The sequence below is a fragment of the Mus musculus genome, chromosome 2, assembly GCF_000001635.26.
Source record: "Mus musculus strain C57BL/6J chromosome 2, GRCm38.p6 C57BL/6J".
In the NCBI taxonomy this organism is placed as follows: domain Eukaryota; kingdom Metazoa; phylum Chordata; class Mammalia; order Rodentia; family Muridae; genus Mus; species Mus musculus.
This window is the reverse complement of record NC_000068.7, coordinates 89,307,972-89,380,060: the sequence shown is the minus strand read 5'-3', so window position 1 is coordinate 89,380,060 and position 72,089 is coordinate 89,307,972. Positions and strand designations below refer to the sequence as shown.

The 72,089-nt window shown below is 37.4% G+C and overlaps 3 protein-coding genes across 4 annotated transcripts; all 3 read left to right on the top strand.

Moving 5' to 3' along the window:
* Positions 1–6,414: 6,414 nt before the first annotated feature.
* On the top strand, positions 6,415–17,578 carry Olfr1234 (olfactory receptor 1234). Of its 2 annotated transcripts, XM_017318612.1 has the most exons (2): positions 6,415–6,448; positions 16,629–17,578. In XM_017318612.1, exons 1-2 carry the CDS (start codon positions 6,415–6,417, stop codon positions 17,576–17,578), a joined length of 984 nt encoding a protein of 327 aa, XP_017174101.1. The 2 variants fall into 2 exon arrangements, with proteins under 2 accessions (XP_017174101.1, NP_667184.2); NM_146973.2 differs by lacking the exon at positions 6,415–6,448 and having other exon boundaries at positions 16,634–17,578.
* Positions 17,579–37,669: 20,091 nt separating this feature from the next.
* On the top strand, positions 37,670–40,755 carry Olfr1233 (olfactory receptor 1233). The gene is made up of 2 exons (NM_146972.2): positions 37,670–37,695; positions 39,708–40,755. Exon 2 carries the CDS (start codon positions 39,761–39,763, stop codon positions 40,676–40,678), a length of 918 nt encoding a protein of 305 aa, NP_667183.1. The 5' UTR covers positions 37,670–37,695; positions 39,708–39,760; the 3' UTR covers positions 40,679–40,755.
* Positions 40,756–53,882: 13,127 nt separating this feature from the next.
* Positions 53,883–54,818, top strand: Olfr1232 (olfactory receptor 1232). Its single transcript, NM_146323.1, has one exon. The coding sequence runs from the start codon at positions 53,883–53,885 to the stop codon at positions 54,816–54,818; it is 936 nt and encodes a 311-aa protein (NP_666435.1).
* The last annotated feature ends 17,271 nt before the right edge of the window (positions 54,819–72,089 follow it).

The window sequence follows — 72,089 nt, the reverse complement described above, 5'->3', positions numbered from 1 at the left end:
GATTTTGTTGAAGAATTTTTCTGGTCCTCTGAAATGAGAATCTTCATTCTCTTTTATTCCTATCATTCTTTGGTTTGATATTTTCATTGTGTCCTGGATTTCCTGGATGTTTTGGATTAGGAATTTTTATGTTTTGTAATTTCTTTGACTTTTGTGTCCACATCTTCTAAAGTATCTTCTAACACAGAGATTCTCTCTTATATCTCTTGTATTCTGTTGTTGATGCTTGCATCTATAGCTCCTGACCTATTTCCTAGGCTTTCAAATTCCAGGGTTGCCTTCATTTGCATGTTTCTTTATTGTTTCCACTTCCATTTTCAGGTCTTGGACTGCCTTGTTCAATTCCTTCACCCATTTGATATTTTGTTTTCCTGCATGTTTAAAAGAGATTTATTTGTTCTATCTTTAAGGGCTTCTACTGATTTAATTATATTTTCCTATATTTCTTTCAGTGAGTTTTTTTATATCCCCCTTAATGGACTCTATTATCTTCATGAAATAGGATTTTATTTCAGATTTATGGTTTTCAGTTGTGTTGGTCTATTTAGTGCTTGCTGTGGTGGGAGAACTGGGTTTTGATGGTGCTAAAGTATATTGGCTCCTGTTGCTTATGGTCTTATGCTTGCCTCAGGATGTCTGATTATCTCTGGTGTTGACTTGGCTTGGTGTCTCTGTCTGAAGCCTGCCTCCTGTGTCTTTGTGTTGCTGCAAGTCTCCTAGGAGACCTGTGGCCCTGGCTATAGCAGATCTGGGAGGTCTTCAGGCTGTGGGGTCTTCAGTGGGACAGACAAGTTGAAAATCTACCCTTGGTACAAGGTGCAGGCCAGAAGGAAGGTAGAGTTTGAATGAAAAGGGGATGAGTCTCATGTAGGCTGGGCTCCTTACATGTCCCAGATTCTGTTGTTCTTTGGAATGTTCCCTTACCTGTTGCCCTGGGTGCTGCCAATCTCTTGGAAGGTCTTCAGACTCTGGTGTCTTCAGAGGGGGCAGACACACTGATGGCCTGCTCTGGAGGAAGGTGCAGGCCAGAAGGGCTTGTTAGTTATTTTTAAAATAAGGGCATTACTATTGTGGTGAGGTGAATTTTCAGTGAATTTGCAATTTGTATTTCTCTGTTGCGTACATTTATTGGTCATTTCTTTATAGTTTGAAATCTATTTAGTTCAGTAAAGCACTGAATGTTTGAGATGTTTAACTTCTTGGTATTTAAGATTATTTAGTTACTTATATGTAGCTATTAATTCTACACATCCACCAGATGTGTTGTTATCAAAGATTTTCAAGAATTTAATAAACACTTTGTTTCTTCTCTAGTTGCTTCCTTTGTTGTACAGTAACTTTTTAATTCCATATAGTATTCTTTGTCAATTCAGGCATTGTTTTCTGAGTAATAATGGCCCTTCATAGAAAAACCTTGTTGAGAATTTAAAATAATTTTTCATATAGAGCCCTATAATTTTGGAAAGCTCATTAAGGCTTTTGATTAACTTGGAATTAGTCTTCATAAAGTTTAGGAAGAGGACAATGTTTAGAGGCTTTCTATATGCTTTCTATAACTCTTAGACTTTTATATTCATTTTTAACATTTTTTTATTAATGAAGCAGTGTCACAAGTGTGGGCAAACTGCCTTGTTTCAACTGTTTGTCTCCATTTATAATTTTTAAGTGCAAAGACAACAGTTTGACTTTCTGGTTGATTGAATTTGTTTTTCTCTATTCTTTAAACAAGGTTCAAGTACCATTAGTTTACATATGTGAGTCCAGTTTTCCTCATACATTTTGTGAAAGGTGTTGACTTTTTTTCAGTTTTCTCGTTTTTTTGGCATCTTTGTCAAAATTTAAGCTGTAGGTATTTGTGAATAAAAATATATTCTTGATTTCTTTCTCTACACATTCATTATGGCCATATATTAAAGCAAGTGATTCATATATATTGATCCTTTGCTGAAAGTATTTATTATATCTAAGAATTTTCTTTTTTTTTTGTCAGCCCAATTGTGGAACCTTTTATTTTTTTATAATTTTTTATAATATTATAATATTTAATTTCTCCGAAGAAAGAAACTAAAGAAGATCTCAGAAGATGGAAAGATCTTCATTGCTCAAGGATTGGCAGGATCAATATAGTAAAAATGGCTATCTTGCCAAAAGCAATCTACAGATTCAATGCAACCCCCATCAAAATTCCAACTCAATTCTTCAATGAATTAGAAAGGGCAATCGGTAGATTCATCTGGAATTACAAAAAACCTAGGATAGCAAAAGCTCTTCTCAAGGATAAAAGAACCTCTGGTGGAATCACCATGCCTGATCTAAAGCTGTACTACAGAGCAATTGTGATAAAAACTGCATGGTACTGGTATAGTGACAGACAAGTAGACCAATGGAACAGAATTGAAGACCCAGAGATGAACCCACACACCTATGGTCACTTGATCTTTAACAAGGGAGCTAAAACCATCCAGTGGAAAAAAGACAGCATTTTCAACAAATGGTGCTGGCACAACTGGCGGTTATCATGTAGAAGAATGAGAATTGATCCATTCCTATCTCCTTGTACTAAGGTCAAATCTAAGTGGATTAAGAAACTCCACATAAAACCAGAGACACTGAAACTTATAGAGGAGAAAGTAGGGAAAAGCCTCGAAGATATGGGTACAGGGGAAAAATTCCTGAACAGAACAGCAATGGCTTGTGCTGTAAGATCGAGAATTGACAAATGGGACATAATGAAACTCCACAGTTTCTGCAAGGCAAAAGACACCGTCAATAAGACAAAAAGACCACCAACAGATTGGGAAAGGATCTTTACCTATCCTAAATCAGATAGGGGACTAATATCCAACATATATAAAGAACTCAAGAAGGTGGACTTCAGAAAATCAAATAACCCCATTAAAAAAATGGGGCTCAGAACTGAACAAAGAATTCTCACCTGAGGAATACCGAATGGCAGAGAAGCACCTGAAAAAAGGCTCAGCATCCTTAATCATCAGAGAAATGCAAATCAAAACAACCCTGAGATTCCATCTCACACCAGTCAGAATGACTAAGATAAAATTTCAGGTGACAGCAGATGTTGGTGAGGATGTGGAGAAAGAGGAACACTCCTCCATTATTGGTGGGATTGCAAGCTTGTACAACCACTCTGGAAATCAGTCTGGTGGTTCTTCAGAAAATTGGACATAGTACTACCTGAGGATCCAGGAATACCTCTCCTGGGCATATATCCAGAAGATGTCCCAACCGGTAAGAAGGACACATGCTCCATTATGCTCATAGCAGCCTTATTTATAATAGCCAGAAGCTGGAAAGAACCCAGATGCCCCTCAACAGAGGAACGGATACAGAAAATGTGGTACATTTACACAATGGAGTACTACTCAGCTAACACCAGTCAGAATGGCTAAGATCAAAAATTCAGGTGACAGCAGATGCTGGCGAGGATGTGGAGAAAGAGGAACACTCCTCCGTTGTTGGTGGGATTGCAAGCTTATACAACCACTCTGGAAATTAGTCTGGCGGTTCCTCAGAAAATTGGACATAGTACTATGGGAGGATCCCGCATTACCTCTCCTGGGCATATATCCAGAAGATGTCCCAACTGGTAAGAAGGACACATGTTCCACTATGTTCATAGCAGCCTTATTTATAATAGCCAGAAGCAGGACAAAACTCAGATGCCCCTCAACAGAGGAATGGATACAAAAAATGCCGTACATTTATACAATGGATTGCTACTCAGCTATTAAAAAGAATGAATTTTTGAAATTCCTTGGCAAATGGATGTACTGGAGGGTATCATCCTGAGTGAGGTAACCCAATCACAAAAGAACTCAAATGATATGTACTCACTGATAAGTGGATATTAGCTCAGAAACTTAGTATACCTGAGATAGAAGATACAATTTGCAAAACACATGAACCTGAAGAAGAACAAAGACCAAAGTGTAGACACTTTGCCCCTTCTTAGAATTGGAAACCGTCACCCATGGTAGGAGTTACAGAGACAAAGTTTGGAGCTGAGACAAAAGGATGGACCATCTAGAGACTGCCATATCCAGGGATTCATCCCATAATTCACCTCCAAACGCTGACACCATTGCATAAACTAGCAAGATTTTGCTGAAAGGACCCTGATATAGCTGTCTCTTGTGAGACTAGGCAAACACATAAGTAGATGCTCACAGTCAGCTATTGGATGGAGCACAGGGCCCCCAACTAGAGAAAGTATCCAAGGAGCTAAAGAGATCTGCAACCCTGTAGGTGCAACAACATTATGAACTAACCAGTACCCTGGAGCTCTTGACTCTAGCTGCATAAGTATCAAATGATGGCCTAGTCGGCCATCACTGGAAAGAGAGGCCCATTGGACACGCAAACTTTATATGCCCCAGTACAGGGGAGTGGCAGGGCCAAAAAATGGGAATGAGTGGGTAGGGAAGTGGGGGGGGGTATGGGGGACTTTTGGGATAGCATTCTAAATGTAATTGAGGAAAATACGTTATAATAAAAAATATTAAATAAAAAAAGAATTTTCTGATAGATATTTAATGTCTCATGTATATGATCATATTATTTGTAAATAAAGATATTTTGTTTTCATTCCTACATGTATCCTTTTATTGTTCCTTTGGCATTTAAAAAATTCTTCCTAAGACATAAAGAAGTATATTAAATTAGATTGTAAGTCTCAGGACCAGGACATTGCTGTAATATGGTGCCTTCTATTTATGATTAAGAGCTTCACTTATGAAATCTGAACAGTATTTTTTTCCTAAACAAGACCTGTACAATGGCTGGCTTTCCACATGGATGAAGAAACTCTCATAAATTCCCACCTATAAATGAAGGGCTACATGCAATTAATGGCTACTGAGAGACAGAGAAAATGAGTCAAATAAGTCTTTTCCAGTAGTGACTCATTATATGTGTTATTTGATCTTGAGTGGTCAGTCCTAAACTTATGAGCAACACTAAATGGACTCAGCAGGTTGCATTTACACATGCACATTCACACATAAACACTCACATAATTACACATATTTAACAATAATAATTGAAGAAGAGGTCATAAATTTGACAAGGAATGGGTGAGCAGAGCAGTTGGAAGGGGAAAGGGTAGGTAAAAGTATATAAACATAGTCTTCATGTATAAAATTGTCAAAAGAAAAGCAATATGAAAAATAAATGAAGCAGTTGATCTCATCCCTATTTTTTGTAGAAATGACTGAGGTTTTACCCTACATACTTAATTATTGTTTATAGCCTATCAGTATTAGTATTCCATTGTGTAAATGTACCACATTATCCATTCCTGTATTGAGGGTCATTTAGGTTGTTTCCAGCTTCTGGCTATTATAAATATGGCTGCTATGAACATAGTGGAGCATGTGTCCTTATTATATTGGAACATCTTCTGGGTATATGCCCAGGAGTGGTATAGCTGTGTCCTGAGGTAGTACTATGTCCAATTTTCTGAGGAACTACCAGACTGATTTCCAGAGTGGTTGTACCAGCTTGCAATCCCACCAGCAATGGAGGAATGTTTCTATTTCTCCACATCCTATCAGCATATGCTGTCACCTGAGTTTTTGACCTTAGCCATTCTGACTGGTGTGAAGTGGAATCTCAGGGTCATTTTGATTGGCATTTCTCTAATGATTAAGGATGTTGAACATTTTTTTTTAGGTACTTCTTGACCATTTGAATTTCCTCAATTGAGAATTCTCTGTCTCTGTTCCCCATTTTTAATAGGGTTGTTTCGTTCTCTGAAGTCTAACCTCTTGAGTTCTTCCTATATATTGGATATTAGCCCTCTATTAGACGTAGGATTGATAAAGTTCTTTTCCCAATATGTTGGTTGCCATTTTGTCCTATTGACAGTGTCCTTTGCCTTACAGAAGCTTTGCAATTTTATGAGGTACCACTTGTCAGTTCTTGATCTTGTGTATCTGGTTTTCTGTGGAGGTCTTCAGTCCACTTAAACTTGAGCTTTGGTACAAGGAGATAAGAATGGATCAATTCTCATTCTTCTACATGCTAACCACCAGTTGAAACAGCACCATTTGTTGAAAATGTGTCTTTTTTCCACTGGGTGATTTTAGCTCCTTTGTCAAAGATCAAGAACACTTAGGAGTTTGGGTTTATCTCTGGGTCTTCAATTCTATTCCATTGATCTACCTGACTACCCCTGTACCAATACCAGGCAGTTTTCTATCACTCTTGCTCTGTAGTAGAGCTTGAGGTCAAGGATGGTGATTTACCCCAGATGTTCTTTTATTGTTGACAATAGTTTTTGGTACCCTTTTTGTTGTTGTTATTCCAATCGCATTTGAGAATTACTCTTTCTAACTCTACGAAGAATTGAGTTGGAATTGTAGTTAGTTCTTGTAGTAAGCCAACTTGCTATTGATGAATCTTTATGTGTTTTTCAATGCTTCATTAAGCACTTTTATATTTATCAAGTATTATATAATTATCAGGAACTTGGCTTATAGTTTTATGTTGGGTTTTCATTAGGATTTGTTTCCAAAATAATACTGATGTCATAAAGTGATTTTAGTAGTTCTCATTCCAAATAGGATGGTCTGGGAGTTAGTTCCTCACTAAATATATGAAAGTATATATATATATATATGTGTGTGTGTGTGTGTGTGTGTGTGTGTGTGTATATATATATATATATATATATATATATATATATATATATATATATATCTCAACACTGGACATAAATACACTGATTAAATTCCATAGAACAATAGCAGTAACTGCAGTATCTCACTCTCAGCTTAGACAACTAGTTCACGCAAACTCAAATAAACATGAAAATTGAATTATATAATAGATTAGATGAATTTAACTCACATCTATAAATTATTCAAACCAAATACTGCTGACCATATATTTTTCCTAGCACACCTTGGAACATTCTCTAAGCAAATGATATCTTAAGACACATACATTTTTGTTAAACATAAGAATACTGAAATACTTCCTTACATTTTATTCAATGACAGTGGAATACAATTAGAAACAAACAGTTAAACCTAGAATAAATATATAAAAAAACAGAAAATTGAAGAAGATGTTATTGTATTGAATAGCTTACTGAAGAAATTATGAACAACACTAAAAATTCCTACATTTTCCCTATAGTAAATATACAATGTGATGGTCCAGACTATTAAGTTTGAATAAGACATATTCGAGTCCATTATGCCTAAAGAATTTCCTAATGTAGTACTTTGGTGAAGCTATGTTCATGTGAGATTTTTCTCTATGGTCATTCCAATTTTCATCATTATTTACATATTACTCTACAGCCCCAAAAGTAATTACATGCAAATCTACCATCAATATTTTTTTTGAAACCAAGCTCATAAAGTTTTGGAAAATTCATGCTTACTTCTCAGTACTTATGACACCATGAGCTGAGATACAGTCTGGTTTCCTTCTTACTGAAGGTTTGTATGAGCATATAATACATGTATGTTCTTTATTTCGAAGTGCTAAAATATAGCTCATAGGTGCATAGAGTAAAGGTTGAGCATTCTGACTATCATATTTGAATTCCAGACCATACATGCCTCAATAAAATTGATCGATAGGCAAGTCTTTAGAGTATTTTCTTGATTAGTAATTTATAAGAAATTGCACAGTCCATTGTAGGTAGTGCCATCCTTGGAATGATAGTCCTTCATTCCATAAGAAAGCTGGTTGTGCATGCAATGAGAAGTACATCAGTAACCACCTATCTTTCATGGGTTTGTCATCAGTTCCTGCCTCCAGGTTCTTGCACTGCTTGAGTTACTACCCTGCCTTCCTTCAGTAAAAAGTTTTAAATTAGAAAATAAAAATTGGTACTTGCATATGTTGCTATTCTTCCTTTATTTCTAGAGAACAATAATCTTTCTTTTCTTTTCTTTTCTTTTCTTTTCTTTTCTTTTCTTTTCTCTTCTCTTCTCTTCTCTTCTCTTCTCTTCTCTTCTTTTCTTTTCTTTTCTTTTCTTTTTTCCTTCCTTCCTTCCTTCTTTCTTTCTTTCTTTCTTTCTTTCTTTCTTTCTTTCTTTTTTATTAGATATTTTCTTAACATTTCAAATGCTATCATGAAAGTTCCCTATATCCTCCCTCTGCCTTGCTTCCCTACCCACCCACTCCCGCTTCTTGGCTCTGGCATTCTCCTGTACTGGGGCATATGATCTTTGCAAGACCAAGGGGCCTTTCTTCCCTGTGATGGCCAACTAGGCCATCTTCTGCTACATATGCAGCTAAAGATATGAGCTCTGGGGGTACTGCTTAGTTTATATTGTTGTTCCACCTATAAGGTTGCAGACTCCTTCATTCCTTGGGTGCTTTCTCTAGCTTCTCTATTGGGGGCCCTGTTTTCCATCTTATAGATGACTGTGAGCATCCACTTCTGTATTTGCCAGGCACTGGCATAGCCTCATATGAGACAGCTATAACAGGGTCCCTTCAGCAAAATCTTTCTGGTATATGCAATAGTGTCTGGGTTTGGTGGCTGATTATGGGATGGATGCCTGGGTGGGATAGTCTCTGGATAGTCCATCCTTTCATCTTAGCTCCAAACTTTGTAACTCCTTCCAAGGGTATTTTGTTCCCTATTCTAAGGAGGAATGAAGTATCCACCCATTGGCCTTCCCTCTCCTTGATTTTCTTGTGTTTTGCAAATTGTATCTTGGGTGTTCTATGTTCCTGGGTTAATATCCACTTATCAGTGAGTGCAAATCTAATGACTTCTTTTGTGATTGTGTTACCTCAGTACGGATGATATCCTCCAGATACATCCATTTGTCCAAGAATTTCATAAATCTATTGTTTTTAATAACTGAGTAGTACTCCATTGTGTAAATGTATCACATTTTCTGTATCCATTCTTCTGTTGAGGGACATCTGGGTTCTTTCCAGCTTCTGGATATTATAAATAAAGCTGCTATGAACATAGTGGAGCATGTGTTCTTCTTACCAGTTGGAACTTTTTCTGGGTATATGCCCAGGAGAGGTATTGCTGGATCTTCCGGTAATATTATGTCCAATTTTCTGAGGAACCTCCAGACGGACATCCAGAGTGGTTGTACAAGCTTGCAATCCCACCAACAGTGGAGAAACAGCATGGTATAGGTACAGTGACAGACAGGTAGATCAATGGAATAGAATTGAAGATTCAGAAATGAATCCACTCTCCTATGGTCACTTGATCTTTAACAAGGGAGCTAATACCATCCAGTGGGAAAAAAGACAGCATTTTCCACAAATGGTGCTGGCACAACTGGCGGTTATCATGCAGAAGAATGTGAATTGACCCATTCTTAATTCCTTGTACAAAGCTCAAGTCTAAGTGGATCAAAGACCTCCACATAAGACCAGAGACACTGAAATTAATAGAGGAGAAAGTAGGGAAAAGCCTCGAAGATACGGGCACAGGGGAAAAATTCCTAAACAGAACAGCAATGGTTTGTGCTGTAAGATCAAGAATTGACAAATTGGACCTCATAAAATTCTGTAAGGCAAAAGACACTGTCAATAAGACAAAAAGGCCACCAACAGATTGGGAAAAGATTTTTACCAATCCTAATTCTGATAGGAGACGAATATCCAACATATACAAAGAGCTCAAGAAGCTGGACTCCAGAAATTCAAATAACCCCATTAAAAATGGGGTACAGATCTAAACAAAGAATTCTCAACTGAGGAATACCGAATGGCTGAGAAGCACCTGAAAAAATGTTCAACATCCTTAATCATCAGGGAAATGCAAATCAAAACAACTTTGAGATTCCACCTCACACCAGTCAGAATGGCTAAGATAAAAAATTCAGGTGACAGCAGATGCTGGCGAGGATGTGGAGAAAGAGGAACACTCCTCCTTTCTTTTCTTTTCATTTCTTTTTCTTTTCTTTCCTTGTACATCAAACCTCTCTACATTGTCTTGCATGTATTATCATCTATAAAAATTCTTTTTGAGAATGACATTTTAAGTGCTGTTTAATTGGATTCCTGTACTCATAATTATCAAAATCTCAGCTTATTTCCATTGGTTTTGGTTGGCTGTGTTAACTACATCTTTTCTCTTTCCCCCATTTTTGTTAGATATTTCCTTTATTTACATTTCAAATGTTATCCCCTTTCCTAGTTTCCCCTCCAAAAATCCCCTATCCTCTCCCTCCTCCCCTGCTCCCCAACCCATCCACTCCTGGTTCCTGGCCCAGGCATTCCCCTATACAGGGGCATAGAACCTTCACGGGACCAAGGGCCTCTCTTCCCATTGATGACTGACTACTCCATCTTCAGCTACATATTTAGCTAGAGCTATAAGTCTCTTCATGTGTTTTCTTTGATTGGTGGTTTAGTCCCAGGAAGTTCTGGGGTTATTTGTTAGTTCATATTGTTTTTCCTCCTAGGGCCTGCAAACCCCTTCAGCTCCTTTGGTACTTTCTCTAGTTCCTTCATTGGAGACCCTGTCCTCCGTCTAATGGTTGGATGTGAGCATCCATTTCTGTATTAGTCAGACACTTGTTGAGCCTTTCAGGAGACAGCTATATCAGTTTCCTGTCAGCAAGCTCTTGTAATATGCAATAGTGTCTGGGTTTGATGGTTGTTTATGGGATAGATGAAAAACTCAGGAGGTGATAGCAGATGCTGGATATGATGTGGAGAAAGAGGAACACTCCTCCATTGCTGATGGGAATACAAGCTGGTACAACCACTCTAGAAATCAGTTTGGCAGTCCCTCAGAAAGTTGGACACAGTTCTACTGGAAGATCCAGCAATATGACTCTCCTGGACATATACCCACAAGATGCTCTAACCTATAATAAGGACACATGTTCCACTATCTTCATAGAAGCTTTATTTATAATAGAAGAAGCTGGAAAGAACCCAGTAGTCCCTCAATAGAAAAATAGGTACAGAAAATATGGTACATTTACACAATGGAGTACCACTCAGCTATCAAAAACAATGAATTCCTGAAATTCTTAGACAAATGGATGGATCTGGAGGATATCATCGTAAGCGAGGTAACCCATTCCCAAAAGAACACACATTATATGCACTCACTTATAAGTGGATATTAGCCCAGAAACTCAGAATACCCAAGATACAATTTGCAAAACACATGAAACTGAAGAAGAAGGAAGACCAAAGTGTGGACACTTTGATCCTTCTGAGAAGGAGGAACAAAGTACCCATGGAAGGAGTTACGAAGACATAGTTCAGAGCAAAGACTGAAAGTATGACCATTAACTATATCTTAATACCCTATGGTGGACAACTCTATTCATTTCATTTGAAAGGCATGGAGTGATCAATGCTGAATTGAACAGAAAACTCTTCCTGCTGCAACTTTTCATAATCTGGGAATGGTATACAAGTTTTTTGAAAAATATGTAATGCAGGACTCTGAATGAAAAACTACTAACCAATAGTCATGATATGTCCACTGATAAAATAATGACAAGTCACTGATAAGTGGATATTAGCCCAGAAACTTAGAATACTCAAGATATAAGATACAATTTGCAAAACACATGAAACTCAAGAAGAACAAAGATCAAAGTGTGGACACTTTGCTCCTTCTTAGAATTGGGAACAAAACACCCATGGAAGGAGTTACAGAGACAAAGTTTGGAGCTGAGACGAAAGGATGGACTGCCTAGAAACTGCAATATCTGGGGATCCATCCCATAATCAGCTTCCAAACGCTGACACCATTGCATACACTAGCAAGGTTTTGCTGAAATGACCCAGATATCTCTTGTGAGCCAGATATCTCTTGTGGGACCCAGATATCTCTTGTGAGCCAGATATCTCTTGTGACCCAGATATCTCTTGTGAGACTATGCTGGAGCCTAGCAAAAACAGAAGTGGATGCTCACAGTCAACTATTTGATGGATCACAGGGCCCCCAATGGAGGAGCTAGAGAAAGTAACCAAGGAGCTAAAGGGATCTGCAACCCTATAGGTGGAACAACAATATGAACTAACCAGTAACCCCTGGAGCTTGTGTCTCTAGTTATATATATATATATATATATATATATATATATATATATATATATATATATATATATATATATATATATATATATATATATCAGAAGATGGCCTAGTCAGCCATCAGTGGAAAGAGAAACTTTATATGCCTCAGTACAGGGGGATGTCAGGGCCAAGAAGTGGGAGTGTGGGGGAGTGTGTGGGGGAGTGTGTGAGGGACTTTTGGGATAGCATTGGAAATGTAAATGAAATAAGTACCTAATAAAAAAAATAATGACAAGTCTATGGGACTCTTTTTTGATTAGGTTTGAAGACTCTTCCATAGGAGGCGATTTATTCCTGATGCAGTAAACCTTGTCAAAACTCATTGTTAGGGAAATTGTGGATTCTAAATGAGTAACCATAGTATGTTTCTCAATGCATGCTATTCTGGACAGTTTCATGACAACTTAACACAAGATAAACTCATTGAAGTGGATGGAACATCAATTAAGAAAATGCTTCCATAAGATTGATCTGTAGGCAAATAAGTCTGTAGGACATTTTCTTGATTAATATTTATAAGTATTGGCATAGTCCATTGTGCGTAGTGCCACCCCTTGGATGGTGGTCCTTCATTCCATAAGAAAGCTGGTTGAGCATGCCATGAGAAGTATGGCAATAACTACCCATCATGCATGACCTTGTCATTAGCTCTTACCTCTAGATTCTTGCACTATTTGAGTTACTGCACTGACTTTCCTCAGTGATAGACTGTTGTACAGTAGTATAAGCTGAACAAAACTCTTTCCTCCCCATGTTACTTTGGTCATGGTGTTTCATCACAGCAATAGTATCTGTAATACAAAAGTGTTGCCAGACTCCCTTCTAATATTTATGTTCATATCATTGATTAATACTACTTAGAGCCTTGATTGGAGAAGCTTTCTATTATTGCAAGTAGCTGTTAGTTTATAACCAGTCAAAGTCCTGGGAATAAGTTACAGTGAATGCTCAGTAAGAGATGGGTCTTCTATATCAATATCATCCCATAAGTATCAAGGCACATCATGGAAGATTGCACAAAGAGAATGTGAGGCTCTGAGGATGGAGAGAAATTCTGTGACTTAACGTGGTGTGTCACATTAAATTACTGAATATGACAATCCATAGAAGTTATGCTTATTTTCATAAAATGTGCATAATATTAAACCAATGATAATATGGAAAAGAGAGTTAATTTTAGCTGAATCTCTTCATCTATGAGTAAAATCTTGTAACAGTTCTCCATCTACTTTGGAATGTCAAATAGTGCTTTGTATAGAACTTGTTAAAGTGGCCACATGATTAATATTTCATGAGTACAGCTGTGTTAATGAGAAGGCTCTATCTTGAAGCAGACATTCTGATTATTTGGTTCTTATAATCTTATTCTACAGAGCCCTTGAAATCTTAGGAAAATAAAAGAGTGAAATAAATGAAATAAAAGGATACAATTAAGAAATGATGCAGAATCTTTTCAGAAAACATATTTGTTTACCTCAGACCCTGAAGACTTTCTGAGAAAATTCTTACATAAGTAATTTCAAGAGAGGAGCAGATATAAAGTCAATATGTCATAAAGTAGAAAGAGAGATGTCATCATAGGGGTTGGAGGAGGGATTGAGAGTTGGATATCATAAAGATGCATTATATAGATGTGTGAAATTTAGAGAGAATAAATTAAATTTAAAAAAACATGAATCTCAAATCTTGACCCTTGACTCTTAGAATTAGAGTGACTATTCTTGAGTACATTGCTGGTAACACTCTATCTCCCTTGGTTTTTAACACTTTTGTTGTGTGGTTTCTTCTAGCTTCTGTCACTTTATTGTCTAGGTAATGTTCATTTCTGTGGCAGGATTTTTCCTTCCAATTACATTAAAATATTAGTGCAGCAGGAGGCCTGTGATTAAGTGGGGGTGGAGCGAAGGGTTTCGGGGACAGAGAGCGACTCAGAGGAGAGGGAAAGCCAAGATGGAGGCGACTGGATAGGAAGAAGACCCTAATCCTGTGTGGTTTGAAATAGTCACAGGTAGCTATGATATCATGAAGGATAGAATATTTCGGATAAATTATCTAATCTCGGTGGACATCTTTTATCATTATCAATTGGTTCTGAAATTATTGTATTGGCATCTTGTGAATTGAGAATTTATGGGTATATAAATCTGACTTGTTAATGATAAGCTTCTAGAGTTTTGTTTCTACTGGGTTGTTGGGTATTGTGGCTGCTGACTGTGGGGTAGATGGTCATTGTGTGGGTCTGGTGTGGCTACGAAGGGAACTCGGGAGCTCTGTCCCGCCAGAGAATTGGCAGGCAGAGAATAGCTAGATGAGGCATGGGAACTTGGTGGTTCTTTTAAATATTTCCCACAACACATTTCTATAAAAGGAATTAAAATTCTCCAAATAACCCCAGTGTCTTTGATGTACTAAATCAATTATTAATGTGTATTGTATACTTGATTTGTTGTATTTTATAAGTTTTAGAGTATATATTAACAGATTTAAATTTATCGAGTTGAGCTTCCATGTCATTTAAATAACATGTGATGATTAAGGGTCAAATGTCTTTGAATTTATATTATTGTATCACATTCAATAAAATTGGATTGGACATATTATCTCATCTAAACTGTATTAAAACTTTTAGTAAGTTGATATGCAATGGTTTGTTTATATATATATATATATATATATATATATATATATATATATCATATCTGTCCTATAGTAAGCTTTGAACTTTTTTTTTCATGTCAGTGCATTCTAGATTGAAATTTTCAATTCCATGTTGATTGAGAATTTGGTTCTTATACAACCTAACATTTTTGGTTTTGATGGATAATTTGTTATTTATCATTAGGTTTCTAATTTATTCCACTTGATTTTGCTGATTATTATTCCCAGGTACTTCTCTGAACATAAAACTGCATTGGAAGGAATACATAGAAGACACCAGTTCTCTGGGGCATGGATCCTTGGATAATTTCATTTGGAGGAAGTGCTTTGGGGAGTGCTCGACCAATTCAGTGAAATATTTTGAGGTTCATCATTAAGATCATCTTCCTTGTTGAAGCATTCTCTTTGGGAATTAATGTTGCTTCAAGATATAAACTAAAACCTATTACTTACTAGACACAAGTTACATTGGTGTAGACACGTAAATGCCACAGGAATGCAAAAAAGTCGAATTTTAAAATTATTAAGTATTATGCGTATTTGACTAAATATATTATAAAAGTCTTATTTTTGAGTAAATGAGTGTTAATTTGCTTTTTCTTGACAAATTCTCAACAAGAATTCTTACATGAGATGGCACACCAAGTAATTCAACTTTACTTTTGAACTCAAATATAGGTAAATCCACAATTTAAACTAAAATGCATTTAAATGGAAATGATTTAGTTATATTTAATGCAAGTGAAAGGAGCTGTGTATCTGTGTAAGATTTAAAGTCTCAGTAACTATGTATGTTCTCATCCTGTTCTTGCCATTGTAACTAGATTGATATAGTCACTATATAATCTTACCTTCAGCAAACTAAAGTATGACTTTCAGGGATCAAAGGCAATATTTTAGATATCTAGGTTTAAAACAAGTGGCCAGAGAAGAAATAGAACACCTAGCTAACATATTTATGGGAAATTACTACTTATTTTGAATAAGTTGCACCACACTTAAATATGCCCTTAAGTTATATCCAAGAGTTTCAGGGCCAATTTTATAGAGTAGTGCTAGAAAAAATATAATTGCAATAACATCTACAAATATTGTGTTATGTTTTGAAATATGTCCTAAGATAGAGAAAACCTATGGTAAAGCATAACAAATTCCATGGCATGCATATATTTCATAGTAATATTTCATATTATAGACTATATATTTTTATTGGATGCCATAACACATTGCAATGAATTGTCACTATACATGTGGTATTTTAAAATGCCTAGATGCTCTGTAGATGTTTCATTATTTTTGATTTTGGTAAAAGATACCACAGACTGTCATGCAACCATCACTGTTATACTTTGTGAATATGCACGTATTTTAAAATAATTTCTAGTATGGTTTTCACGGATAGAGTAAATTTGTATTTATCTTTTTCTCATTTATATCTCTAAGGAAGTTTGACATTCAGTTAATTTAAGGTGAGCATTTAATGAACAATCAAACTGTTCTTGAAACAACTGCTGTTATTTATGTATTTAGACAGGTCATACTGTATAATCAGAAAGGCTATATCTGAACATTGGCACGAAATTTTCTGACTTATAGTAGGGATATTATTTCATATAAGTATGCAAACATAGTCTTAACATAATGTTATGTTTTCACTCTATTCTTTTACAGATGAAACACCCAAGTATCTACCAGAAAGAACCCTGAATATTCACTATTATTGTTGTATAAAGGAGTTTTTGAAAATGAGTCAGACAACAGGGGAAGAAATTTAAACTCTGAGTAACCAAGCATGGGAGAATTGGTGAGAAAATTACCACATTATAGCACAAAAATTGGAATAATTTCAAAATCAACTGCTCTGTCTGCAGGCTCTGACATCTAAGTGAGTTCAGCACACTCAGAAGAGCATATGGAAAACAGGAACAATGTGACTGAATTTATCCTTCTGGGCCTCACTCAGAATCCAGAAGGCCAAAAGGTTCTGTTTGTCACATTCTTGCTCATCTACATTGTGACAGTAATGGGCAATCTGCTCATCATGGTGACCATCATGGCTAGCCACTCCCTCGGCTCTCCTATGTACTTCTTTCTGGCTTATTTGTCATTTATAGATACTGTCTATTCTACTTCCATTGCTCCCAAAATGATTATTGACTTGCTCTATGAAACAAAGACCATCTCCTTCCGGGCTTGTATGACTCAAGTTTTTATAGATCATTTATTTGCTGGAGCTGAGGTTATTCTTCTGGTGGTGATGGCCTATGACCGTTATGTGGCCATCTGTAAACCTCTTCATTATTTGACCATCATGAATCGACGAGTGTGTGTTCTCATGCTGCTGGGGGCCTGGATTGGTGGCTTTCTTCACTCATTAATTCAATTTATCTTCATTTATCAGCTTCCTTTCTGTGGCCCAAATATCATTGATAGCTTTGTATGTGATATGTATCCTCTGCTAAAACTGGCTTGCACCAATACCTACCTTATAGGGCTTTGTATGATTGCTAATGGAGGAGCAATTTGTACCGTCACCTTTTTAATTCTCCTAGTTTCTTATGGAGTCATTTTACACTCCCTTAAGGCACATAGTCTGGAAGGGAAGCGCAAAGCTTTGTACACATGTGCATCCCACATTACTGTGGTTGTTTTATTCTTTGTTCCATGCATCTTTCTATATGCAAGGCCTACATCCACATTTCCAATTGATAAGTCTGTGACTGTTGTCTTAACTTTCATAACTCCGATGCTGAACCCCTTAATCTACACCTTGAGGAATGCAGAAATGAAAAATGCTATGAAGAGACTTTGGAGCAAAAAATCTAGCTCCATCGTAAGTGGGCTATATCACTCTTGAAAAAGGAAACTCGGGATATTTATTACTTTACAGAGAGAACAATTTTATCGGTGACATTTATCTTTCTTATTATTGATCTCTTTTGCCTATTTAGACACTTATTAAAAACAGGCATTTTAATTAATGTTTAATGAAATAACATTCACTCTTCAGAGAATAAGTTTGCAAAAGCTTAGCACTTAATAAATGTAGTCAGTCATCCTAACTTAAGATTTATTTTAATTCCCAATTTATAAATAATTCCCTCAGTGTAGTTAGCAATATTAACACTTCTAGATGCCCATCTAATTTATGTAATCATAAGCAACATTCTCAGAAATTCAACACATATTGCATATAATCCATGCATAAGATGTTGTTCATTCCATGGTGGAGAAAGTAAAAATAGTACAGGTAATTGATTCCTGTGTGATAGGAGTCCAACATGGACAATTAGAAAGTTCATAATTATTAGAAACAGAGAGTTCAGCAAGTGGATAAAATTTTGAAAATGCCGGGGATCATGGTTTCTCCACTAATGCTGTCACAGAGTTAGGGAAGCTAAATTCCTGAAGAAAATTGGCTGTTTCCATGTATCATGTTTATACCTTGATTCAGTTATATATAGAGTCAATATAAATCTTTTAAAATTGTGCCTTCCAAATTAACTTGTTTAATTCCCACTCCAAGTGTTGTCTTTTAGTTATTATATGAGATGGGAATAAAGTTTATTATCTTACCATAAAGTAATTTTCTCAAGCCATCTCTCCAATAACAACCCTGCAACACCATTCTTCTACATTTATTTATTTATTTATTTATTTATTTATTTATTTATTTATATTTTAAACTTTAGATTTTATTCCTCTCCTGGTCCACCCTCTGACTGTTTCACACCCCATACCTCCTCTCTGCCACCCTGTCTCCATGAGGATATCCCCATCTCCCAGCCCACCCTACAAGACCTATAATTACAACAATCACTGTATGCAGAAGCTGAACTACTGCACAGTGTCAGGTGCACAGTTTCAGACACCTGAGCGGTCTTAAATTTGTTCATCATTTGGCCATCTAAAGGACCAGACCCACATCATTATTTTATCAGATGTTTTTTGAGGATCAGAAATTGGTATTCAGCTCAGCTGGGCACTTCTATAAAAGCCTACCATTTCATGAATCTTGAACAGTGGGACTAAAATAGGTAGTTTCCTTGTACCCCAACACCCCTCACTTTGTGGTCTTTCCAAATAATCTGTGAGGCATGTGAGTTTCAGAGTAATGGACATTGTATGTGGTGTCTCAGAACTCATAGAGACTGTAATAAGGTAAGTCGAGTAGAAGCTACAAGCTTACCCCCAACCTTAGATGTTATATAGAATCTCTTCTGCTATATCTCATTAGTTAGGACAGTCATGAAGTACATTGTGTGTCCAATCAGCTAGACCCTAGCTTTTGATATTAAAAAAAAATGGTAATAGTTTGTAGAAGCAATTAAACAGGGTTGGCCTTTAAAGATATTTAATCTGCTATATCTTATCTCTACATGGAAATACCTATCCTCTCAAATGTACTATAAACTCATCTGTATTCTCTATAGGTTACTTTGAACAATTATAAGAAATTATCAGGTTTAGATGTGAGGAAGACTTAGGAGTTCATCTAATTTTAGAAGTCCCATGGTTGAGGATATGGATTTTCTTTAGATGTTGTTCTTTGAGTTCTCTAAATTGGAGCAATTGTGAACTGAGGGGAGAGTATATAGTATACTCTGAAAACACTGTTTTGCAGTAGTGCTGTAACCTCCTTGGGTATATGTGCTAGTTGATATTAATTCTTGATTGTGGTTTGAGATGGCTATGAGAACAGTGTTTCACAGTTCTGAGTGTGTCTAAGATAGTGCTACCACAGTTGATTGCCATGCATGACAGCATGGCAAGTAGTTATTCCTGTAGTTATGATGTTCTGCATTACCAAAGTCCATAGCAATGGAGCCATACACTACTGAAGGGTACTCATGAAACAATAAAACAAACTCAATTTTTATTTACAGTCATTCTCTTAAGTGTTTTCTGACAGCAATGGAGAGTTGACTATAAAAAAAAAAGTTCTACAACTTTGGTTCCCATATTTGGATTTTTTTCCCTTTTTTAAGTTCTACACTATTCTCTTTGAGTGATGGAATATGGGCAAACATTTAGGTTACTAGTTTTTATAATCTGTTCTTTATAGATGTTTTGAGTCACAAAATTCTTCTTTCAATTTATTTTCAGTTGTTCCATTTTAACATTGTAAGAATCCTATAGAATTTATGAGACTTCTATAAATCCTTTGAGTTTTTCCCTATTATACCTAAATGGCTTCCAGAAACATCACTGAAATATGCTTTTCTTTTCCCTATGACTCTGGTATTTAGAGTAAGAATCTGTCAAGCCCATCCATAATAATCTTTAAAGATTTTTGTATTAAATACATTCATAAAAAAGTATTAAACATTTATGTATGCAACACTACCTAAAAGTTTTACAAATTATATTATTATTTATTCACAGAAAATTTTACTTAGAATCTTATTTCCCCCCTTGTATGTCCCTCCATTTACCCCCACCAAACCCTGCCCCTTACCCCTAGTGCCTATCTTCTTGTTGCAAGTCTGATTTCACTATTGTTGTTATTATTATTATTATTATTATTATTACTATTATTATTATTTTCCCACTCAGTCTAATAGTGCTCACTGCCATGGCTGTTGGCACTCAGGTACCCGAGTAAGGAGAAGAAGGAGAAGGGCATCTGTCATAGATGTCTGAAGCATCTGCTGCTGGCTTCTGGCAGCAGGGGATTAAGAAAAGAAGCTTAGTTACTTGGGCTCTTTTTTCCCTGACTCAGGAGGAGACTCTTGAAGACTAGCTAAGAGGTTCAGTGTTCGTTAACTCTTCCTGAGCGAAAGAAAAAGGAAAAAGAAAGAAAAAAGAAGGAAAGAAAGAGAAAGAAAGGAGAAAAGAAAAGGAAAGAAAGAACGAAAGAAAGAAAGAAAGAAAGAAAGAAAGAAAGGAAGTCAGATATACACACAGACATACACACTCACTTGGTGAAACATAAAAGGGCGATGCTCCTGACATATACACATTTGGTGGATGGAGCAGAGCAACAGTCACAGTTTATTTTTTCTCTCATTCTTTTCATACCATCTTAGACAAAAATTCTGTATAAAATTACCTCACAGATGAGATGTTGCACAAAAGGGAGTTACGGAAGGATGTTGAGAGTAACTTCAAAGCAGTGAGTTCAAAGCAACAGTTTCACATGACCTTACTTTATCATAATACACAGCTGTTGCTACACCCTTGGACTTGAGCTAGAATGAATGTTTTTTCCTTAATCACAAGTCTGTCCCAAGCCTATTTCTCTTCTTAGTGCAATTTGTGAAAGTTCATTGCATTTCTTATTATACAGCCTTTACTTACTGTTCTATGAGGAAATGTCACATCCTATTCTTCATTCAAACTATATTATATCTTTCTGACCAAAAAAAAACAAACAAACAAAAAAAAACATAAACAAACAAACAAAAAAAAAAAACAAAAACAAAAAAAACCCTAAAACCATCTCCTTAAATTTTTTTTTCTAAAATAATTTGAATCAATTCAGGAATTCTATGAAGTCATGAATACATCTAGACAGCATTAATTCATGAAAGTACATATTCATGTTGATCTGTAGAAAAATTTCCCAATAGGCTGGGCTAATGCCCAGGAATCATTAGACTATTTAATAGGGGTATGAAAGACATATCAGCAGTGAGAAGCAATCCTGGGTTGTACTCTCTGGGGCTGTGCCTCTTCATATTGTACCCATCACAGCCATGAAAAACAGTGGGCCATCTCCAGAAAACTCACTTTTTTTTGCCATAGCCTTTCCTAGATGGCTTCTGACAGCTGGCCATGTAAAAATGAGTGTGGGGACACCTAAGAGTAGCCATCTACAAAGAAAATGGACTCAACTTATCATCCATCAACTGCTGGTTGTTCTTCTGGTAAAGGTGAAGCCTTGAGAATCCCTTTCTAATAGTTGACAGCATTCTAATAATAGTTTGATCTTGAGCAGATGCTCACAGATGCTGTCAGTTTACTGTTTATCAGCAATATTACACCCAGAAGATAGCACTCCATAGTTCTTCTCCCTAACTGCTACTTCCTACATTCTTCCTGGCTCCTTTATCATTATTTACCATGAGTAAATAATGCTTAGAGAAGGCTGCTATAGATGAACAAAGTATTACTGAGCACTCAAAGTCACTTATTCTCATCAATATTGTTACCATCTAGGATAATTATGAGTCTCCCTTTTCTTCTAGTTAAAGAATTCAAGGTCAAGAAAAAGATTCTCCATCTCTATAGGTAGCAGCAGAAAAATCTCACATATAATAAACAGGATCATCCACAATTAGCAGCGGAAGAAAGGCTTTTATTGACAGTAAGAAAACACATACTACAGAAGATGACTTTCCAAAGTAGGGGTAGCAGAATGCAAGAAGCTGAAGCCCAGCTTTGTCTTGGGGACTGGGAAATTGTAAATTCACTGAAGGTTATTTCCTACCTGATATAGTGTGGATCAGTTTGAACAAAGACAGGATGACAATGACTGATTGGCCCACAAAATATAACTGTGTCCTTATCTGGCCTTGAGCATGTTAAGTTAGTCTATCAAGAGGAAGCTAATAGGTAGGAGAACAAGGCACACAAGACCTTTGTTTTAAGCTGCCAGGATTTGTCTTAGGTCATGAGGATGAGAAATAAGCCTGCCACCTGGGAAGTTTTCTTTTCTTTTTTCTTTTATTAGATAATTTCTTTATTTACATTTCAAATGCTATCCCCTTTCTTAGTTTCCCCTCTGAAAACCCCTATCCCTTCCCTCCTCTCCCTGCTCACCAACCCACTCACTCCTGCTTTCTGGCCCTGGCAATCCCTTGTACTGGGCATAGACCAAGGGCCTCTCCTCTGGGAAGTTTTCAATCTTTATCCTCCATTCTTGTGCTCTCTTCCTATTTGTCTGCTTTTCAGGCAGTCTTTGTAAATCCCAGTCCCTCAACACACATAGTTTTTTTTTTAATTTTTTATTAGGTATTTAGCTCATTTACATTTCCAATGCTATACCAAAAGTCCCCCATACCCACCCACCCCAACTCCCCTACCCACCCACTCCCCCTTTTTGGCCCTGGCGTTCCCCTGTACTGGGGCATATAAATTTTGCGTGTCCAATGGGCCTCTCTTTCCAGTGATGGCCGACTAGGCCATCTTTTGATACATATGCAGCTAAAGTCAAGAGCTCCGGGGTACTGGTTAGTTCATAATGTTGTTCCACCTATAGGGTTGCAGATCCCTTTAGCTCCTTGGGTACTTTCTCTAGCTCCCCCATTGGGAGCCCTGTGTCTCTGCATTATTCACTACTCACAGCAATAAGAAGAATCTCTAAGCAAGTTTCTGAATAGAAATCATAAACACAAATATTTAGAAGGAAGTTTAATTACCTGACCATTTATTTAAACAATGTGAGTTGATGCACAACAACATATATAACTAGAGCCTATGACTCTTTAGCCATGGACATTTGACCATGTTATGGTATCAAACATGAAATCCCTCCTGGGGAGCAGACCAATAAAAAGGTGGTTGGTTTTATCATATGTAGCTGTGGATGCTTTATGATACAAAACCAACCTGCTAGGCAAGATGTATCCACTGGTACAACAGTGGCATGGCTGTTATAGGGGTAATCCAGTGTGTTCTGATTAGGTCTGATGCCAGTTTCCCAAATGGGGTATTTTCTGTCTCTTACCAGGGACATAGTCAAAGGTCCATGGCTTCAGAGGTAGTGGGTCTCAGGGGTGACCCATTGCTTCTGTGTCCTATATGGCTGTGTTGTTAAACTGCTTCCTAATAATTATGTTTATACCATAGTCTAGTATCAGCTTGGTCAGCTTCAATGCATTATAGAACATAATTTAATGTAAAGACATAATTATGTTTGGTCATGGAACTGAAAATAAGATACTTCTAAGTACTTGCCCCTAAACACAGGTTCCATAATCCCTGCTCCAACCCTCAGAAATATTACAGAAGAAGGGGAGTATAATGTAAAAATCTAAAAATTGGGATCAAGGATATGAAACATGGTCATACTAGGGATTTCATAAGTGTTACATTCATGATCTCACAGTGGCTGTGGTTACCTGTACAAAGTCTGCCCAAGACTTGACTCATTAACAGTCACTCAGTGATGGAAGAGGGGCTACTCATGATACTCATGCCTTCCTGGAAACGTTTAGCCAGCTGATTGCTGCTGGGGGAGGGGAACTCATTGTCTTCAGTGTTTCAGCCCCTGGTGAAACAATGCTGGTGCTCTGGGGATTAGGGATTATGCCACACTGCAGGTGACTTGGTTAAAATCAGTAGGTCAGAAAGCAAAAGTTAAAAAACAATTATGAGGCAATATATATATATATATATATATATATATATATATATATATATATATATATATATATTAGGGACACACACACACACACACACACACACACACAGAGAGAGAGAGAGAGAGAGAGAGAGAGAGAGAGAGAGAGAGAGAGAGAGAGAGAGAGAATGACTTGTTCGGTTGAAGGTTGGTGTGCTTTCTGAATGTGACCAGAGTGCACTCTGTACATGTATGAAATGGTCAAATAAAGTAATTTTCAACAAAAATGGAAAGAACTTGAATCAATGTTTCCCATTATATTTTTCACTTAATTCACTTGTTTATCTTTGGAATATGAATAGAGATGAGGAGATAGGTATAATCTGGGACTTTGATGTCATTATTTTGTTGATTACTACTCTTTAGCCATCTTTGTGGATTAAATCCTACAGCATTAAAAGATGTAGTTCATTATGTTCACTCAACATTTTTATTTCCCAAAGGACAGATCTCACCTGAAAAACAATGGAGCAAATGGAAGTAACAATAGAGTTCATTTAGGCAAACAAACCTGTATCTTTTGTCTGAATTACCCTAGTGAACATTTTAGCTACTCCATTTAGAAAACAAACAAAAAAATAATAGGCTCCAACAACCTCAATTCTTGTTCTTAAGTTGCCCCAACATTTTATTATTTATTTAAATTTATGTTATTTAAAATAATTATTTGGCAATTCTCTGATAAATATGACTTTTTGAAATAATAGAATAATTTGCACCTTATAAACAATTATCATTTCTTTTGGTTTCAATCATTAAGATCCTTTTGAATATTTTAAAATATAGAAGTATTTCTGTGAATTACAGCCATTCTACTGTAAAGAGCTTTAGAAGTCATTCCTTCTATTTGACTCAATGTTTTTATTCCCATTTACCAACTTTTTCCTGTTCTGCCTCTCCTCTATAAAGGACTAAAGACAAAAGTAAAATGGAAACTTAAGGGTTCTTTGGAAAGTCAGTTGGAAGGTATTTTGCTGAGGCAAACTTATGAAGGAATGTTTCACTGAAATAGATATGGGAGAGAGGGTGTTCTGCTAAAGCAAGCACATGAAAAGACATGAAAGATTCTTTTCTAATGACACCCATTTATTGGTCTGTCTTATACTGGGTAGTTGAGTTACATTTGTTAGAACTCCATTGCAGTTTCTTGCCCCTTGAACAGACACAGGTTGATTGTCACAGTGATGTCAGCTGATACAGACACGTATGCTGAAGCAAGACACATGCTAAGGCATAACCCATGGAGGACACTTGATGTTTGGGGGAATTAGATATTCTGACAAACCTCACTTAATAATTAAAAGCTGCAATTCTATATTTTATTATTAGCTTGTTTACAGATAAAATTGACTTTCATATGTGAAATGGAAACTTCTGGGTTTTTTTTTTTTGAGACTCAGTTGTGTCAGGTGATGTGTGAAACCATCTTATTGTGTAGTTTTTTTATATTAGCTATAATATCTAAAATTCTCATTAGTAATATGTGATTACTTTTTTTCCACACCGTTGCAAGCTTTTGTCATATAGTATCTTCCTCTTTTAAAAAAAATTAATTAGGTATTTTCTTCATTTACATTTCCAATGCTATCCCAAAAGTCCCTCATATCCTCCCCCCACTCCCCTACCCACCCACTCCCACTTCTTGGCCCTGGCATTCCCCTATACTGAGGCATATAAAGTTTGCAAGACCAATACTGGGCCTCTCTTCCCAATGATGGCTGACTATGCCATCTTCTGATACATATGCAGCTAGAGACATGAGCTCTGGGAGTACTGGTTAGTTCATATCGTTGTTCTACCTATAGGGTTTGTACTGGCTAGTTTTGTGTCAACTTGACACAGCTGGGGTTATCACAGAGAAAGGAGCTTCAGTTGAGGAAATGCCTCCATGAGATCCAACTCTAAGGCATTTTCTCAATTAGTGATCAAGGGGGAAAGGCCCCTTGTGGGTGGGACCATTTCTGGGCTGGTAGTCTTGGGTTCTATAAGAGAGCAGGCTGAGCAAGCCAGGGGAGGCAAGCCAGTAAAGAACATCCCTCCATGGCCTCTGCATCGGCTCCTGCTTTCTGACCTGCTTGAGTTCCAGTCCTGACTTCCTTGGTGATGAACAACAGTATGGAAGTATAAGCCGAATAAACCCTTTCCGCCCCAACTTGCTTCTTGGTCATGATTGTGCAGGAATAGAAACCCTGACTAAGAAAGGGTTGCAGATCCCTTTGGCTCCTTGGGTACTTTCTCTAGCTTTTCCATTGGGGGCTCTGCGTTCCATCCTATAGATGACTGTTAGCATCCACTTCTGTGTTTGCTAGGCCCTGGCATAGCCTCACAAGAGACAGCTATATCTGGGTCCTTTCAGCAAAATCTTGCTAGTGTATGCAATGGTATCAGTGTTTGGAGGCTGATTATGAGATGGATCCCCGGGCCTGGCAGTCTCTAGATGGTCCATCCTTTCATCTCAGCTCCAAACTTTGTCTCCATAACTCCTTCCATGAGTGTTTTGTTCCCAATTCTAAGAAAGGGCAAAGTGTTCACATTTTGGTATTCGTTCTTCTTGAGTTTCATGTGTTTTGCAGATTGGATCTTGTATCTTGGGTATTCTAAGTTTCTGGGCTAATATCCACTTATCAGTGAGTACATATTGTGTGAGTTCTTTTGTGATTGGGTTATCTCACTCAGGATGATGCCCTCCAGGTCCATCCATTTGCCTAGGCATTTCATAAATTCATTCTTTTTAAAGGCTGAATAGTACTCCATTTGTAAATGTACCACATTTTCTGTATCCATTCCTCTGTTGAGGGACATCTGGGTTCTTTCCAGCTTCTGGCTATTATAAATAAGGCTGCTATGAACATAGTGGAGCATGTGTCCTTCTTACCGGTTGGAACATCTTCTGGATATATGCCCAGGAGAGGTATGGCGGGATCCTCCAGTAGTACTATGTCCAATTTTCTGAGGAACCGCCAAACTGATTTCCAGAGTGGTTGTACAAGCTTGCAATCCCACCAACAATGGAGGAGTGTTCCTCTTTCTCCACATCCTCACCAGCATCTGCTGTCACCTGAATTTTTGATCTTAGCCATTCTGACTGGTGTGAGGTGGAATCTCAGGGTTGCTTTGATTTGCATTTCCCTGATGATTAAGGATGCTGAACATTTTTTCAGGTGCTTCTCAGCCATTCGGTATTCCTCAGGTGAGAATTATTAAACTTTTCCTCCATATGCTTGAAATTTAAGAAAACTGTTGATAAAGTAATGTGAAACCTGGTTTCTGGGAACCATAAAACTTGGTGCTCAAGTCAAATTTAGGCTTCAATTCTATCATCGTATTAATGTTTTGTTTTGGGAATGTTCTTTGCTTTGGTTTTGAATTTTCTATATGTGAAACAAAAAAAAAGAAATTAGGAAATCTTACAAACCTCACTTAATAATTAAAAACTACAATTTTATATTTTATTATTAGTTTGTTTACAGATAAAATTGACTATCAAATGTGAAGTGGAAACTTCTGGGGTTTTTTGGAGTTGTGTCATGTGATGTGTGAAACTGTCTTATGAGAGGATATTTTGCTGAGGCAGACAAGTAGACACATGAGAGGATGTTTTGCTGAGAACAAACATTTTATTTCTTTCTGCTGTCAATTGGACAAAATGGCAACCAACAGATTGGGATAATATCTTTACCAATCCTACATCCAATAGAGGGCAATTATCCAATATATACAAAGAACTCAAGAATAGTGGGAGTCTTCAACACCTCAGTCTTACCATAGTCATCCTGATAGAAACTAAACAGAAATATAACAGAACTAACAGATGTGAATCAAATGGATCTAGTAGATATCTATAAAACGTTTCACCCAAAACCAAAAAAAAAATATGTCTTATTCTCAGCACTTTACAGGACCTTCTCCAAAATTGAGTATATACTCAGTCACAAAGCAAGCCTCAACAGATACAAGAAGGTTGAAATAACCACTTTTATCTTATCAGATAATCATGGATTAAAGCTGGACTTCAACAACAACAAAACAACAGAAAGCCTACACACTCATGAAAACTGAATAACTCCTTAATTAGTGACCACCAGGTTAAGGAATAAATTAAGAAAGAAATTAAAGGCTTTCTAGAATTCAATGAAAATAAATATGTAACTTACCCAAAGAACAATTAAGTCTTACTTCAAAAACCTCTTCTCTACAAAATTAGAAAATCTAAATAAACAATATTCTTGATAGAATCCACTTACCATAGTTAAGTCAAGAACATGGAAACAATGTAAATATATTTATAAACCATAAGGAAATGGAAGCAGTCATTAAAATCTCTTAACCAAAAAAAGTCCCTGGCCAAATTTTTTTTTGCATAGAATTTTACCAGACATTTAAAGAATAGCTAATATTGGCATTTTTCAACTTATTCCACAAACTAAGAAATGAAGGAACATTGCCTAATTCATTTAATGAAGGCACAGTAACCACGATACTTAAACCATACAAAGAGTCAACAAAGAAAAAGAATTGCAGACCAATTTTTCACATAAACATCGATGCAAAAAAGATTCAATGAAATACCCACCAACAGAATCTAAAAATATGTCAAAAAGATCATCCAGAGCCGGGCGTGGTGGCACACGCCTTTAATTCCAGCACTCGGGAGGCAGAGGCAGGCGGATTTCTGAGTTCGAGGCCAGCCTGGTTTACAGAGTGAGCTCCAGGACAGCCAGGGCTATGCAGAGAAACCCTGTCTCAAAAAATCTAAAACACAAAAACAAACAAACAAACAAAAAACCAAAACCAAAACCAACCAAACAAAAAGATCATCCAGTATGATTCTAGATTCACCTAAGAGATGCAGAATGATTCAATATATGAAAATCCATCAATATAATACACTATAAAAACAAACAAAGCAAAACACTCACAGGATCATCTCATTAGATGTAGAGAAAGCCTTTGACAAAAATCTAATACCCATCATGATGAAAGTCTTGAAGAGAATAGGGTACCAGTCACATACCTAAACACAATAAAGGCAATATACAGCAAGCCAGTTGCCAACATCAAACTAAATCAAAAGAAACATATACCAATTCTATTATAAACCAGGGATAAAACAAAGCTGTCCATTCTCTCTGTATGTATTTTTAAAAGTACTTGAAGTTTTAGCTGGAGCATTAGGACATCTGAAGAAGATCAAGTAGATACAAAAGGAAGACATCACAGATCTATTTACACATGATATGATAGTATAGAAAAGTGATTCCCAAAATCCTACAGTTTAATTTCTACAACTGACAAACAACATCAGAAAAGTGGATGGATTAAAAAAAATAACTAAAAAAGCAGTAGTCCATATATATATATATATATATATATATACACACAAAGGATAAACAAGCTGGGAAAGAAATAAGGAAAACAACACCCTTCACTATAGCCATAAAAATAATGCAAAGTATGGTGTGGTAAGCCTAACCAAGCAAGTGAAAAACCTGATGGAAAGATGTCCTATGCTCATGGATCTGTAAAATTAACGTAGCAAAAATGGTCTTCTTACCATGATTAATCCAACACGATTCCTATAAAAATTTCAACACAATTTTTTTTCTCTTTTTTTTCCCATTTTTTATTAGGTATTTAGCTCATTTACATTTCCAATGCTATACCAAAAGTACCCCATACCCACCCACCCCCACTCCCCTACCCACCCACTCCCCCTTTTTGGCCCTGGCGTTCCCCTGTACTGGGGCATATAAAGTTTGCGTGTCCAATGGGCCTCTCTTTCCAGTGATGGCCGACTAGGCCATCTTTTGATACATATGCAGCTAGAGTCAAGAGCTCCGGGGTACTGGTTAGTTCATAATATTGTTCCACCTATAGGGTTGCAGATCCCTTTAGCTCCTTGGGTTCTTTCTCTAGCTCCTCCATTGGGAGCCCTGTGATCCATCCATTAGCTGACTGTGAGCATCCACTTCTGTGTTTGCTAGGCCCCAGCATAGTCTCACAAGAGACAGCTACATCTGGGTCCTTTCGATAAAATCTTGCTAGTGTATGCAATGGTGTCAGCGTTTGGATGCTGATTATGGGGTGGATCCCTGGATATGGCAGTCTCTACATGGTCCATCCTTTCATCTCAGCTCCAAACTTTGTCTCTGTAACTCCTTCCATGGGTGTTTTGTTCCAACTTCTAAGGAGGGGCATAGTGTCCACACTTCAGTCTTCATTCTTCTTGAGTTTCATGTGTTTAGGAAATTGTATCTTATATCTTGGGTATCCTAGGTTTTGGGCTAATATCCACTTATCAGTGAGTACATATTGTGTGAGTTCCTTTGTGAATGTGTTACCTCACTCAGGATGATGCCCTCCAGGTCCATCCATTTGGCTAGGAATTTCATAAATTCATTCTTTTTAATAGCTGAGTAGTACTCCATTGTGTAGATGTACCACATGTTCTGTATCCATTCCTCTGTTGAGGGGCATCTAGGTTCTTTCCAGCTTCTGGCTATTATAAATAAGGCTGCTATGAACATAGTGGAGCATGTGTCCTTCTTATGAGTTGGGGCATCTTCTGGATATATGCCCAGGAGAGGTATTGCTGGATCCTCCGGTAGTACTATGTCCAATTTTCTGAGGAACTGCCAGACTGATTTCCAGAGTGGTTGTACAAGCCTGCAATCCCACCAACAATGGAGGAGTGTTCCTCTTTCTCCACATCCACGCCAGCATCTGCTGTCACTTGAATTTTTGATCTTAGCCATTCTGACTGGTGTGAGGTGGAATCTCAGGGTTGTTTTGATTTGCATTTCCCTGATGATTAAGGATGTTGAACATTTTTTTCAGGTGCTTCTCTGCCATTCGGTAATCCTCAGGTGAGAATTCTTTGTTCAGTTCTGAGCCCCATTTTTTAATGGGGTTATTTGATTTTCTGAAGTCCACCTTCTTGAGTTCTTTATATATGTTGGATATTAGTCCCCTATCTGATTTAGGATAGGTAAAGATCCTTTCCCAATCTGTTGGTGGTCTTTTTGTCTTATTGACGGTGTCTTTTGCCTTGCAGAAACTTTGGAGTTTCATTAGGTCCCATTTGTCAATTCTCGATCTTACAGCACAAGCCATTGCTGTTCTGTTCAGGAATTTTTCTCTGTGCCCATATCTTCAAGGCTTTTCCCCACTTTCTCCTCTATAAATTTCAGTGTCTCTGGTTTTATGTGAAGTTCCTTGATCCACTTAGATTTGACCTTAGTACAAGGAGATAAGTATGGATCGATTCGCATTCTTCTACATGATAACAACCAGTTGTGCCAGCACCAATTGTTGAAAATGCTGTCTTTCTTCCACTGGATGGTTTTAGCTCCCTTGTCGAAGATCAAGTGACCATAGGTGTGTGGGTTCATTTCTGGGTCTTCAATTCTGTTCCACTGGTCTACTTGTCTGTCTCTATACCAGTACCATGCAGTTTTTATCACAATTGCTCTGTAGTAAACCTTTAGGTCAGGCATGGTGATTCCACCAGAGGTTCTTTTATCCTTGAGAAGAGTTTTTGCTCTCCTAGGTTTTTTGTTATTCCAGATGAATTTGCAAATTGCTCCTTCTAATTCGTTGAAGAATTGAGTTGGAATTTTGATGGGGATTGCATTGAATCAGTAGATTGCTTTTGGCAAGATAGCCATTTTTACAATGTTGATCCTACCAATCCATAAGCATGGGAGATTTTCCATCTTCTGAGATCTTTAATTTCTTTCTTCAGAGACTTGAAGTTTTTATCATACAGATCTTTCACTTCCTTAGTTAGAGTCACGCCGAAATATTTTATATTATTTGTGACTATTGAGAAGGGTGTTGTTACCCTAATTTCTTTCTCAGCCTGTTTATTCTTTGTGTAGAGAAAGGCCATTGACTTGTTTGAGTTTATTTTATATCCAGCTACTTCACCGAAGCTGTTTATCAGGTTTAGGAGTTCTCTGGTGGAATTTTTAGGGTCACTTATATATACTATCATATCATCTGCAAAAAGTGATATTTTGACTTCCTCTTTTCCAATTTGTATCCCCTTGATCTCCTTTTGTTGTCGAATTGCTCTGGCTAATACTTCAAGTACTATGTTGAAAAGGTAGGGAGAAAGTGGGCAGCCTTGTCTAGTCCCTGATTTTAGTGGGATTGCTTCCAGCTTCTCTCCATTTACTTTGATGTTGGCTACTGGTTTGCTGTAGATTGCTTTTATCATGTTTAGGTATGGGCCTTGAATTCCTGATCTTTCCAAGACTTTTATCATGAATGGGTGTTGGATCTTGTCAAATGCTTTTTCTGCATCTAACGAGATGATCATGTGGTTTTTGTCTTTGAGTTTGTTTATATAATGGATTATATTGATGGATTTTCGTATATTAAACCATCCCTGCATCCCTGGAATAAAACCAACTTGGTCAGGATGGATGATTGCTTTAATGTGTTCTTGGATTCGGTTAGTGAGAATTTTATTAAGGATTTTTGCATCGATATGCATAAGAGAAATTGGTCTGAAGTTCTCTATCTTTGTTGGATCTTTCTGTGAAAGGTATCAGAGAAATAGTGGCTTCATAAAATGAGTTGGGTAGAGTACCTTCTACTTCTATTTTGTGAAATAGTTTGTGCAGAACTGGAATTAGATCTTCTTTGAAGGTCCAATAGAACTCTGCACTAAACCCATCTGGTCCTGGGCTTCTTTTTGGCTGGGAGACTATTAATAACTGCTTCTATTTCTTTAGGGGATATGGGACTGTTTAGATGGTCAACTTGATCCTGATTCAACTTTGGTACCTGGTATCTTTCCAGAAATTTGTCCATTTCATCCAGGTTTTCCAGTTTTGTTGAGTATAGCCTTTTGTAGAAGGATCTGATGGTGTTTTGTATTTCTTCAGGATCTGTTGTTATGTCTCCCTTTTCATTTCTGATTTTGTTAATTAGGATTTTGTCCCTGTGCCCTCTAGTGAGTCTAGCTAAGGGTTTATCTATCTTGTTGATTTTCTCAAAGAACCAACTCCTCGTTTGGTTAATTCTTTGAATAGTTCTTGTTTCCACTTGGTTGATTTCACCCCTGAGTTTGATTATTTCCTGCCATCTACTCCTCTTGGGTGAATTTGCTTCCTTTTTTTCTAGAGCTTTTAGATGTGTTGTCAAGCTGCTAGTATGTGCTCTCTCCCGTTTCTTCTTGGAGGCACTCAGTGCTATGAGTTTCCCTCTTAGAAATGCTTTCATTGTGTCCCAAAGGTTTGGGTACATTGTGGCTTCATTTTCATTAAACTCTAAAAAGTCTTTAATTTCTTTCTTTATTCCTTCCTTGACCAAGGTATCATTGAGAAGAGTGTTGTTCAGTTTCCACGTGAATGTTGGCTTTCCATTATTTATGTTGTTATTGAAGATCAGTCTTAGGCCATGGTGGTCTGATAGGATACATGGTACAATTTCAATATTTTTGTATCTGTTGAGGCCTGTTTTGTGACCAATTATATGGTCAATTTTGGAGAAGGTCCCGTGAGGTGCTGAGAAGAAGGTATATCCTTTTGTTTTAGGATAAAATGTTCTGTAGATATCTGTCAGGTCCATTTGTTTCATAACTTCTGTTAGTTTCACCGTGTCCCTGTTTAGTTTCTGTTTCCACAATCTGTCCATTGATGAAAGAGGTGTGTTGAAGTCTCCCACTATTATTGTGTGAGGTGCAATGTATGCTTTGAGCTTTACTAAAGTGTCTCTAATGAATGTGGCTGCCCTTGTATTTGGAGAGTAGATATTCAGAATTGTGAGTTCCTCTTGGAGGATTTTACCTTTGATGAGTATGAAGTGTCCCTCCTTGTCTTTTTTGATAACTTTGGGTTGGAAGTCGATTTTATCCAATATTAAAATGGCTACTCCAGCTTGTTTCTTCAGACCATTTGCTTGGAAAATTGTTTTCCAGCCTTTCACTCTGAGGTAGTGTCTGTCTTTTTCCCTGAGATGGGTTTCCTGTAAGCAGCAGAATGTTGGATCCTGTTTGTGTAGCCAGTCTGTTAGTCTATGTCTTTTTATTGGCGAGTTGAGACCATTGATATTAAGAGATATTAAGGAAAAGTAATTTTTGCTTCCTGTTATTTTTGTTGTTAAATTTGGCATTCTGTTCTTGTGGCTGTCTTCTTTTTGGTTTGTTGAGGGATTACTTTCTTGCTTGTTCTAGGGCGTGATTTCCGTCCCTGTATTGCTTCTTTTCTGTTATTATACTTTGAAGGGCTGGATTTGTGGAAAGATATTGTGTGAATTTGGTTTTGTTGTGGAATACCTTGGTTTATCCATCTATGTTAATTGAGAGTTTGGCCGGGTATAGTAGCCTGGGCTGGCATTTGTGTTCTCTTAGTGTCTGTATAACATCTGTCCAGGCTCTTCTGGCTTTCATAGTCTCTGGTGAAAAGTCTGGTGTAATTCTGATAGGCCTTCCTTTATATGTTACTTGACCTTTCTCCCTTACTGCTTTTAATATTCTATCTTTATTTAGTGCATTTGTTGTTCTGATTATTATGTGTCGGGAGGAATTTCCTTTCTGGTCCAGTCTATTTGGAGTTCTGTAGGCTTCTTGTATGATCATGGGCATTTCTTTCTTTATGTTTGGGAAGTTTTCTTCTATTATTTTGTTGAAGATATTAGCTGGCCCTTTAAGTTGAAAATCTTCATTCTCATCAATTCCTATTATCCGTAGGTTTGGTCTTCTCATTGTGTCCTGGATTTCCTGGATGTTTTTAGTTAGGATCTTTTTGCATTTTGTATTATCTTTGATTGTTGTGCCGATGTTCTCTATGGAATCTTCTGCACCTGAGATTCTCTCTTCCATTTCTTGTATTCTGTTGCTGATGCTCGCATCTATGGTTCCAGATCTCTTTCCTAGGGTTTCTATCTCCAGCGTTGCCTCGCTTGGGTTTTCTTTATTGTGTCTACTTCCCCTTTTAGTTCTAGTATGGTTTTGTTCATTTCCATCACCTGTTTGGATGTGTTTTCCTGTTTTTCTTTAAGGACTTCTACCTGTTTGGTTGTGTTTTCCTGCTTTTCTTTAAGGGCCTGTAACTCTTTAGCAGTGCTCTCCTGTAATTCTTTAAGTGACTTATGAAAGTCCTTCTTGATGTCCTCTATCATCATCATGAGAAATGTTTTTAAATCTGGGTCTAGATTTTCGTTTGTGTTGCGGTGCCCAGGACTAGGTGGGGTGGGAGTGCTGCGTTCTGATGATGGTGAGTGGTCTTGATTTCTGTTAGTAGGATTCTTACGTTTGCCTTTCACCATCTGGTAATCTCTGAAGCTAGCTGTTATAGTTGTCACTGTTAAGAGCTTGCTCTTCAGGTGACTCTGTTAGCCTCTATAAGCAGACCTGGGAGGGTAGCTCTCTCCTTAGTTTCAGTGGGCAGAGTATTCTCTGCAGGCAAGCTCTCTTCTTGCAGGGAGGGTACCCAGATATCTGGTGTTCGAACCAGACTCCTGGCAGATGTTGTGTTCCACTCACTAGTGGTCTTAGGATCCTGTGGGGAATCTGTGTGGGCCCGTGCGGGTGTCGGGTGAGTCATCTGGCAAGGTACACTCGGGCTCGAGTGGAGCGGAAGGGGCTTGTAACACAATTCTTTACTAGAAAGAAAAATAAGCAACTTCAATTGAAAAAACAAAATGTCAATAGCTAAACAAACAAACAAACAAACAAACAAATCTGTACAATAAAAGAACGTCTGGAGGTATAACCATCTCAGATTTTAAGCTATACAACAGATCAATAGTAATTAAAAACTACATGGTACTGGCCTAAAACCAGACAAGTTGAACAATGGAATTGAACACCCAGGTGTAAACCTATATACCCTGAAGATTGGATAAAGAATGGATAAAGAATTACACAATCTAATACTGTTCACCTACTAAAAACAATGACATCATTTAATTTTCAGACAAATGAGTAGAACTGGAAAAAAATTATCCAGAGTGAGGTAACCCAGACCCAGAAGACAAACATGGTATGTACTCACTTATAAATGGATATCGCCCATAAAGTACAAGATAACTATGCTACTATACATGGACCCAAAGAAGATAGGTAACAAGGAAAAGTTCAAGGAAGGGGATGCTTGGATCTCACTGAGAATAGACATTGGGGTGGATGGAGGAAGGGGACTGGATCAGGGAGAAGGTAGTGGTGAGAACAGGAAGAATCAAGGAGAGAGAGAGAGTACTTGGAGAGAGAACTAGAATCAGTAGTGGGGCATCTCTGAGAGATGCTAGAAACCGAAGGCAATAGAAACCTCGAGGAATTTATAAGGGTGACCCTAGCTAAGACTCCTAGCCATAGGAATCTTAGGAAACTGTAGTGGTCATCTCCTGTAACCAGGTAATACTTCCAATGGAGAGATTGGGACACCAACCCAGCCACAAAATCTTAGACCCATAATGTGTTCTGCTTACAAGATGAGAAGGAACAAAATAAGGAGCAGAAATTGAGAAAAGGGCCAATCGTTGACTAACCCACCTTGAGATCCATGCAAAGGACAGATTCCACCCCTGACACTATTAATGTTATTCAGCTATACTTGGTTATAGGAGCCTAGGATAACTGTTATCTAAGAGGGTTTACCCAGAAATTAATGGGAACTGATGCAAAGACTTTTATCCAAACATTTGCAGAGCTTGGAGAATCTTGTAAAAGAGGGAAAGGAAGGATTTTAAGGGGCCAGACGGATCAAGAGCACTACAAGAAAATCTACATAATCAAGTAACTTGGACCTGTAGGAACTCACTGAGACTAAACCACCAACCCAAAAGCATGCATGGGACAGACTTAGGCCCTCTGAACATAAGTAACAGCTGTGCAGCATGTTCTTCATGACGTACTCCCAACAGTAGGGACAGGTGCTGTCTGTAACTCTGTTGCCTGCCTTTGAATCCCTTCCTTTACTGGGCTGCTTTGTTTAGCTTCGATAGAAAATGCCTTAGTCTTATTGCAACTTGTTATGTCACAGAGAACCCTCCAGCCTTCTGAGGAAAAAGGAGGGAGGCATGGATGGCTGGATAGGAGGTGAGATGGAGGGACTGGGAGAAATAGGAGGGAGGGGAATCTGTGATTAGGATGTAAACAAAATATTTAAGTATTAAAAAAAGAAACAGAAAAAAATGGTGAGATCACATAATACAAATGAAAGAGGAGAAAATGGTTTGCAATTCTATAACATACTTTACATTTGTCTGAAGAAGTGAAATAAACCTTACTAAATTTGTAAATAATGAAATTATTCCATGAATTTATTGTATAGAATTTATTGTTAATATCAAAGTGGCTTAAATATAAAGAATGATAGATAAGTTTCCTTTAATATGAAACATTTTGCTTTAATAATATGTTTAGGGTACCATAAGAAATGGAAGAAGAGTAATTGTATGTTATTAGCTGGTTTAACAAAATAAATAAAGTGGTGATTTTAATTCTCCTGATAGTAGAAATGATTATTCTCAGAGGAAGCTGAGAAGGAGACATATTTCAAATTCCCAAGTGTTTTTTGAAATCATTTCCCTTTTGGTTCCTCCAACTCTATGAATTAGATTCACATTCATTGTTCTTTGGAAGATGGTGTTAAAAAAGGTTAATGCTGATTGTTTAGGTGAGTTAATATTTAGAAGATTCTATGGAACTAAATTAAGACAAGCTGTTGTGTAGAAATACTTTGATTTATGTGTTTAGCTCTGCTCTTCAGTAAATGTCTGTGTTGGAGAGCAAGGCTAAACCACTCAATGCTGGAATTTTCCTATTGGCTAAATAGAAAGAGTAACAACTTATATTAATGGTAAACTTTCAAGTCTGATTTTTACCATTTAACAAATTATCTATATTGTTTATGAAAGCAAGTTGGCTAAGTTTCCTTAGCTCTTGAACCTTTGAAATCATACATTCCTGTGACCACAGCAAAAATAAAAGAAAATATAGGAGATGAGTAAGGAATGATGGAACATTCAGAACGGCATTGTAATTTCTTCAAAAAGTTTTATGTGGGATTAATATATTGTTAAAGAAAAATATTAGAAGTGATTACATAGCCATGTTACCTTGGTGTATTCATTTCCACATTTGCTATGTAAAATCTATGTAAGTACAATTTCATTCCAAATATATGTTTAATAATATAGCAATGAACTTATGTCTACCAACTAAAAGATTTGAACTTTGAATTCCTGAAGTCAAGAAAGAAGGTCTTGAAAAAAGTCGAGAGAATCTGACTTGATAACATTCAGGAACTGATTGATAACTCATGTTCCCAAATTCTAACTCTCTGGTCACCAGAAGTTAGTCATTTGTATTTCAACACAATGGTAAGTTCAACTAAATCCTTCAAGTTTGAGCAGTTACAGTACTGTTTCTTAGTCAGACTGCCCACTCTAGTATAAAAAACATTTGGAGGACTTAGATAAGGAAGGATGGAACCAATAGGTAGAGATTTTCTTTGTGAATGTAAAGGAGAAAGGCTGCTGATAAACAAAGTAGAATAAGTAATTTTTTTAAATCTAAGAGCAGTATAGTAATAACTCATAAAGAAACATTATTTCTACTAGAAAGTTACATTTAACATTTGTGTTTAAAATGTAATTGCATAACGATGTCATGATTTTCATAAGTAATGACATATCTGTTCTTAAATGTTAATAGAAATTAAATAGCTGATGCTGGCTGTGATCAGTTAAAAACATTCCTGTCATTATGAGGACTTCTTTTCCTATCATTTTCAGTTACTAATATCAAGTATCTTCAATTTATACCCTATATTTAAGAGCCTTAGAGGTCAAATAAATTTAACTTATATTTTAAGGTAAAACTAGGGTTACAGTCTTCTAAGTCAAATTAAACAGCTTGTTTAAATTCTCTAAGGCTCATTTATTTTACTTATTAAATGAGAACAATAGTGCATAACTCCCTATTGATATAAAGATTATAGAACCTGTCTCTTAATATGCCATCAAGCAAATGCTGAGCATTCCACATGAGGTTTTTACACGTGAAATTTTCTCAATTAATAGCAGTACTTTCTTTCCAGGTAGGGGTTATGATGATATGAATAAAAACTGGAGAAATATTTACTATATTCTTTTTTCTCATATCCTATGCAAAACAACATTTTGTACTTGTATAACCCTTTCAATAGGCTCATGGCCTCATGATCTACACACCCCAACTGTTCGCTTCTCCCTCACTCTTCCATAACTGACTTTTCAGAGAGTGGTCAGAGCCATCTTACTAGAGCCTAAAACAGAAGTTGTATTAAAACATTCTTCTGTGTAAAATGTTCTGGGGGCTTAACTCGTTATCTAAAATTAAATCACACTCTTGTATGTGGTCTATAAAATCATGCAAGGTTAACAACTGACTCCCTTTGTTCACTGAACTCAGCCCCATAGTGTTCTAGGTACTGTTACAAACTCTGCTCCTTCCTTGGGAATTTCCCTGCTGATGATTCTGCCTCAAGCTTTATAGCAAATGTATACTTAGCTCGCTCCTTACTCACTTTCAACTAGATATGTATTTCAACTCAGAGGAGATTTCTTTTATTTTCCTGCAGGAAGTGATGGTTTATCTAAAAATAAAGTAAATTTCTCATCAATTCTCTAATAATATTTTTTCCAGGCTAACTCCTCACTTCAGCGCTCCCCAGCAGCATTTAAACAAAAGAAAACAGAATGAATGTGACTGAATTCATCCTCATGGGACTGACTCAGAACCCTCAGCTGCAGAGAATTCTTCTTTTGATGCTTCTTATCATCTACATTGTCACTGTCACAGGAAACCTGCTCATTGTCGGGACCATAGTCTGTAGCCAGACTTTGAACTCCCCAATGTACTTTTTCTTGGCCTTTTTATCTCTGATAGATGCATGCTATTCCTCTTCTATCATTCCTAAGATGCTAGCAGATTTGATGTCAGAGAGAAAAACCATCTCATTCCATGGCTGCATGATACAACTTTTTGTTGAACATTTCTTAGGAGCTTCAGAGATTGTTCTTCTTGTGGTCATGGCCTATGACCGCTATGTGGCCATCTGTAGACCTCTGCACTATGTGACAAGGATGAACCACCACAATTGCTGTGTCCTAGTCGGGGTATGTTGGATAATGGGTTTTCTCCACTCTTTTGGACAGATACTCGTTACTCTCTGGATTCCTTTCTGTGGCCCCAATGTCATGGACCATTTCTGCTGTGACATTTTCCCGTTACTACAGTTGGCCTGTGCAGACACTTTCCTTCTTGGTCTTCTCATTGCTGCAAATGGTGGTGTAATCCCTGTGATCACCTTCACGATGCTATTGATGTCCTATGCGGTCATTCTCTTTTCCTTGAGGACACATAGCACTGCAGGGAGGAAAAAGGCCCTCTCTACCTGTAGCTCCCACATCACTGTTGTTGTCTTGTTCTTTGTGCCATGCATTTATACATATATGCGGCCAGTAACAACTTTTCATACAGATAAAGCCATAGCAGTGTTTTACACTCTTGTCACTCCCATGTTAAATCCAATTATCTACACTGTAAGGAATGCAGAGGTTAAAAATGCCATTAGAATGATACTAAAAAAGAATTCAATCTTAGATAACAAATGATTTTAATATGAATATCTTATTTTTGTATTTCCCTACTAATGAGAAGAAAATTTAAAGATCCTCAGTAGTGCCCAAAATTAATATTATTAAAGCTCTACATACATTTTCTCTATATAGACATATTTATAATAAATAAATTAATTTTTAAATTATGCACAATAAAATGTTAAATACAACTAGCTATAAAATAAAAATTATACTATAAAAATTATACTAGTACATAATATCTTTACTTTGTGACCATTATTTAGTGAAATCTGGGTTACTAAAACAAAGCACTGTGATATCCTGATACTCCATGCTTAACAACTACTTAAATATTAAAAATAGATAGAGTACAAAATATGAATATGATGGACTAGTGGAAAAGTCTTGTCCCAGTGGTATGATGTGACATTTCTTCACATGACAAAGGTTATTCAACTGAAATTTATACATTATTTCTAGAGCTTTCTATTTAATGTTTAAATGATTCTATTCAATAATAACCACGGTTCTATGGCCAAATGAAGACTTTTTAGCAGAAATTATTTCCTAGTCTACTTAACTGTTTCTTCTAGCCAGTTATGATTTTAATGGTTTATAGATGAAATACAATGTAGTTTAGAAATGTGAAGAAATAAGATCAAGATAGGGAGAGTTGGTAGTCATATTAACACTTTTTTAGATTTAAATAGATGCTCTTAAACATTGCAAAGAGTGTAAAATTCATGTTTTCAGTCAAAAAAATCTTATTTTGTATATACTTCTCTTCTTTTCTTTCCTGTTTTTTTTTTCCTTTTTTTTAGGTTGAGTCTTGCACATTATACCTGGTTGGTTCTCAAACTGCGCTATCTCTGAGCATCTAAGGAAGAAAGAAGTCCAATTCGAAGGAAAGATAGTTGACAAAAAACTTTTCCCTTGCTCTCTTGCTACATGTTTGCTCAATATGATTTCAAAATTGTATTGGGTTTCCTTTACCATTGTATAGAAGTTGTGTTTCCAAAATTCATCATGTTTACTTCTATATAAGCAATTTAAGTGCCGGTTTATGATCATATAACCTCACAAAATTAGAATTTGACAATTATTTTAAACACAAAACTGATATATAAGCCTTGAATCTAAATATCCCTTACTTCAAAGCCAATAGTAGTTTATTATATGATATTTCTGATGATCAATTTTAAATTATGACTTTGTCTGGAATTTACCTCTTAATTATGTCAAAAACAGTGTCATTTCTTTTTTTTCTTTCCTTTTTCTTTTTTCTGAGACAGGGTTTCTCTGTATAGCCCTGGCTGTCCTGGAACTCACTTTGTAGACCAGGCTGGCCTTGAACTCAGAAATCTGCCTGGCTCTGCCTCCCAAGTGCTGGGATTAAAGGCATGTGCCACTACTGCCTGGCTCAGTATCACATCTTAAATTAAAAAAAAAAATTATTAGTGGCGATTAAATGCAGGTGTTTTGAAAAGCACAAGAATCTACATGAAACAATTTTATATTTTTTGTTAGCAAAATGGTAAATTTTACTATATGCACTTTTAAACTTCTTTATTATCAATCATTACATTTGTTTACATCTCAAATGATACCTCCCTTACTGGTTGGTTATCCCTCTACAAACCTCCCTCCCACATCTGCCCTCTCCTCCTTCCCCTTTGCCTCTATGAGGGTGCTTTTCCAAACAGTCATTGAAATAATTTTACTTTTAAAGAGTTAGTTTTATGTTTGGTTCACTGAATGTAGAATCCTCTTCAAAACTTTACATTAGGGGCTGGAGAGATTGCTCAGTGTTTAAGATTACTTGGTGGAGGAATAGAAGTTCCGGGTTCACTTTCAGCATCCACAGGACATCCTATGATCATATGAAACTCCAGTTCTAGAGGATCTATCACCCTCTTCTACCTGAAATGGGTACTACACATATGGTGTGCTTATGAGTATTCAGGAATAATACATACAAAGTAAATAATTCTTAAAAACGAAATCTTCTTTCAGAGGTGTGCTATAATTTCAACCATTGGAAAACAGGAATGATTATTTTGTAGTTGACCAAAGAGAAATGTTTTAATACTAATCAAGGTAGCTTGCTTACAAGATTCTGTTCTGCATAAGTTCTGGAGCTTTTTGGAAAAGCAGTCTGTTTTCATAGTTTGTCTATGTAGTCGTAACTGCGAATGTTGCCACCTTTTAACCACATACAGTTTTTGTACTCATGCTGTTAATACATGTTTTATGACAGAATCCATGGATTCTGTGCTCTAACAATACTTAGTAAGCATCATGAATACATTGGCCCTATAGAGAAAGAAATACAATTCAGAAGAGAGTTGGCAAATTTTCTTCTCTTGATGTGTCTGTTCTGATTTCAAAATTGTATTGGCTTTCTTTTAGCATTGAATAGTAATTGTTTATAAAATTTATTATATTTAGTTCTATATAAGCAATTTAAATGTCAGCTACATGCATTGAATTGGAAAGACTTGTTTATCTTTTCGGGTCTGGGTTACCTCACTCAGGATCTTTTTTAGTTCCATGCATTTGGCTACAAATTCATGATCTCACTGTTTTTAATTGCAGAATGATACACCATTGTGTGATTGTACCACATTTTCTTTATATATTCTTTGGTTAGGGGATGTTTAGATTGTTTCCAGTTTCTGGCTATTATGAACAAAGCTGCTATGAACATACTTGAGCAGGTTTTCTTGTGGTAGGATAAAGTATCTTTTGGGTATATGTCCAAAAGTAGTATAGTTGGTTCTTGAGATCGATTGATTTTCAATTTTCTGAGAAACTGCCACACTGATTTCCCGAGTAGCCATCCTAGTTTGTGCCCTTGCCAATAATGGAAGAGTATTCCTCTTGTTCTATATCCATGCCAGAATGAGCTTGCATTTTTGATCTTAGCTATTATGACAGGTGAAAATGGAGTCCCAAAGAAAGTAGTTTCTATTTGTTTCTCAGCCATTCAAATTTTCCTTGCTGAGAATTGTCTTTAGATCTGATTCACAGATCTAAATTGTCTAGCTTCTTGAGTCCTTTATATATTTTGGATAATAGCCCTCTGTCAGAAGTGAGGATGGTGGAATTCTTTAACCATTCTCTAGAGGGCTGTTTGGTTCTATTGACTGAGTCCTTGGCCTTATAGAAGCTTCTTAGTTTTTTTATTTTTTTCTTGCATTTAAAAATTCATCTTCAGAAAGCTTCTTTTTTATTTTATTGGATATTTTATTTATTTCAAATGCTATTCCCTTTCCTGGATTCTCCTCCACAAAACCCCTATCCCATCCACCCTCCTCCTGCTTTTACAAGAATGCTCCTGCACCACTTACCCACTCCCACCTCATCACCCAGGCATTCTCCTACCCTGGGGCACCAAGCCTTCACATGAACAAGGGCCCATCCTCCCATTGATGTCAGATAAAGCCATCCTCTGCTATATATGTGGCTGGAGGCATGGGTCCCTCTTTGGTTGGTGGTTTAGTCCCAGGGAGCTCTGTGGGGTTTATTTGGGTGTTATTGTTGTTCTTCCTATGGTGTTGCAAAACCCTTCACATCCTTTAGTTCTTTCTCTAACTCCTCTATTGGGGTCCCCATGCTCATTCCAATGGTAGGCTGCAAGCATCAGAATGTGTATTTGTCAAGTTCTGGAAGAGCCTCTCAGGAGACAGCTATATCAGGCTTCGGTCAGCAAGCACTTCTTGGCATCAGCAGTAGTGTCTGGATTTGGTTTCTGTATATGGGATATCCCCAGGTAGGGTAGTCTCTGGATGGCCTTTTCTTTAGTCTCTGCTCCTCACTTTGCCCTGTATTCCTTTTAGACATGAACAATTCTGGGTTAAAATTTTGGAGATGAGTGGATGGCTCCATCCCCCAACTGGGAGCCTTGGCTAACCTCTGGATATGGTCTTTACAGGTTCTCCCTCCCCTTTGTTGGGCATTTCAGCTAATTTTATCCCTGTTGGGTCATGGGATCCTCTTGCTTTCTTAGCATCTGGGACTTTCTGGTGGCTATCCCTAGTTTCCCATTTCCCATTGCTACAAACCTCTGTTCAATTTCCTGACCTTCTGTACATTTCCTTCATCTCCTCCCATACCTGATCCTGCCCCCCTTTCCCCCTCTTCCTTCCTCCCAAATCACTCCCACCCTCTACCTCCTGTGAATATTTTGTTCTCCCTTCTAAGAAGTACTGAAGCATCCACACTTTGGTCTTACATCTTCTTGAGCTTCATGTGGTCTGTGAATTGTACTGTGGGTATTCTGAGCTTTTTTCCTAATATCCACTTACCAGTGAGTACATATCATGTCTGTTCTTTTGTGACTGGGTTTCCTCACTCAGGATGATATTTTCTAGTTCCATTTATTGGGTTGTGCATTTCATAAAGTCATTGTTTTTAATAGCTGAGTAGTATTCCATTGTGTAAATGTACTACATTTTCTGTATCCAAACATTTCTGGATGAGATGACATCTGAGTTGTTTCCAGCTTTTGGCTAGTATAAATAAGGCTGCTATGAACATAATGGAGAATGTAGCCTTGTTATATGTTGGGAAATCTTTTGGGTATATGCCCAGGAGTGGTATAGCTGGATCCTCAGGTAGTACTATCCATGGAAAGAAGAAATAGACTAGATAATGTGGGTGGATTGGGGGCAGGTGGGAATGAACAGGTGGGAGCAGGCAGGACTGTGAGGGATAGAGGAAATGTGTACCGAGAGAGCTAACTGGAATTTGTGGTATTTGGAGGCAATTTAGAAATCTAGTGCAGTAGAAACTCTCAGGAATCTATTGGGATGACACTAGATAAGACTCCTAGTAAGGAGGGGTATATGAGTCTTGAAAAGGCAACCTCCTATAGCCAGACAAAACTTCAAGTGTGGGACACCAACACAATCTCAAACCTTTGACCTACAATTTGTCCTGCTTATAAGATGTGTTGGAGTAAAGTTAGTGCAGATATTATAGGAGTGGCCGACCAATGAGAGGTGGAGCTTGAGATCCATGCCATGAGACAGCCCAAACATGACACTGCCTGAAGAGCCATGATCCAGCTCACCTGGCCTCATAGGGGCTCAGAGAGACTGAAGCAGCCATCACATGGGTCTCTCTTAGGCACTCTATATATATGTTATGGATGTGTAGCTTGCTGTTCTTGTGGGACTCTTATGAGTGGGAACAGGGCTGTCCCTGATGCTTTGGGATCCTTCTGTCTTTGCCTTCTTTTGGGACACTTTTCCTCCCACTGGGTTGCCTTGTCCATTCTTAATACAAGGGAAGATTCCTAGTCTTATTGCAAATTGATACACCATGTTTGATTGCTATCTCTGGAAGGGTTGCCTTTTTCTGAAAAGAAATAGAGGAGGAGTGGATTTAGAGGGAGAGGAAGTGGTGGTAAGGGGAGAAGGAAGAGGAAAACTTCTCTGTGGATGTAATATATGAGAGAATAATAGACAGATAATAGATAAATAGATAATTAAATAAGTAATCCCTTTTGATATTCTGCTACACACACGCATATTGATGTCTAGACCAATTGTCATCAGAGAGGCTTCACTCAGCAACGGGTGGGCACAGGTGTAGAGACCCACAAAGAAACACCAGGTGCAGCCAAGGGAAACCCACAGAAGACGGGGAAGAATTGCAGGAGCCAGAGGCATCAATGAGACATTATGATAAGAAGGGCCCCAGAAATAAGTAGGCAGGGATCATAGGGGAACACAGAAACTGAAGCAGCAAGCATGGGTCCTGGATGGGACTGAGCTAAGTCTTCTGCAAATACCTTATAGTTGTGTAGCTTGGCGATTTGTGGAACCCCCAACACTGGGCATGGAGGTTATCTCTGATTCTTTTGCCTGTGCTTCAGAACCTTTTTTCTCCTATGTGTTGTCACATCCAGTTGTGATATGGGAGGTTTTGTCCAGATTTACTGTATCTTGTTAGGCCAAGTTAGATAACTGTTTCTGGAAGACCTGTTCTTGTTTTCTTTTATTCTTTTTTTCCTTTGAAAAGAAACAGAGGGGAATTGATGTAGGCGAGACTGAGGGAGGGGAATGGGAGGAGTGGAGTGAGGAAAAAAAGTGTGGTCATAATGTTATGAATGAGAGAAAAATAAAAGTTTAAGAAAACAAACCAGTAAGGTACATGCTAAGTAGATAAGACTCTTTATTTTGTTTAAAAATAACTAATAAATAAGACTAGGCCGGGGCCTAGCAAGCACATAAGTGGATGCTCATAGTCAGCTATTGGATGGATCACAGGGCTCCCAGTGGAGGAGCTAGAGACAGTACCCAAGGAGCTAAAGGGATCTGCAGTCCTATAGGTGGAACAACATTATGAACTAGCCAGTACCCCGGAGCTCTTGACTCTAGCTGCATATGTATCAAAAGATGGCCTAGTCAGCCATCACTGGAAAGAGAGGCCCATTGGACACGCAAACTTTATATGCCCCAGTACAGGGGAACGCCAGGGCCAAAAAGTGGGAATGGGTGGGTAGGGGAGTGGGGGGGGGGGGAGAGTATGGGGGAGTTTTGGGATAGCATTGGAAATGTAATTGAGGAAAATATGTAATAAAAAAAACAAATGTTGCAAAAAGTCAAATATTTGTTTCTTTTAATAGATAACTCCAATAGACCTAACAATTAATGACAGCATAACTGGACCATTACATAAAAACTAGAAATGACAAAAATATGAGAATAAGGGTATTGGCCTATTCAGGAGGTATTCGGGAGGTTTGTCTTTTATTTTTGTCTTGGCAGATGATGCTCATGATCTGATTTAGTTTTTTCATGTTATAATGTGGTAATGCCAATACCTCCTTTTCTTATATATATTTAATGTAAGTGGCATAACTCTGAATATAAATCAAGAATTTGAGAACTTTCATTTTAACGATAATAATATAATTCAATAATTAGTATGAGAAATAACTGGTGCAAAAGACTGTAAATTGTATCTGGTATGGTGTGCTGTTCTAGTAATACAGATCATAACTAAAACTCATTATATCTGAAAATATTTCAATATAACAATAAAGTATTGATAGAATGAAAAATTCTACCCATACCAGAATGAAAAATTCTAAATCACAGTGTAACCACCTAAATATTTGTTTAAAATACTTATTTCCAGCCTCCTCATAAATATTCTTAGTTCATTTTGTCATCAAATATTAACGTTTATTTTTATTGTCTTATTTTATTCTATTGGTTATTTTATTTATTTACATTTCAAATGTTTTCCTTTCCAGTAACCCCTCCATTCCATCCCCCCTCCCATTTGTGTCTATGAGGGTGCACCACCACCCACCCACCCATTCCTGCCTCACCACTCTAGCATCTCCTTATGCTGGGGTATCAAGCCTCCAAAGGACCAAGAGACACCCCTCACATTCATGCCAGATAAGGCAATCTTCTGCTACATATGTATATAGAACCGTAGGTCTCTCCATGTGTACTCTTTGTTTGGTGGTTTAGTCCCTGGAAGCTCTGGTTGTACTGTTTAGTTGATATTGTTGTTCTTCCTATGAGGTTGCAATTCCCCCCAGCTCCTTCAGTCCTTCCTCTAACTCTTTCATCAGTGTCCTCATGCTCATCCCGATGGTTTCTTGCGGGATTATGTGTCTGCATTGGTCTGGTGTTGGCAGAGCCTCTCAGAGGACAGCTATAACAGACTCCTGTCAGCAAGCACTTCTTGACGTCAGCAACAGGGTCAGGGGTTTGGTGTTTGCATGTGGGATTCCCAGGTGGGGCAGACTCTGGATGGCTTTCCTTCAGTCTCTGCTCCATATTTTGTCCATGCATTTCCTTTAGATAGGAACAATTCTGGGTTAAAATTTTTTAGATAGGTGGGTAGCCCCATCCCTCAATTAGGGGCCATGTCTATCTACTGGAGATGATTTCTACAGGTCCTATCTCCCCTTTTTTGGGTATTTCAGGTAATGTTGTCCACATTGGGTCCTGGGAACCTCTTGCTTCCCTTGCATCTGGGAATTTCTAGTGGCTACCCCCCACCCCAGTTATACAACTCCTGGGCGTATACCAAAAAAAAAAATGCTCCAATATATAATAAGGACACCTGTTTCATTATGTTTATAGCAGCCTTATTTATAATAGCCAGAAGCTGGGAACTATTGAGATGTCACTCAAAGGAAGAATGGATGCAGAAAATGTGATATATTTACACAATGGAATATTACTCACCTATTAAAAACAATGACTTCATGAAACTCACAAAAGAACACACATGTTATACACTCACTGAGAAGTGGATATTAGTCCAAAATCTCAAAATACCCAGGATACTATATGAAGCTTAAGAAGAGAGAAGACCAAAGTGTGGGCACTTCAGCCCTACTTAGAAGGGGGAACAAAATAATCATGAGAGAAAGAGGGAGGGAGGGACCTGAAAGGTTGAGAGGAAGGGGAAGGAAAATGAGGGTATGGGAAGAGACAGGAGACAAGTACTCAGGGACAGGAAATTGAGCATAAATATATAGAAGTTGGGGATAGAGTACTGGGGGTAGCCAATATTAAAGTTTATTAATTGTCGGCTGCTTTGTTTGTTTACTTTGTGTTTGTTTCATTGGTTTTTTTGTATGTTTGTTTATTTGGTTGGTTTTGCATGGTAATTCATAGTATTCAGCTGACCTCAAGGGAAAAATAAATACATATGCTGTAGAAATTTTCTAATTTTCAGAGATATACTGTTTTTCACATTAGCATTTAGCAGGAATTAAACACTCAGTTTAATCCAATAGGTTATTTAAGTAAGGATGTGTCTTAGTCAGGGTTTCTATTCCTGCACAAACATCATGACCAAGAATTAAGACAGGGAGGAAAGGGTTTATTCAGCTTAAACTTCCACACTGCTGTTATCACCAAAGAAAGTCATGACTGGAACTCAAGCAGGTCAGGAAGCAGGAGCTGATGCAGAGGCCATGGAGGGATGTTTCTTACTGGCTTGCTTCCCCTGGCTTGCTCAGCCTGCTCTCTTATAGAACCCAAGACTACCAGCCCAGAGATGGTCCCGCCCACAAGGGGTCTTTCCCTCTTGATCACTAATTGAGAAAAAGCCTTACAGTTGGAACTCATGGAGGCATTTCCTCAACTGAAGTTCCTTTCTCTGTGATAACTCCAGCTTGTGTCAAGTTGACACAAAACTAGCCAGTACAGGATGCCTCTGGGAATCACCTCAATCCTGCCTTTCTATATGAAGTCTGAAAACTAAGAAAGGAAATATTTGTTAAAAACAAATCATATATATATTAAAAATTTGGGTATGGTCTGTTCTGAATGATTCCAGTGAGGTAAGCACATGTTTTTTCTTATCTCAGTGTTATATAACTCTAGCATGGCACTAATCAACTCTATATGAATAGAGATCAAATTTTACATTTAGTGTTAAAGCTAATTAAACCTCTAAAATATCTTTTTGGAATTAAAATATAATGTTTTGACCAGCTGGTAAATATTTCCATGTGAAAATACACTTTTAAGTTTTTAAGAAGCATTCAGCTGTTCAAGAAATTTGTGTTTCTTTTGGATTGACATAACCTTGTCTCAGAACTCAGTTCATCTATTTGGAAGCATGTTCAAATTGAAAGCAGAGGTTCAAGGAAAAGAAAAAGAATCTTTTAATTCTTTGGGGATATAGATATTTATAAAGAAGTGAAGAACAAACACCAGTTAAATTTATGTTGTAGAAAATCATGATGATGGAAAGTTTCCAAGTCTTGGGATGGGTGGGGCTAGGTGTTCTCAAATCCCACAGAAAAACACTTAAATTCCAGTTGTACAACAAGAAGGAAAGTTTTGTTTCTCTTTTTTCTCCATGATACCACACTGCAGACAACATATGCGAGGCATTGGCTTGCTGAAGATGCCCCTCCTCTTTGTCCAAGATAAGAAGAAAAATTAGAAGAAGTCTTGGAGGCTGACTAGAACCTGAATAGAACTACTCTATATACAACAGAATAGTGCCATCACTGGACAGTTAGGAAATTGGTGGACACAATGAGACTTATACACTTTTATTCTATTTTAGAGGAGACTTTTAATTAAACTGCAGAGCATAAACTGTGGTTGCTATGATCAGTGATGAGAGAAGTAAAACAACAAACATGAAACCATACAGCAGGGTTTGTTGCATAATAAAAGTCCAAGAAAAGCTGCAGCAATTATAGAATAATGAAAATTTGAAGTGGAAAGGAAACCAACCATTCTTACAGGTTTAATAAAAATACTACATTTAAATTTTATCTATAAATTAAATACAAATAAGCTAAACTGTTACAATCACATATTTTATTTTACTTCACCAACAGGATTATTTAAAAACATATTTCCATTCTCTATCACTTTCTCATTTTTAAGATTAAAAAGTGAATTTTCTGAGAGTGTCTTCAGAATCCTCATAAGATCCATGGAATTCTCTCATCTTTATATATAATAGTGTACAACATGAAATTTGCCATGTGCACAACCATACAGCAACAACTTTACAGGAATGGATATTAAGGTAAGAAGAACGACATGTCCCAGAGTGGATTATTCCAAGTTAAATGTGCCCATGTTCTAAGAGTGTTTAAAGTTTGTGAATAACGTTAGGTTCCTGCCCTAGAATGCTCAGGAAGTTGGAACATCTGAAGCCCTGCACTATGTTGTGCTGGTCATGACTTGGCATCTCCCTTAAAATTTTGAGATGAATTAGCAAGACAACAGGAGAGGCAGGAGGCATCCCCTGGAATGAACAGCAGTAGAAACACAGAAATCTTATCACACCATCCTTTCCTGAGACAGTAAGATTATGAAAATGATCACATTTGGGGCAATCGTCAGAGCATCAGTGAAAGCTGAGAGACGTAACTGAAATTGAAAGAGGACATGTTTCCCAGATTGTGGTATAAAGAAATATTCTTACCTGGATGGGTGAGGAATAAGTGTTTAACTTACATGAACATGCTTACTTTTGATAGTGGAAAGTAAACATTTATTAAAATTAGATTTTAGTTTGAATAGGTTTAGATTATGTAAACTTGTAAAGGGAGTAGATGATAATAACGATTAAATTAATGTAAGTTGTTCCTTCTTTTTACTTCTTCCACTTAATTTGATTTTCTTGATTCAATGAAACTATCTGGGACTGTCTGAAGGGCAGTGCTATTCATTTATCTATGGGCAAAGGGACAGAAGTTTAAATTATTGTTGATAATGCTGGTTTAGTAAAGAGCTCTTCATCTCTCACCAAGAAAACTTCTCTGTGCAAAAGAAAGACACCATTGCAGAAAACCACAGTCAATCAAATTTCAGAGTTATGGACCCCAATCTGGATGAATTCATCTACAAAGCACTCACATACTAATGGTCCAGAAACATTTCTGAGGAATGGGTGGAAAGACTGTAAAAGCCAGAGGATTGGGGAGTTTGTTGTGAGATTGTGTCTGTTAGTAGTTTCTGATTTCATCCATAAAGAATTCCAACAGAATTGCCCAAACCTGAATTGAAAATGGATGAAAATGGATGACATGGCAAAGTGAACAGGGAAACATCCACAAGGCCCCACTCCTACACAGGAACTACAGACGACCAAAGAATACTGGGAAGGGGGAAAAAAGTCTTTCCCCGGGAGGAGCACAAAAAACAGTTACCCAACACAAAATAGTTCCTAACACTAAGTGCTCATCCCTAAAAGCATATAAAGGAGCATTGCCCAGATTGAAAAAGGTGTGTGTGTCTGTGTGTGTGTGTGTGTGTGTGTGTGTGTGTGTGTGTGCCTGTGTCTGTGTGTTTGTATGTGTGTCTGTGTGCTCTTGCATGTGTGCTTGCCTATATACAATCACAGTGGCCATGATTTGAAAGATACTAAGGAGTAGTATAGGGAGGGTGTAGAAGAAAATTCAGGGAGACATAATTATATTGTAATCTCAAAAATAAATGTGTAATGCATTTTAAAATACATATATTTTATCATTGTGACTGGCCAAATTCTTTTGTAAACCCCTTTAAACATAGAAAAATACTGGTAAAATTTAAATCACCATTGGTAAAGCAGAAATTATGTCTAGAATGTCATCCTTCTGATTGTAGGATATATGCTCATCTCTCAACACTGTCTTCTAATATTCTGACTGTGTTGGTGATATAAAATGTCTGATTCCCTTAAGAAACAATCAAGATACATTTTTTAATCAGGTTCATCCACAGAAATGTCACATGAATCTTTGAAAGTTTTTAGATCCTTAAGAAATCTGCTCCAAGCCAGTGGACAAATAGAAAATCTTGTGTTGGGTATGCCAGCAAGAGTGAGGAGCAGATCTTCTGATATTTTCCCTCATTCTCTTTCCTGCTTTAGTTCTACTCATACTCTGAGTCATTTTTTTTTGGCATGCTTTTATCTATGATATCTACTGGCTGATACTATGATTGTTTAAAGTTTATTTAATCTTCCTGTTTCTTGGTGATAGTTTATTAATAGCTTTGGGATTTAGAGTACAGGCACCTAGAAGAAATAAATCAGGACCTTGAGGACAGAAACATATGCACAATTTGTATATTTGTTAGTTATATTAACACTTAGATAATTTATGTTGACTGTAAGTAGAATTTATCAACTGGGATTATTTTTAAATATTTTAAATAGTATTCTTCTGTTTTCCTATTTTAACCAAACAGGTATGATCATGTACTTATACTCACAAGCATGTGAGTGACATCTTGACTGACACATGTCAGTAATGTAAGTAAGGAGAACTCAATTATTCGTTTCCTCTGTGTGCACAAGTAGAAATGAATGGAAAATCAACCTGTGGGTAGGGCATGTAACTAGATTACCAGATTACTAAATTTGAAAATGGCACAGTTACCACAAGGAACCTTTTTTTACTTTCAAGTCTGACATGTCACGTAATCTTAGGATATGAACAAATACCTGATACCTGGACATTTCTTCTTCACAACATGGAACTCTTTTCTTTGCCATGTACAGAGAGCTTTGCATTTTAAGATTTACATAGTTTTTCTCAGCCTTGATTTGATTGATCTTCAACTATCAATCTGAAGTGTTCCTATTCTCAATGAAGTTAAAGCACTGAAAGCATTTTGGAGCCAGCCTTAAGAAATAATTGATGACTATAAAATTATAAAGTGGATTGAAACAGATGTTTGTCATCATTACCAAATCATACGCTCTCTATTGGACATTTACCCTTTCCTTCAAAATCATGCAAAACCAGAGTTTTGTAACTGAATTTGTCTTCCTGGGACTTTCCCAGAATCCAAATCTTCAAAAACTAATATTTATTATATGTCTAGTTGTTTACATTGCAACTATGGGGAGCAACATGATGATTGTGGTGACTGTTGTCTGTAGCCCTACACTGCTGGGCTCTCCCATGTATTTCTTCCTGGCTTTTCTGTCTTTATTGGATGCAAGCTTCTCCTCTGCCATGACACCCAAGATGATTTTAGACTCTCTCTACAAGAGAAAAACCATCTCCTTTGAAGGATGCATGATACAACTTTTTGTTGAACACTTCTTGGGTGGGGCTGAGATGATTCTTCTGACAGCCATGGCCTATGACCGCTATGTTGCTATTTGTAAGCCCTTACACTACTCTTCCATCATGACCAGGAAGGTCTGTGGCACGCTGGTGGGGGTGGCCTGGGCAGGAGGATTGTTACATTCTACTGTGCAAATTATCTTCACTTTGCAGTTACCATTTTGTGGACCCAATGTCATTAATCATTTCATGTGCGACTTATTTCCATTACTGGAGCTTGCCTGCACCGACACTCACATCTTTGGCCTTTTTGTGGTGGCCAACAGTGGGTTGATCTGTATTATAGTCTTTGTTTTGTTGCTTGTCTCCTATGGCTTTATCTTGCTGTCTTTGAGATCCCAGAGTTCTGAAGGGCGATGGAAAGCTCTGTCTACTTGTGGGTCCCACGTTGCTGTTGTGGTCTTGTTCTTTGTCCCATGTATATTTATATATGCAAGGCCTCACAGTGCTTTCTCCTTTGACAAAATGGTAGCATTATTTTACACCATGCTATCCCCCTTGCTTAATCCTATCATTTACACTTTTAGGAATAAGGACATGAAAAATGCCATAAGGAAATTGTGGAAGAAATTGGTAATGGTTTCAGATGAAAGATAAATGGAAGTTACATTTTATCAAAATTTATATAAAGAGTAAAGGGAATCAAAATTGTTGCAGACAAAAAAATAGTGTATTATTGCCTATAATGAGTTAATGCAGTTCTCAAGAAGAGGCATCATTTTGGGGGTTAGAAAATATTGCTTTTTCTTTTATAGTGGGCATGTCCTTTCAGTTGGAAATAATTATAGGTGTAAATTTAAAAGAATTGAATTCTACGTTTCCTTAGAATCTATTAATAAAAAGAATATAATCCAAATTTTCAATTGCATTTGGCTATTAATTTCATTATTTCAAATATTCTGAAAGAAATTCATTATATCAAAGGTATTTGTATGAAAATTTGTTAACCTATATAAAGAGAATGAAATATCAGTTATGATATTGGCTTCAGTGACTGCCAGAGTTTAGGATTAACAGAAGAAAAATCTTAAGAAAACTACCATTGGTTTCTGTCTAGTGTTATTCCATTATTTTATTGGAGTCCTTTGCAGTTTGCTATAAAATCTGAATCACTTCTTTATATCTTGATAGTTAACAATTGGTTGACCCATTCTGACCTACCCATTTTCTTCTTGGGTTAAGTGCCACTTTATGCCAATAAGCCTGGGGAAGGATACAGATAGGACGCATAAGTGTTTGTCTAGGAGTATCTTCTAAGAAAAATAGCACAAAAGAATTCTTGAGACTACATGGAATTATCCAACCTGCTAATTCCTGCTCACTTCATGAGATGGCACCAATACATGATAATGCTAATGGGACCAAAAACCTAAGGACAGATAGGTAATAGGACCTACAGGAAATAAAATACTAATGTTTGGCCAAATGTTTGTTAATGTCATCTCTAATAGCCCAAAAATCAGTACATAAATCAACCCTCATAAGAAAAGCTATTTTTTGCACTATATGGTAATTAACAAAACGACTCACCGCTGTACAAAGTACAGTTACAAGCTTTGTAGCAAGCCTCTCCCCTCAAGGTTCAAGTATCTATGTGAAAATGGAGACATATCTTAAGAACCAGAAATGGTGGATAATTTATGGAAATAAAATATTTCCAGATAGAACAGGGAAGACACAGTTATGAACTCAGAACATAGACAGCATGCACAGGACCAGCACAAGCACAGAGACTGAGAAGTGGGCACAAAATCCCATCTCTATCCAAGAAGCTATTTGCAACTGATAGCTTCTGGGAGAGAGAATATCAGTTTTCGTCAATGTGGCAATACTAAATATACTAACCACATATCAGGGAAAGCTCATGCTTGGTAGTGTGTGTGTGTGTGTGTGTGTGTGTGTGTGTGTGTGTGTGTGTGTTGTGTAATATTTAATTATTTATGGTAATTTTATCTTTTGATATTTTGTATTTTTTTCTTGAGAGAATGATTAATAGAGGATGATAGAACAGGAAGAGGTATATGGGAGAATGTGGAGAGAGAAAAGTAAAAATTTTATAATGAAATTACAAATTAAAAGTTCAAATTTTAAACAATGGCTATTTTAAGAGAGCTTGCAATATGGATAAACTGATGGATAAAAGTAGAAAATATAAACAAAAATGATAACCAAACACACACACACACAAAAAACCATGCCAAGCAATATGAAGACACCAGTCATGAGGACCTTGAAGTGCACTTCTGCTACATCTCCTAGGACCTGCTGGGTACACATCTTTCTGCTTAAATTCTGCAGAAAAGCTGTAATCCATTCCTTATACAACAGTGTTCTGTCCCTAAACATGATGCTATATAAACACTTTCAAAGAGAAGTCCAAGAACACATTTTTTGCAACACAAAGTTCATTTATTATAGGCATATGAAGACAAACACATTGGCAAGCATATGAAAAGTTCACACTAATGATTACAAATTTTTTTTGTGTTTCATGCATTCTCTAGCAGTTAGCAAATTACTCACATAGACACTATTATCTCATTCAAAGCAGATATTTTCTCCAAAATTTAAAGCACTTTTGATCAACTTGTTAAAATAAACCCTTTGTGTGTGTGTGTGTGTGTGTGTGTGTGTGTGTGTTTGTGTGTGTGTGTGTTTGGGGATACTGTTTATGGGATTTCTTTTGTGTACTTTGCTTTTTTGAGATGTTCTTACTTGTAAAAACTTGAATCTGATGTCTTGGCCTCAGCCTCTTGAAAGCTGGGATCACAGATATGCACCGCCAAACATGTTTGATAGAATTGTGATGAAATTCTATCACAATGGCAATTGTGTTTCTATTTTATTAGTTAAAAGCTTAAAGAAACTTTTATAAAAATTTAATTTACTTCTATAAGAGCATTTCTTAAAACTAATTGTGAAATTTGATTTCTTACAGTAGGCCATCTGGTTGTAAATGAAAGATATTTTTTCCCTTTCTAAAAAACAAAATAATATGTATTTAATCATAGCATTTTAAAACCTTTTTTTTTTTTTTTTTTTTGGTTTTTCAAGGCATGGTTTCTCTGTATAGCCCATGCTGTCCTGGAACTCACTCTGTAGACCAGGCTGGCCTCGAACTCAGAAACCTGCCTGTGTCTGCCTCCCAAGTGCTGGGATTAAATGCTTGCCCCATCACCGCCCAGCCTTAAACTCTTTTTAGAAGACTGGTGCTTGTGAAAATATTTAATCCACAAAATTTCATATTGTGTACAACTCATATGCTAAAATACATGTGTACTTAAAACATATAAGGTGACAAAAAATATATATGCATGCATCTAAAATCATACACCCATGAAGCCATCAAAGCAATCAAGATAACAATAAATGCCTTAAACAGTCAATTAACGGTTTTGTGATCTTCTTTCCAGATTCCCATCACACTTCTATAGTCACTATCTCTACTGAAACACATTGATCTTTGTATCGTTGTAGATTGGTTTGTGTTTTCTACAATGTCTTTAATGATTTTATTTATTCACATTACAGAGGTTGGCCCCTACTCTACCCTTCCCCGTGTTCCTCATCCCATTTCTCCTCCTTTTTCTTACGTAGCCACTCTTTCTTGTCTGTTCTCCTGAGAGTTGGGTGTAGCTTATCTCTCAGGCTCATTCAGTCTTTGATTCTTTCTCTGATTTGTCCCTTTGTCCATTAATTAAACACCACTTTCAAACATGGCCACTTCCTTCTACAAAGTGACTTTACTTTCACCATTTGGGATTACCAGTATATAGTAAGAGTGTCTGTGTTCCAGCCAGATCTCATAGACCTAGAAGGTTCTTGGATGTGATCTCTTGACAAAGTACCTGCGTTCCTGGATTAAAATCCCTCTACAATATTCTGTATTCCATAAATCCATAGTAGAGCCACACAGTCCTGGACAATACCCTTTAAAACTAATTAAGCCTAACCTATCTTCACTGAAAATACTTCTGTTAAGTGTTTTTTATTTTGTTTTTGTTTATTCTTTAATTTTTTTTTTACAGTACAGACTTTATCCCCCTTCTAGTCTACACTATGACTGTTCCACATTCCATACCCCTGACTCCAAGAGGATATCCTCAAACCCCAACCTCACTCCACCAGACCTCCCCACTCCCTGGGGCCTCAAGTTTCTTGAGGGTTTGGTGCATCTTCTTTGTCTGAGTCAAGACACAGCAGTTGGTGGCTCAGTGTCTGAGAGATTTCAAGGGTCCAGGTTAGTTGAGACTACAGGTCTTCCTATAGGGTCACTGTCCTCCTTAACTTCTACCAGATTTTCCCTAATTCAACCACAGGAGTCAGCAGCTTCTGTCCATTTCTTGGGTATACATATCTGCATCTGACTCAGATACATGTTGAGGCTTTACGAGGGCAGTCATGATAGGCCCCTGTTTGTAAGCACACCATAGCCTCAGTAATAGTGTCAGGCCTTGGGGACTCCCCTTGAGCTGGATCCCAATTTAGGCCTGTCACTGGACCTCCTTTTCCTCAGGCTTTTCTCCATTTTTGTTCCTATAGTTCTTTAAGACAGGAACAATTCTGGGTTAGAGTTTTTGACTGTGGGATGGCAACCCCATCCTGTTAAGTGTTTTGTGAAAGCACTGAAAGGCTGACTCTCAAAGTTTAATTGTTTCATTCTTACCATTCTCTTGAAGTCATACTCCCATAACTTTTGTTCCCATACTTAGCTTTTCCCTTTATCTTTTCAGATCTCCACAGCTATGTCATATATAGAGATAGGGTTAGGTTAGTAGTTTTCTCAGTCTATCTCTTAATGTAGATGTTTTGAGGCACAAAGTTTATTATGCATTTAATTTTAGCTGTCCAAATTTTAATGTGATATAAATACTGTAGTTTCTATGGGATCGCTATAAATTCTATTACATTTATCTTATACAGCTAAAATGATTTTCACAATGTCACTGAAATATGTTTTTCTTTCCCTAGGAATCCCATACAGAAGTCTTATAGAGTAAGAATCTTTTAATACATGCATATGTATTCAAAGCCTGGGTCTGTTAAAGACAGAAAGAACTGTGTTGAATATTTATTTAAGTTTTTCTAAAGGTTTTTAAAAGTATACTTTTATTTAATCACTGAAATCTCACTCATGATCATATTGAGTCCTTATTACATTCCTCCAATTTCCTTAGAACCTACAATTTTGTCTCACTTCTGATTTACATAATCATTTATTTATTTATTATTATATCACCATTATCATCATAATCATTATAATTATTCCAGTGATTCCAATTAGCACCGATCATGTATAAATGAGTGTGGGACCATCCTTTAGGTTGTGGGAAACCTAATAGCAGTCACATATCTGAATAAAATTGCCTCACCTTTATCATCTGACAACTATCAGTCTCTTTTCAGATAGAGGTGAAGTCTTGAGTATCCTTCCAGAATACTTGACATTTTTAAATTGCTTGTGCAGGTGTTCACAATTGCTATGAGTTTATGTTGTGTATCATCAATATTATGTTCAGAAGATAGCATTTTATAGTTCTTTTCTCATCCTCTGTCTTCTACAATCTTCCTGGCCCCTTTATCATTATGTACCACACGTCGTGACTAGGAGAAGGCTGGTATGAATGACTGATATTACTGAGCATTTAGAGTCATTTATTCTTGTCAACACTGTTATCATCTAGGATAATTGATGAGTCTCCCATTTTTTCTAGTTAAAGAATTAATGTCAAGGAAAAAAATCTCCATCTCTTGCTGAGGACCAGCCTCAATCATTCTGGGGTTCTCAAGAATGGGATGATGGATGTCACAAAATTATCTTAGAGAAAAAAAAAAAATTATCTTAGAGACAGCTTTCAAATTCTCCTCCTTCTCCTCTTCCTCTTCCTCTTCCTGTTTTCTTCTTTTGCTTCTTCTTCTCTTCTTTGTCTTCACACTTCTTCACTTCTCTCTCTTTCTCTTTCTCTCTCTCTCTCCCCTCTCCCCCTCCTCTGAGTTCACCTCAGTCTTATTACAATAGTACATATTCAAAAACCTTTTGAATATTTTCCTCAAACCCATTATTTTTCCTGAAAAAAAATGTAACCATGGCAACAGAAAACACAATGTACACGTAGAGTCCAGTTCAGTGTCTGCAAAGGCAAGTTATACATTAACTTTTACCTCTAAGAGAAACCTCCAAATCACAAATCATCTGGACCTAAATTTGTGTTACAGCATGAGTATGATAAGTGCTAAACAGGTCAGGGTAATGTTAATATTTTCAACTTGTCTTAAATTTGAAAAAAATCTCTTGATTAAGTTCATCTGATTATCTATTTGTACAATGGTTTTCAAACTCTTTTGCATATACATATTAATTCATCTCGCAGTTTCCACCAGAACTCCTTCACAGCCTAATTCTGTCTCTTAAAAATTGTATCTTTTGAAGAGCGGGATTCGTGGAAACTTGGATATTAGCCCAGAAACTTAGGATACCCAAGATATAAGATACAATTTGCTAAACGCATGAAACTCAAGAAGAACGAAGACCAAAGTGTGGACACTTTGCCCCTTCTTAGAATTGGGAACAAAACACCCATGGAAGGAGTTACAGAGACAAAGTTTGGAGCTGTGATGAAAGGATGGACCATCTAGAGACTGCCATATCTGGGGATCCATCCCATAATCAGCTTCCAAACGCTGACACCATAGCATACACTAGCAAGATTTTACTGAAAGGACCCAGATAGAGCTGTCTCTTGTGAGACTATGCCGGGGCCTAGAAAACACAGAAGTGGATGCTCACAATCAGCTATTGGATGGATCACAGGGCCCCCAGTGGAGGAGCTAGAGAAAGTATCCAAGGAGCAAAAGGGATCTACAATCCTATATGTGGAACAATATGAATTAACCAGTAATCCCCCCCCCCCCGGGGAGCTTGTGTCTCTAGCTGCATATGAATCAGAAGATGGCCTAGTCGGCCATCAGTGGAAAGAGAGGCTCATTGGTCGTGCAAACTTTATATGCCTCAGTACAGGGGAACGACAGGGCCAAGAAGTGGGAGTGGGTGGGTAGGGGAGTGGGTGGGGTAGCGTGTGGGGTACTTTTGGGATAGCATTGGAAACGTAAATGAAATTAATACCCAATATAAAAAAGAACATTAAAAAACTAACAAACAAACAAACAAAAAGATTGTATCCTAATTTCCTTAGGCTGGCAATGCCAAGGAGTCAAATCAGTATGTTCCAGTCTTTCTAGGAAGGACCATTCACTAATCCAACAGCTCCTGAAAGGTCCAAACTCTTCTACCCATCTTTTTATCTCTTTTACTATACATATATCTCCCAGTTTTTTCCTATATATTTGGATCAAACTTTCTATTATTAGAGATCTCCCCTTATGGCACTCTCACCATTGCTGACTAATCCAGTAGACCAAGCTATTTCATCCTCTACTTTCTCCCTTGTACTTTCTATGAACATCTCTGTCCTTAGTGACTCAGGCCAATTATTCCTTTTTCCTTGGAGTCTTAAATTCTCTTTACTACTAGAAGTTCAGGTTTCTCAAAAAACATTTCCTGCTTCAAGTGTTTCCTGGCAAAACTAATCATTGTGAGTTGGATAAAATTTCCCAAAGACCAACTAAGTCAGTCAGCCTCCACATCCAGACCCCTTTTCCTGTTATGCCTGGGTTGGCTGCTCTAATGGCCAGAGCCAGAGCGGTTTGTTGTTATAGACATCTAGTAATGTCTTCTCTTTCCCAGAAATTTTTACCAAAGTTGTATTTGAGGACAAATATGGCATAGAAAAAGGCAAAATGAATCATCACATTTTTTGAATATTTAAAAATATGCAAACATTTTGGTAAATTATTACTATTGTACTGTTTTACAGAACATTCCACTGTATTCCTTCTCTCTTACCTGATTTTTTCCCCAATCATCAACTTTATTCTACTTCTCCTCTACAGAGGACTTGAGACAAAAGATACCATTTTCTTTCCCTCTTTCCTCTATATTGAAGCTTACTAAGTATTGCTTTACTTAGTTAGCTTCATTGTTGTTCATGAGACACCTGTCACTTGAGAAATGAAGACATTAAAGATAAAAACAAAACATGCCCTTTTATTATCATCATCATCATCATCATCATCATCATTATTATTATTATTATTATTATTATTATTATTATTGTCATGTGAATGTATTTCTCTGATTGCATCTCTGTGTACCACATGTGGGCCTGGTGACTAGAGAGGGCAAAAGTGAATGTTAGATATGACTGTGAGTCACTGTGTGACTGCTGATAACCAAGCCAGTGTCTGTAAAAATCTAACAGTGCTCTTAATTTCTGAACCATAAACTCAGACTCTGGAACATGTCCTTTAATTCTGCTATAGAATTTAACAGCTTATCTCAATAAGAATTTTTCCCAGGGTCATCAATTTTGTACAAAGGACAAGATTTCAGTGACAATGTTTTTGAGGCTGAATAATGTCCCATTGATTGCTTAGGTCACCCTTTTCTTTACCCACTCATCCACTGGGAATGTAGGTTGGTTCCATTCCATGGTTATTGTGACTAGAGGCACAATAGTCATGGGGTTCCGATGCATCTTCACCCTATTGACACCTTTTTGTTCTGTATATTTGCAAGACAGAGGGTTCACCTGGCCCATGTGATGCCCTAGACTGGTGGAAGATTTATCTGTAGTTTTCTTTGGCAGATGTACTATATTATTTGATATATTGCCTAGTTTCTAACATTCTCACCAGTAATATAGGATGTCCCCCTTTCCACATCATTGCTAGCATTTGTCATTTACCATTTTTTCTGATATTAGACACTTTCACCAGAGTGAATTTATAACCCACTAATGTTTGCCTTTCTGTAATGACTAGTGATGTTGAACACTTTCATAATTCCTTTGCTCATTATATCTCTTCCCTTGAGGAAAGTCTATTCAGATCATTTGCCCACTTTAAAACCAAATGTATTTTGTGTTGCATTTAAACATTTTTAAAGTTTTATATTTAAAGTTTAATTTACTCTATGACTTAAAGTTTGATGCACTGCATGACTTATATATGATGAGAGATAGGGGTAAGGTTTGGCTTTTATATGAGGAAGTTGTCTTAGCTTTATTTCTATTGCTGTGCTAAAGACCATGACCCAAAGCAATCTAGGGAAGATGGGGTTCTTTTCATCTGTATTCCAGGTCACATTTTGTCATGAAGGGACGTCAGGGCATGGACTCAAGAAAGAACTTGAAGCAGGAACTTGAACAGAGACTATGGAGGAATGGAAGTCTGCTTAGTGGTTTATTCTTCATGGCTTTCTTAATGAGAAACTATGCAAAGCAAGACCACTTATCCTCAGATTGTATTGCCTATGGTGGGCTCAGAGAGAAGAATCAGAAGAATGTGTTCTTATTCTGACTGGACTGAGAGGACCTAAGCCGTGGACACTGGCCATAGGTGGGAGTTAGGGACACAGTGTTGGAGGTGGGCCACAGAAGGGGGTGTCTGTAAGGTGTGTTGTAATCAGATCAAAGAGTGTGGGAAGGTTTCCAGTGCCGTTGGACCTCTTTCCTGTTCTGACTGGCATGGCCTACACATGATAAGGCCATAGCCTACAGCAGATGGCCAATGATTATGCAGGGGAGGGGGCATGTCTGGGCATGGGTATTAGTCAGGAATGCGGGAAGTGTCAAACTACCACGGACAAAAGCTAGATTTCAACAACAGAAACAATGGAAAACCTTCAAGGTCATGGAAACTGAACAACTTTCTAATACAGAAATTAAAAAAAAAAAGCCTAGAATTCAACGAAAATGAATGCACAACATAACCAAATTTAAAGGACTCAATGAAAGCTATGTTAACAGGAAGAGTTCATAACATTTAGTACTTTCATAAAGAAGTTAGAGAGATCTCACACTAGCAACCTGAAAACTCTAGAACAAAAAGAAACAAATGTACCTAAGAGGAGTAGAGGGCAGGAAATTACCAAACTTAGAGCTGAAATCAATCAATTAGAAACTAAGAGAACAATATAAAGAATCAATGAAAAAAAGAGTTGGTTCTCTGAGAAAATAAACAAGATAGACAAACATTTAGCCAAACTAACCAAAATACAGAGAAAGATTATAAAAATTAACAAATCATAACCAAGAAGAGGAGACTAACAACAGACACCAAGAAAACTCAAAAAATAATTACATACATTATACATCAAAAACTTCTGCTGTACAAAATCGGAGTATCTAAAAAAGTAATAAAAATAATAACTAAAATCAAATAAAAGGATAGAAACCACTTACCTAAGTAAAATCAAGATCAGATAACCAATTTCAATAGATCTTTAACTCCTAAGGAAATAGAAATAGGCATTAAAAGTTTACAGAGAGAGAGAGAGAGAGAGAGAGAGAGAGAGAGAGAGAGAGAGAGAGAGAAGAAAGAAAGAAAGAAAGAAAGAAAGAAAGAAAGAAAGAAAGAAAGAAAGAAAGAAAGAATAAAAAAAAAATCCCAAGGCCAGATGGTTTTAGTGTAGGATATTAGTTTGGAACCCTGATCATCTCCTGCAGAAGCTGGGAAACCCCATCTGCCCTCTTTCCCCAATCTGAAAACTTCTGGGCTTGTTTGGAAAAAACTCCAGGCTAACATGTCATCATCACTCCTTGTCTTCAAGTTTTCTGCAACACACCCAAGAGTGCCCACACAGGGGCTCAGTTTTTGGAAATGTATGGGCACAAATTCAAGCTTCTAGCTGACATGTCATCACTCTTTCATTAGCTCTATAAAACCCTGCTTCTTTAGCTGGGCTTGTGACTTCACTGACCTCCACTCATGAGATTGGTGAATCTGCCTGGGAGCTGCCTCCTAATAAACCTGTCTTTATCTGATTTTAATCTGGTTGAATCTGGCCTATATCTGCTTCCCTGAGGCTGAGAAAAACCTTATCATGGTGGTGTGGAAACGGGGAGGATTTGAGCCCTGTTATGGTTTGTACATGTTTCACCCAAGGAGTGGCACTATAAGAAGATGTGTCCTTGTTGGAGTAGTTCTGTCACTGGGTGTTGACTTTAAGACCCTCATCCTAACTGCCTGGAAGTCAGTATTCTGCTAGCAGCCTTCAGATGAAGATGTAGGACTCTCAGCTCCTACTGAACCATGCCTGCCTGGGTGCTGACATATTTCTGCCTTGATGATAATGAACTGAACCTCTGAACCTGTAAATCAGACTCAATTAAATGTTGTTCTTATAAGAGTTGCCTTGGTCATGGTATCTGTTCACAGCAGTAAAACCCTAACTAAGACAAGCCCTCAGCCCAATACACCAGGTTCCAGGTTGTGTCAGGACTGCTCCTCTCCTATCACTCTCATCACCTGACAGGATCAACTTTTGGGTTAGGGTAAGTTGCCATTTCCCAGCCACAGCCGAAATGGTAGTGGGTGCCTCTTCCGTGTCCATAACCTCTGCGATACTCTGCCAAGCCTCAGCCAAGCCAGGGCAAGCCCATCTCTTCCTTTACCAAGCAGCCTTCAGATTCGGAGATGTCCTTTCCAGGATTTCCCCCCTCTACTGTTTAACCTCAGACTATAACCTTGGGCACTGCATCATAGTTGCCAGGTCCCTGGCAAAGGCTGGGAGATGGGCCCAATGCTAAGTCTAAACACGGTCATCAATTGTCCCTGGGTACCTACAACAAAATTTCTTCATTCCCAGATATTGTTCTGTGGGCTGGCTTCAATGAATGGCTACCAGAGAACACTCTTGATGTTGACATTCTCCATTATCTTAAATTTTCAAATAAATGGTCAGAACTCCTTTCGTCTAGGTTTTAGACCCTCTTGCCTCCAAGTACTCAGATCTCTAACCCGAGTCCCATTCTTTGACTAAAGCCTGCCTACTCCGTACACTTGTTCACTCCAACACATTCACCTGTTCCAGCTGCAATAGCTGCTCCAAACCAAGTTGCTAATCTAACCCTCCAAAGGTATGTACGGATCATTTGTCTGTGAAGTTGATTTCCAATTCCAGAGTCCAATTTTTGAGCCTGTTATGTCCTCCACATGGCTCTGGATCCTGCAAACCTCTCCACTCCTTTCAGTTTGCATCAGCTCTGGTAATATTCCAGAAGGCCCCCTCCTCCTGATAATGTCTTCCCCCTCAATTTTCTCCTCACCCATAAGGCAACATCTCACTAACTCCCATGTCAACCTCACCCACCCTGTACAATCCAGCCTGGCCTGCCTAGGAGCCCTCAATGCTCATGTAATGAGTACATCAGCCTCTGCAACACTCCATAACAACTGATCACTCCTGTCCCTCCAGGAACTACAGCTCCTTTAGGCCCATGCCTGGACCACAGTGTTTGTTTCTTTCTTAGGCCAATGTAGGGCTATTGCTGCTCCCTGCTCTGCAACCACCCCCCACCCTGCCCCCGTTCTTCTACTGCTATGGGTCCTAAAACCTGGTCAAACTGCACCACATCAACAGTCCCACCACCTCCTTACAGACATGGTTCCTATAAAGCCCCCTTCCTTTCACCTCCATCTGCTGCTCCCTTGTCGTTTCCCCCCAACTTATTAACCCTTTTCTGTCCTGACACTGCCTTCAGTTTATACATAATCATACCAATAAGTATAAACTGTTAAAAATAATTAAAACATGTAAATGAATTATTAGTTACTTCACAAAATAGTCATACTCATTAGCATGCTCATAACTATACTTACAGTCATAATTGATTACTGACATATGCTTTATTTAGCATCCTATATATGTTCTCAAAGTTAAAAAAAAAAGTAAATGACTAAAAACAAACAATGTTTGTAAATTTAGATATACTTTAGATAGATAGGTTGCCCCCAAATACTTCAGAGAGCTATAGAATATGGCATTAAATTGTTTAATAAAAAAATCTTTTTATAATATTGATACACCAGGTCCTTATAGCACCTTTGATCTCCTAGAAAGTAGATGAGCACAAAAGAACCTCTACCGGAGGCTTGCTTCAAATGTGGCAAAGAAGGCCATTGAACAAAATTCTGTGCTTGTCTCAACTACTGACAGTACACTGTCCATACTGCAGACAAGCAAGACACTGGGATGCTGACTGAATTCCTTTGTCTAGACAAGATAGGGCATTCCTTCTTCACAGTCCTGCTTCACAGAAAACTCTGTCAGTTTTTCTGGGCCTGACAGCCAAAAATAGATGCCCCACTGAACACAGATGAAACTTAGACGACTGGCTGACCAGGTAGCTGGTGAGTCTGTGTCATTTTTAAAAGAATTGGAAGCTGCTTGCTCCGTACTTATTGCTAATTCAGGTAAAATTTATCCTTCTTTGGTCTCTGATGGTTTTGAGGATCTGCTTAATAGCAGAAACCAAGGCTTCAACTATTTTCCCAGTCCTCTTCATATGTAAAAATCAGGCCTCAAGCCCCTCTCTCCTAGAGCTGCCACTAGTAGATCTAGGCACAATTTACCTCATTATCAGACTCAAAATAATTTTTCAATGTAACGTTTTGCTATTCCTTTATCTAAAGGCTGCTTTTATCTAAAACCTTTTGCTTTATCTTTGATGAAAGACTCTTGCAATGGCTGTTCCCAGTGATCAGCCTCCTATGTTTCATGGTAAATAGCTAGATTAAAATAGATACAGAATTTGTATAAGGACTGAAGGTACAAAAGCATTTAAGAAAGATATTGCTGTTTCTAGGAAGATGTTTTGAGGTTTGTAAATGCAAGTTAGAGGATATAAAAACACAAATGATGATAAAAATGACAAGGTATATTAAAATATGCTTCAGATTCCTCTCCCTTGCTATGTTACTATTGAAGTAAGACTTCAAAAGTTCAAAATTTTAATATTAATCAGTAAAATTATATGCTATTAGTCTAATTTTGATAGTCTTTTACAATATAATCCACTATTATCATAGTCATAAGCTCAAGATTTTCAATTTTATCTGCTTGTTTTCTAAATATAGACTTAAAAATGTTTCTAGTTTAAAAACATCTCATCTATACACAACCATATGGGTGACACCTGATGTCCCTGGGGGGAAATGTGCTGCTATGACACCAACAAGTCTGGTTTGGTGGGAACCTGGATGGAGTCGCTCCACAAACTGTCTTAAGAACTCTGCCAGTACAACATCTCCATCCCATTCTTCCTGACAGTCCTCTCTCTTCAAATGGCTAGCCATGTTCATAGGGCTGCTGATACTACTAATGTGTCTATTTTTTTCTCTTAGCAACTTGTGTTTTCCTCTTCCTTTAAGAACAGACTCATGAAGTTTACCAAATAAGTCAGCCACATAGTCCTACACCCATACCTCCTCTCAAAATCCAGCACACTAATTCTTGACTCCTCCTCTTCTTATGGTCCCATGCCAGCAGGAAGTAGCCCAGATTTGAACCAGCAACCCTATACCCAAAGGGGTCAGATGTTAGGCTGGATGTTCATCTCCTGAACAAGTAGGGAAACCCCATTTGTCCTCCTTCCCCCAATCCTGCCCACACAAAGAAAACTCCTAGCTAACATGTGATCACTCCTAGTCATCTAGTTTCCAGCAACCCACCAAAGAATGCATGCCTAAGGGATCACTTTTGATCACAAATAGGCACAATTCCATCTGCTAGCTAACATGTCATCATTTCTTGAACAAGTTCTATAAAACCCTGTGAGCGCCTGACTCGCCAGCAAAGCAGACACCACAACAGGATCCTTCTTCAACATGTTTATTGGGAGAGCGAAAGCCCAGAACTGGTGCTGTTTATATAGGCCTAGGAGAGGCGTGTCTCACACCTAGATTGGTTATGCATCCTACCTCATTTGCATGTCTCACATCTGATTGGTTATACTCTCTCAGTACCTCACAGAGCCTCATTATCATACCTCATTTGCATGTTCCTCATCTGATTGGTTATACTCTTAGTATCTCACAGAACTTCATTATCATGCCCGGGCCAGGCAGTGACTTGGCAAAAAGCTTTACTGCATATGTACACATTGGTTGTTTACCCAAACTTATGTGTAGGGGCCAGCGGTCGCTTAGCGCCACCTTGTAATGGCATATGTGGCTTCCCACAAAACCCCTTTACTTTACCCCAGGCTTGTGGCTTCATTGACCTTGTATCTGTGAGAGTTCTACCAGATTTCAAAGAAGTGCTATACCAAATTGAGCTATACCAATATACCTTAAATTATTTCTCAAAATAGAAACAAAGGGAATAAGCCAAATTCAATTTAAGGCCACAGTCACCCTTTACCCAAATCATACAAAGATTCCATAAAGAAAGACAATTACAGACAAATTACCCTCATGAATATTGATGAGAAAATGGTCAATAAAATACAAACTGAATCCAAGAACACATCAAAAAGATCATGCACTGTGATCAAGAAGATTTCATTCCAGAGATGGAGCGATGGTTCAACATACAAAAATCTGTTGATGTAATCCATCATATAAACAAAATGAAAGGAAATGCATCTCATTGATACTGAAAAAGTTTTTGAAAACATTCAACACTGCTTTATGGTGAATATTTTGGAGAGATCAGTGATACAAGGGACATGCCTAAGCATAATAAAGGCATAGCACATTACAGCCAGTTGATAGCAAAAATCAAATTAAATGGAGAGAAATTCAAAACAATTCCATTAAAATCTGGGACAACAGAAGGGCACCCACTCTCTCCATTTCTATTCAGTATTGTACTTGAAGTTATAGATAAAGCAATAAAATAAATAAATGAGATCAAGGGGATACAAACCGGGAAGGAAGAAATCAAAATATTGTTATTTGCAGATGATATGATAGTATACATAAGCAATCCCTAAAATTCTACTAAGGAACTCCTATAGGTCATAAACACCTTTGATGAAGTGACTGGATACAAGATTGAAAAAGATTGAGTAATATCTCTAGTATATCCAAACAACAATGGGCTGAGAAAGAAATAATGGAAACAACATTCTTTAGAACAGATGCAAACAATAAAGACTATCGTGGGGTATAAGTCTAACCAAGCAATCTTTAATTAATAAATAGGATCTCATGATCCTGAAACCAAAACTTAAAAGCTTTCATAAGGCAAAGGACACCCTCAATATGCCAAAATGGCAGCCTACAAAATGGGAAAAGATTTCACCAACTCCACATATGATAGAGGACTAAGATCCACTGGTGTGGAGAGGATAAACTTGTATATCAATCTATATGGTACTTCCTCAGAAAGTTGGGAATTGATCTTCCTCATAACCCAGCTATATCACTCTTAGACATATACTCAGCAGATGCTCCATCCTTCCACAAAGCCACCTGCTCAACCATATTCATAGCACCTTTATTTATAATAGACAAAAGTGTAAACAACCTAGATTAAAGATAGTGTAGAAATTGTGGAAGTGGCCAACTAATGACCAGTCCATCTTGAGACCCATGTCATGAGAGAGAGTACACCCCTGACACTGCCTGGAGGGTCAGGAAAAAGACCCGCAATAGCCCAGAGACCAAGGATAGAACCAAATAAGACTGGAAAAAGTCAATAAAATTATTCATAATTATATTCTATTATACTTGTAGACAGGAACTTAGCATAACTGTCATCAAAGAGGCTTCATCAAGCAACTGATGTGAACAGATGCAGAGATCCATAGTCAAACATTAGGTGGAGTTCAGTGAATCCCACTGAAGAAAGGGAGGAAGGATTGTAGGAGTAAAAGGAATATAGTACATTGCGCACATGCACGCGTGCTTGTGTGCACACGCACACACACACACACACATGCACACACACCCACGCACACACACCACAGAATCAACTAACCTGGACTTATAGGGGCTCACAGAGACTGTACCAACAGTCAAGAGAGCTTGCATGGGTTTGCCCTAAGCCATCAACACATATGTTGTGGTTGTGTAGTTTGGTCTTCTTATGAGGCTCATAAGAGTGGAAGCAGGGGCTGTCTCTGGCTCTTTTGCCTGATTTTGGGACCCTTTCCTCTCGTTGGTTGCCTCTCCAGTCTTAATATGAGGGTAAGTATCAAGGCTTATTGTAACTTGATAGAGCATATTTGGTTGGTATCCCTGGGTGGCCTGCCATTTTCTGAAGGGAACAATGGAGGGATGGATGGGTTGAGGGACTGGGAAGAGAGGAGGGAATGGAAATGGAGATCAGAATGTAATATATGAGAAAATAAACAACAAAAATACAAACTATAAACAAATAAAGTTGTCTTTATGGATAAATATAACTCAATTGAACATTACTCTACAGTCTGTGTCTTCCCTAATTCTTTTTACTTTATATAGAAAACAGTAGTGTTTTTTGTAATCTCTATTCATGCCTGCACCCATTTCAATACAGACTGGATGAACAGTTACTCAATTTAGTAATGTGATCTCAGGTTTGTTAACTATTTCTATCTTTACCTTGCCACATATCACTCATATTTTCTCAAAAAAGTAACACATCTTTGGTTTTTTTTTTCTTTTTCTTTTTAGGAAACCTGTTTGAATGTAACTAGATACATGTAATTTTATTTAGTAATATGCCTGAATTTATTTGAATTTAATTAAAAGTAATTTCAAATATTGCTATATGTTTCTTTTAGTAGATAAGTCCAAGGTACCTAACAATGGATGACAACATAAATGTACCATAACATATTCAACTACAAGTGACAAAAATCTGGGAATAAAATTGCATTGGACCTGAATTCAGGAGATGGATTTTATTTTGTCTTGGCAGATGATGTTCTGTTATATGATAATATCAGTATTGTTTTGTTCTGTAGATTTAATATAAGTGGCTAAAGTGTATTTTAAAACTCTGAATGGAGTAAAAAATTTGACCAATGTGATGGTTTG

What these genes read in the sequence shown, in the direction of transcription:
- Olfr1234 (XM_017318612.1), top strand. Translation starts at nt 6,415, where the DNA reads ATGAATCTTTATGTGTTTTTCAATGCTTCATTAA. An exon ending in GTTTTTCAATGCTTCATTAA is followed by an intron (nt 6,449 to 16,628) that starts GCACTTTTATAT and finishes CACACTCAGAAG; the next exon opens with AGCATATGGAAAACAGGAAC.
- Olfr1232 (NM_146323.1), top strand. Translation starts at nt 53,883, where the DNA reads ATGCAAAACCAGAGTTTTGTAACTGAATTTGTCTTCCTGGGACTTTCC.
- Olfr1233 (NM_146972.2), top strand. Translation starts at nt 39,761, where the DNA reads ATGAATGTGACTGAATTCATCCTCATGGGACTGACTCAGAACCCTCAG.